Raw genomic sequence first — 72,089 nt, forward strand, 5'->3', positions numbered from 1 at the left:
GCAGCTGCCCCATCCGCATCACTTCATCTCTTAGATCTGTTCTTCGGTCAGCTGCTCCAAACTGAGAGCATGCTGACCACCATCTACTGTAATACACTGTAAGCCATGTCTCTGCTTCTTGCTAACCGACGAGTGGGCATTTACATTTGAAATACACGGAAAAGACGGCAGATGGAGTCGACCTTTAAATAGTGATGACATTTAGCACACAGTAGCCTGACAATGTGTAGCTCTTACATATAGAGCCATTTCTTAAGTGTTCAGTCCACAATGAAGGAAGAGGACAGATCTACTCCCCACAACCTGCCCTACTCAATTGTGCTTTGCTATCTGGTTGCATTAGTGCAAAGCTAAAGCCTGTCCTTACGACCGAAGTGAAGGGAGAAAAAATAAATTGAGGACTTAATTCTGTCCTTGAATGGAACCGGCAACGATTTGTTCTGCTTGATTCGCTCACTGAGATTTTGAATAAATAGTTTGTATCAAAAAGTTGCTTGTGGGGGTCTTAACTTAGAAAGATAATCAAACAATCTCAATGTGCTGCATGACCTTGTTGGAACGGTTAAATTCAAAAGATCGATTTAGCCGCTGGGCTCTAACTTGAAAAGCAGGCGTTTGCCTGACTGCGATGGGAGAACAGCACACTGAGCTCTTAATGCATTGAGACACAGATTGCCGGCATGTTGCTACCCTCTTTGTGAAATTGACTTTTAATTCATAATGAGCAATTGCATATTAAAGTACTAATACGCTCTAATGGAAGTACATTTTCTTTCACATTGGGACATGATGTTAAGCAATCATCAGATGTTTTGGTGGAACTGGATTAAAATGAGAATATCAGAGATTCTCGAAACAGTTTGATTCTGCCAACGTGGTTTATGTTGATGAGGATTATGTAGCGGTGACACTTTGAGACACCCACAGAGGACAGCACACAACAATTGGCTGCAGGATCTGTACGCGGTCAAATTTGGATCATTAGGTAAGAGCTAATTAAACACATTTGTATTACAATTGTGTAATTGCTCCATTAAAGGACTGTAGATCCTTTTAGCCAGAGGGAAGCAGAAGGGAATGCATCTGTGCTGAAGGAAGACGTTCTTCAGCAGTGTGTGCAGTGTATCACTCGGCCTGTACGCCACAACAAACACAGACAATGCTGGAGCTGGCACAGCAATAGCATTTCAGACGGATTTAACTTGCCATCGGCATCTCTCAGTGTCTTTCTCTCAATGAGCACAATAGCTGTGAAAGGCTCATTCACAGCATTTGATGCTTCATCGTTAATTGTCAAAAAACCATCATGCACTTCTGTTCATGAGGTGAAATACCTTTTATCAAATCAAATTTGAGTCGATGTAAAAGTTGAGGAAGAACAAACAACAAGGTCCTGAGTAACTCTGAAGAAGGCTTCTGGTGAGGTAGAAGGAGTTCTAATGTGAAGTATGAACACATTGAATTTCTGGTTTACTTGGACATTCCACTACATTCACAATAAACTGTGGAATATGTTATGTCTTAAAAACGCATCACTTGCGAAAAGGTTCCTCCAGAATGGGTCTCGGTCAGTGGAACGGGGCTCATGCACCAGCCATTAATTTGTAGGATGGACTCATCCTTCACGTTAAAGGTTCATATTATTTCTTGACTCGCTAATAAGTTTGCTTGACATTTATTTCATGCATTAATCACCTGCACTGGATGTTCCATTCAGTTTAACCTTGGCTGTGAGGAGAACAAAACTTGTGAGCAGTTCACTTAGAAAATGCAAGAACCTGCCATTTTGCTCTTCTTTCTTTGGATTCACAAAACTGAACATGATCTAAAATAGTTCAATTTCGATTATTTATTTTTCTTATTTTTGAAGGGAATTTCTGACAAAAACAATGTCCAATTGGAAAGCACAACATCCTGAACATTTGATGATCTTGACTTAGCCACAGAAACCTCAACGCTTATAAAATCTAATCAAAGTTCAGAAGAAGATATCTAAAGGAATATAAATCTGTATTATTCTGCCACGGTCTGACCATTGAAATTATTTTTATTTATTTATTTTCACCATCTTGCCCAAAAATCGGTCTTGGATATACTTCAGACTGATAAGCTCAAAGCACATTTCCAATCTGAATTGGCTCAGCAGACTTTCATTCTCATACATCTGCTGACTGGAGCTAAAGGGAATCCAAGATACCCGTCATCATTTAGCTTTTCACCTCCAGATTTGCTTGACTGGGTGCAAATGGTGTGAAACTAAACCTGAGTCTGCTTTGAATTCCCATGAAACCCAACCTTATTGTAGGCTCAGATTATTTAACTCATGGAATGATATACTGTCATCTTAATTACAATCTGTAAACTCAAAGAATGATGTAGTGACAAAACGCTACCACTGCTTTGGAAATTCAAACTTCATCTGGCAAGAATATTACAGTAAAGTGTATAAATATTGCTATTTTTTAATTGTAAAGCTTAAGACCGCTTCTTATGGAAACAGTTCAAACAAAAAATTCGAGCTTTCTCTATTAAATTTTAGAATTGCTGCAAAAGATCAGAAGCTAAACATTTAAATATGCTACAGAGAAGGGCTAAAAATAGCTCTCTACAAATATACGTTAGCTGCTTATATATACATTTTTTTGTGGCAAATCTTTGTAATAATTAGGAACCGTCAAACCAGTTTCCCTATCTGCACACACACACACACACACCAATTCAAAGTATTCCAGATAAAAGGAGCCTGTGCATTACACATACATAGTTGCTACTGACCTTTAACTGAGCAAATGTTCCTTCCCAATGTATTCATATATTAAAATGACCAAGTTTTTCCAATGCTCATCAGATGAGGGTCCCATTTGTGACCCACTTATCCTCCCCACTCCCTATAAGACACACTGATTACCCACACAGGAAGCCCCATGTCCCGGTATGACACATTACTGTTTAAAATAAGGCTCTCCAGGCTGAACCCAGCACTCAGGTAAACTGATGACGTGAAGTTGGTCTGGTGTTGATGATATCAGCCTGTAGGTGCATTCAAGTGCCAACACGTACTAGATCAGGCATAAAACATTGTAACAGGGGCCTGTGTAATAAAGCCAACACCCATCATAGTCACAATCTGTTATCTGCAGTGGGGATCTGTCACAGGATTTGTCTTTCAATCAGCAGGTGTTGTTATACATTCATTAGATTTTGACAGGAATTGGGAAGATTACCCATTTCAACAGAGCTTTTCAGTGGAAAACGCATTAATAATTGACTGATTATTTAGCATATAAAATGTCAAAACATAGCAAAACAAGTCCTACATGATTTTAACAAGTAATGGATTATTAGAATAGTTTGAGATTAATGCAGGAATGATTTGTAGCCATAGCAACATGACTCAAGGGATGCTGATGGCACCACTTTGATCTAGAATGAAATATCAATTGGGTTTCACTCCCAACCAGTGCAATCACTTTAATGATCCGCTGACTTTTCTTGTGTGGTTTTGAACAAAATGTCTCAAAAATGAATTAATATATTGTACATACAGTCATGGCCCCCTCAAGATGATTTGGAATAACCTTAACGTTTCCTCTAATAAGTATTTATCCAATACGTTGGTTTATGACCAAACGCTTGCAAAACTGATGATATATACCCATCAGCCTCATCAGTCCTAATTAGCAATGTTTAGCATGCTAATATGCTAACATAAGATGGTGATCACAGTCAACATGATACCTTTTTAGCTTCAGCCTGTTAGCATTGTTGTTGTGAGAAGTTAGCATTTAGTTCATAGCACAATTGTGCTAAAATAGGCTACATCCTCTGAGAGCATGGCTTTAGACTCTTTGTCTTGTTAGCTAATATTTTTTTTAATACTTTGTTTTTTAACCATCAATGTCTTTGTATCGAATACAACAGAATGTCTTTAGTGATGCAGAGCTGTCATTTTGTCATCATTTTCCCCCCCTCCAGCAATAATAAGGTGAGATTGTGTCAGGTTGTATTGTCGTCTCATCTTGATGAACAACACTGACACTGAGATGTTGTCACAGTTTTTCATTCTCTAACATCAATTTCATCTCATCAGAAAGGTTGATGCACATATATTGTGTCAACATAGATGTTGAAGAAATGAACCAGCGTTTGACGCCTAAAACAAGCTATTAGGTCAGTTACTAAAAGGGGGCTGCACCATTTGTGTGTGTCGGGGTGTGCGACTTGTTTGTCTATGATTAGAGCAATTTAATGGCGGACCGAGCTCAGGTCATTCGATCCCAACTAAACTGTGCAAAGCCATATTTTCATGCACTGGTTTTATTAGGGGTGAACATTTGGAACGGTAACATAGATGTCAGGCATTGATCAAATGATTGCCAGAGCTCTCAGTCGCTGTTATGACTCATCTCCTTCCCCTCTCCTCTGTTTATCTAGCCTCCCTCCTCCTCCCCTATCCCTCCATCAAAACTGTCTCTCCATCTACCTGCCTTCTCCATGTCTCAGAAAGAAGCCTCATATTTAACAGCTGTCACGGCTCATTTAGACGGAGCCTGAATAGCATATGCAATTAGCAGGCAAGTCCTTCTTGTACCTCACAGGGCTGCTTGGACTATCACAGCTATCAACAGCCCTCTTCAATTCAATATATATCCGTTCAAAACTGAATTTGAGCATGTTCTAGTCTTGAGTTAAGCAGCAGGGTGTCACCAATGGAGGGTCACTCTGACCTGGATTCAAACTAAGCCTGTAGTTTGCTTCGCGGTTCATTTATTTGTGACAGCACAGTAGGTTCTCTGAGGTGTCCATGATGTAAGAGCCATCATAGTGCAGGGTTCACCACAACCTTTCACAGTGGGTACCTCACATGGAATAAAGAGTGCATCTGCTAACATAAGAACAAATCAACCCAGTTTCCAGAATAGAATGTTGGCAATTTACGTTTCTGCACCAAGAATGTTTTTGGCTATGCCAGTTTTAGGGAAATGTCCATATGGTTACTGTCAAAATTCTGGGCTATGACACACCTAAGTCCTGTATGTTTCTCTACTTTGGTAATATGACAACAGAAACTGTGTAGGGGAAGACAGGTATCTGCTGAAAATTCTGCTAGCAGCTAAAAAGGCTATTACGAAGAGATGGCACACGATGAAACCACCATCACAAGATGGATGGTTGAAAATCGTGACTGATACATACATGATATGGAAGTATTAACTCACAGAATAAGAGCTCAAGAGGAGCAATGGCGTGAGAAGTTGGAGAGATGGACGATGTTTACGCGTCAACGATAACACGAGATAAGAACACCTGAATGTGTCTCAGGATTCATCATTTTCTTTCTTTTGCTGTTGTTATTTTTACTTGTTTTTCACTTCTGTATATATGTGTTCTATCTGTGGTGAAAAGACCCAAAAAAATAAATACAAATGTTTTCCATATCAACATTTCTAAATACATGTAAATAAACACTATATTGCTTTTGCAGTTTCAAAACTGCATTCTCAATTACATTTAAGTTAAGGCAACACACATACTTGATTAGGTTTAATACAGATCCTGTTTTTGGTTAAAGTAGGTAGCCCTTGTCAGTTCTATGCTAAGCTGCTGGTTACATACCAGGCTCTGACAACTCTATGCATGACCTGACAGTATGCATAGAGTTGAAGTTAGTTAGTGCCAGCACGCCTAAACCAGGACCTGAAATGGAGTCCAGCCATTATGATAAAATGACCACCATGTTGAAATCATGTGACCTTTAAGTGTCCAAACTCATCTTAGGTTATGAATCAAAATGTCTCTGACACAAAGTTTTGCCTTTGCTTCTCCATCGAGCTGTCAGCGTTACCATGAAGTCCACGCTGTCACTAACTGCACTCCCTGAATATATATGATCTAATATTTGTAAGGAAAAAAAGATTTAACAGAGAAGCAGAAAAGACAATATGTGTTTGAAGGATATATCCAGGATGTCAAACTGGTTCAGCAGGGAAACTAAGCTAAAGCTACAGATCACAGTTTTAAAGCGAACCACCACATCACCCTGGAGATCCAGACTGAACACAATGACATTAAGTAACAACACGGTTCCTCTAAAGCCGGGTTGGTCTATATTCACTGTTAAAAAGAAAAGCAGCATATGTTTACAATCATTATATCATAGCATATAAGTGCTGATGCAAGTTAATGATGTGCTAACGTACTCTGCTAATGTTAGCTCCGCAGGTTTCTATGTAGAAACGTCTATCTCCTTCCAACCTCTCCGGGTAACGAGAATCACTATCACACAATGTTTAACAATGGCGTGCTCCACATCCACTAAACCAACCTGAATAGAAGAACATATGACATATTTGATTTTCAATTAAATGTATGTTGTATAGCCCAAAATCACAAATTACAAATTTGCCTCAGAGGGCTTTAGAATCTGTACACATACGACTTCCCTGACCTTTGACCTCACATCGGATCAGGAAAAACTCCCAAAGAAAACCTTACACAGGGAGAAAAAGTGAAGAAACCTTCAGGAGAGCAACAGAGGAGGAGCCCTCTCCCCAGATGGACAGAAGCAATAGATGTCATGTGTACAGATGCAATACATGACAGACATTATTACCAAAAATAGCAGCAACAATTGCAAACATTTGCAATAGAGTCTATGGAGCACAGCTGAGTTGTAAGACCCTGGTCTAAGCTATGATGGCCGTCTGTGCTGTTCCAGGGTCAATTGGCTACTCTGTGATTCTCCGTGTCTTGAATTGTACAAATGTGGAACAAGACTGGTACCTCTGCTGCTGATGTGATCAGCTAAAAAAAATTTAGTGTCCAACAGAATGATGTGAACAACAGCACTGTTTGCTCAACAATCAGCTCTCTCAGCATCTATCTTTCCTCCATCTGAACTCCACAGTTCTGTCTTTACACCCTTATCTTACCTGTGCGCTGCAGAACATGGAGTGCAACGCACCTGCAGCATGCTGCAATGTGTAGTCATTGAAATGTCACCATGGTAACATCTTTACATCTTAATGTTTTTACGAGGAGAGTTATTAACGCCTGTTCATAATCAACAGTAGATTGTCTATGCAATTACTAAGCCCTCTGAGCCAAATTTGTAATTTGTGATTTGGGGCTATACAAAATATAATTAATTCAATTGAATTCAATTGAATTTATAGCTTTCTGCCTGTATGGAGACATATGGTCCGAATTAGTTACTGTCAACAAAGAACAGATGGAATCATTTAACATGCTAGTTCAATGAACATGACATAACATCCACTCATGGGCTACCGTAGGATGGGCGTGTGGGAATGTCAGACATCTCATGAAGCCCACATGTTTTCAATTGAACACCTCTTCAATTTGCATTTCTTCAAACTGCACCACCGTTGCAATTTTGATGTATTCAGGCAGTTAGATAATGTTGTTTGTTGTGTAATCTTCAATTGTGACATCAGTGACATGAACAGTGAACAATTCACTTAACCTGTTGATAACAATAGAATCAGTTATGGCACATTTGATTATACTTGATTCTTGTCTAATCACGCTGTAATCTAACAATTCTCAAGGACCCGGCCAACGCAGATTTTGACCTTTTGGCTCTCGTATCCGGGTGTTGACCAATTTTCATCAGTGGCAACAATGCAGGTGGACTCAGAGAGTCTGATTTAATCTCAAAGAGCAAAACAATTAACCAGGCTAAAAAGAACTCTAGAAATCAGTGGTGTTTCTTTCTTTCTTTTTTTTCTTTGGCACAAGCAAATCAATCCATCAATGATTGACTAAAGATGCGATGTGATAATTTATGCTTCAGTGCAGCTCAATCAAGAGCACTTCCTGTCATTATTTCCAAGCACACAGACAGTCATGTATTGTATTCATCAGGATTTTTCCACAGTCTTTTCTAGTATCATGGCTGCGTGACCACACACAGCTACAACACCATCATCACGTTAGCTGACAACGCTACTGCAGAGACCTGGCAACTTGATTCCAACAGCCTTCATCTAAATGCAGACCCAGCTTAATCCTGCAGACATGAGACTCTGGAGCTCCTGAGCTCTTCACTTAACACTGTCACTTTTCTTACGTACAAGTTTGGTTTGTTTGTTCACCACCGTTTAAACGTTTGGCATCGCCTGTTATTTTGGTGTTTTTCTTCTTTCCTTTTCTAATGACTATTTTAACAGAGGTAACAACAGTATAATTCAGACACCAAATATATACGTCACAAATGAATTAGTGTTGGCCAAAAAAGATACATCAATTGAAAGTTTTAAAATGTACATTAAGCCTACAACCTCATTGCGTTACATGCCAGGAGAGAATACCTTTCGGTTTTTAAATGGTTTTCTGATCCAGAAAAGCACAAGTGACCCATTGCTGAACCACAACTGTGCTTTCATTTAGGATCTTGATATCTTGGGAAGCCGTTGGGCCCCCTGCAGCTCCTCAGTGGTTGGAACAGGTTTAAACTGGTTTAAACTTCTTCTGTTCTTAATCCACTGTTACTCAGATGAGTCTCTGTCTCTTTCTGGGTTGTCTGGTCAGCATTGTACAGCATGTTGTCCTCCATGTATGAAACAAGCCTTCATGAGAAACAACATATACAGTATATTGAGTCAGATGTCCGAAAGGACTATTTTTTGAATAAAGTCCTCTTATAGAAGTAACATGCATACCGTTTTGCATTTGATAATGAGTAACCTAAAAAAAAGAAGAAGAAAGAAACGGAATTGGAACTGTAATTTTAGAGCCAAATATAATCGGTAACCAGTACAGTTCTAGCTAGTGTGTGTGTGTGTTTTTTTACCACAGACAATAAAACATACACCAATTTTTAATGATGTCGCAAATGCAAACAAAATAAATAAGCGTTCATGTTGAGGACAGATAAAGGCGGGAAGTTAATAACATTTAGAGTTATTGTGAAATTGTATTTGTTTTTGTGAAACTTTTGCTTCGCAAAGCTAAAAAGGATTTCACAAACTCAGTTAAGTTATGAAGGGATTCCTTGAAGCCCAACTATGTCCCAGACCAATCACTGGTGATGGGCGACTGTGGTTCAGTGGTGAACAGGGTCATCCATCAATCAGAGGATCGGCGGTTCGATCCCCGGCTCCGCTAATCCACGTCGATGTGTTCTTGGGCAAGACACTTAACCCCTAGCTGTAGCTGTTCTATGGTGTGTGAATGTTAGTTCGTCCTGATGTGCAGGTGGAACCTTAGCTCCAGTGTGTGAATGGGTGAATGATGTCAAGCCTTACCATAAATTATTTTCTTCTACTGAGTGAGTACTTACATTTGATTGTTTATATAATAAACACTCAACAAAGTCACGACTGTTTGCTGTGCTGGCTCCTCATTGGTGGAACGAGCTCCCCATTGACATCAGGACAGCAGAAAGTCTCTACATGTTCCGTCGCAAACTAAAAACACATCTTTTTCGATTATACCTTGAATAGGGAAGGTAGCACCGTAGTAGCACTTTAGTAACACTTAAATGGCTCTAACTGATAGCACTTTGTAGTTTAACACTTTAGTAGCACTTAAATGGCTCTTACTGATAGCACTTTGTATTTTAACTTTATTGAAGACATTTTTACTTGATTCTTGAGTCTGGACTCATGGTTTAATGCACTTATTGTAAGTCACTTTGGATAAAAGTGTCAGCTAAATGACATGTAAGGTAATAATAAAATGTTTTTTGGTGTAATCTGTTTCCTGTTTTATTTTGGAAGTTACTCTCCCTATTTGTCAGATGTGGTTTTACTTCCTGTTTTCGTGTGTTTTCCCCGACTGTTTTTGCCAAACCTGTATCCCATTAGTTGATTAGTCCCTTGTGTATTTAGTCTTGTCCTTCTGTCCAGTGTACAACTTTGGTCCTCATGTTTCCAGTGCTTCAGCGTTGTGTTTGGTTTGGATTTATTCCTGTTACCTCTCTGATTTGGGGGTCTGTTTTGTTAAAAAATGATTTACTCCAAACGTGCTTTCCTTACACGATGACGAAAGCATCTTTAAAGCAGCCTTTATGTTGAAGTAAAAAGAAGCAAACTATTGCGTTCTCTAATGTCCACACTGATAGAATGAGTACAATGTAATAGAACCGTTCCATAAAACAGACATGGACACGATTCACATGTCCAAAGATACACATTGCTCAACATGTCATAGTGCAAATCACTCAGTAGGACGATAGATGGAGCTCAGGGTCAAGGGTCAAATTACAGTGGGAAAAAATAGTTTTAAAACCGCTTGTCTTGCTGAGATTTGTTGTATAGTGCCTCCCAGAAGGTAATGACTAGAACAGGTGGGTGAAAGATACCATCTGAGGTCATTTCTGTTCTCTGGGAGAAGGATGTTATTGATGGCATGGGGAGGTCCTCAATGATTTTGGATCATTCTCAGAGAATTCATTAGCATCTTTTGTGGGTTTGACTATCTGAACTGTTGTACCATACGGAGAATGACGAGAAGATACTTAAGTGTTTTATTTCTAAGTTGGAACAAGAGCACTGTCAATCATCCATTGTACAGGTACAAATTAGTAAGTCTGAGGCTCATTTATAATCTTTGGTGAATAAAGACAGGATAATAAAATTGACAAACAGGAGACCTGCAGTCTGATGCCTGACACGCATACTTAATCCTGTATATTTACTATAATGCTATGAATGTGACAGTGATATTGATTCCAAATGCTTGAAATTGAATTATTAAGTGCACCGATGATATTATCACCAATAAATGAATTCATGACCTTGACTGAAGTGTTGGAGGACACTTGGGATATTGTAGCCCTCAGCTTGCTGCATTGCATATTAAGTAACTGGGCCACCACATACAGAAGATCAGGTTATTCAGGCTCAAATAGCTGCGCGTCACATGCTATCACATCCTGAATGATATTTCAATTCAATAAAATAGTGCGTCCCCTCTGGCCAGTCAGTGCTAAAGTAGAAGACAATGAACGAATGAATGAATACACGCCTTGTGCTAATGTAGCATATACACTCTGAATGCATGATGTAATTGGTTTTTTTCTTCTCTTTTCTCCCGCTCTCTCTAGGTAAGTGAAACAAGTTGCTCAGGCTGATTGAAAGTGGACCGCCTTGGGGTTTCACATTCAACAACACACGCAGCTCCGGTACAGTATCCGGTCCTCGATACGACAGATGCTTTGCTCCTCATGCACACTCGCTGAAAATCAAAATGGCTGAATGTTATGGACATTTTTTATTACATCTTGATTACAATAGTGGGGTGGTTTTGGGACTGCTCCAGTGGTTTTGATGGGTGCAATGAAGTGCTTTGTTTTGGTTCCGTTGTGGAGCTACTGAGGATGAAACCACATATGCAGTTTTTTTTGTAAATCTGGAACTGGAAGGAAATATGTAGTAGAACTCTGAACAACAAGCAGCTACACGGCAGTTAATGTTTATAGTATGTTGTCCTGGTAACACGGTTTTATTGTTAGATTCCATGTGACAAATAGTTCTTTATGATAATGTAAATCATGATGAGGTTATAACAAGAGTGTGAGAAATGACTTGTAAAATAACAATCACAGCTCATTTACTTCGCAGCTGGAACTTAAATGTGCAATGCATAAAAAAGATGTTATGTTGTTGCACACACATACTTTAGCAAATAAGCTTAAAATGACAAAAAACGGAAGTAATGTATCCGCCTAAAGCATAAGCACGGAGAGACTGCACAACTAAAGACGGTGGGACTTTGAATCAAGACTTCTTTCCAACTGATTGCATCTTAGATACAGTGCTGTGTGTGATCATGACCACTGATTATCACACATCTTTTACAGAAATATGGACCACGGGTAACTCTACCGCTCTATTGGTGCTGTTACACACTTGAAGGTAGTATGCAATCAAAGCTAGTGGTATTACCTTGTGTAAAAGTCTTGGTGCGAGAGAGGTAGAAATAACAATGAGTTACAGACTAACAATGTAATACAGATTTTTTGTTATGCCACTAAATCTTAATTAAACAGTGATTACACTATAATGTATAATGCAATCATTCATTTAGGAAACAACCTATTACCAAAACCACAACTTGAATGAGACATCTAAAACACAGAACATCACAGAGTGATTTCAATTCACAAATAATCAGGCACCAAATTCAATGTCATCACCGGTTCTACAAATATTCTGGTATGGACTGCATTCAGAGAGTGTGTTAATGTTGCCTCTCATTCATCCATTCATCCAATGATGGAAGCTGCTTCTACATGTACGGAGCAGTGGACAACACCCTACGGAGCATATTACATGTTAGAACCGGCAACAGTTTGAACTTCCATAGGAAAAGTTGCAGACAGTAATGTGAAGGCATTGTTTTATTTACAGCGTCATCTTTTTCCTCCATTTAAATGTCTCCAAAACAAAACATTTTTTCACTCAGCTTCAAATTAGCAATCGATACTTTAAGTCTTCAGGGGAAAGAAAGTTTAAACCTCTCATACAATGAGTTGTGGTTATAGTGTTTGTTTGTATAATATCTCAAGTCTTGACAGCCAAATAGGACTTTTATAAAGGCGAGTAGACTTGTGCCATTCTCTAATTGCTGAGATGCACTTAGCCGAGACATTTTACAACTCAAGTTATCTTAATTGTTTAAGAAAACATTTCCTGATGGACAAGTTATGACAATAACTTCCCGCAATAGTGCCGCAGCTCTTGTTTATGCACAGCCCCTCTCGTGTGTAGCCTTCTAACTTCTTTGCTTTAATTGGCAACCACTCATGGCTCGTGTTTTCCCCGCTTTGACACAGTCATCTCTTACTCAACGTCCACTGGCTCAGAGGTGAAGTCACTGCATTTGAGTTTGGCTCAGTCTGGCTGTGTGTCAGGCGCCATAATTGAGTTCAAATTGAATATGAGCTACCAATCAGTGCAATTAATGGAGGACTGGATAGTGTATTGTGAGGGCAGGAGGTGGACAAATCTCAGCAGTCCTCAGACATTAATACCTAAGCACCCATGCAGGCGCACAGTGACTCTCCTCAGGTTGGTCATGCTCACGGCTGACAGAGGAATGGCTCGCTCTTTGCTGGCTCATTATTTTCCAACAAACTGATTATAGCCAATGTGTGCACATTGTGCTTGTTTCTTTTATCTATTGTTTGTTTAAGAAGAAGAGGGATACGCCTTTCAAAGATTTGCAGATATAATGGAAGCAAATGTATGTACTTTGAAAAAAACAGTATGTAACATTTAGGGCGATTAATTGGCAGCAATGGAATATAATATTCTTAACTATGTTTTAATCAGTGTATAATCACCCGAAACCAAGAATCGTAGTAAATGGTAAATGGACCTGTACTTGTATATCACTTTTCTAGTCTTCCGACCACTGAAAGCGCTTTAACACTACATGACATCATTCACCCATTAATACCCATTCATACACTGATGATGGGAGGGGTTAAGGTTCCACCTGCACATCCGGACCTGGGATGTGGGCGGTTCGGATGATGAACTGATGCTGGGCTGAAACTAGGGTTATACATTATGCCTAGTGCATGAACTGCATTATGTCTAGGTAGGGCGACCGTCCTAGACATAGTTACTTTGTTGTCTGAGTAGAAGGCGATGGTCATTTTGGACCATTCATGCCCCCAAAGAATGTCTGCAATAACTATGGGGTACATCTCAGAGATCGCGGTGGAGGAAGTAAGGGATGCGAATTCTGCCGGCCATTTGGCTGAGAACCACTTGTAGCCTATTGAGGGCGCTGCATCTGTGAAGAGCTGGATGTCTTCCGGCTTGGTGATGTTGTCGTCATAGAAGAAGGAGATGCCGTTCCAAGTTGAGAGGAACTGGTGCCATAATTTGTGGTAAGCAACTCTCTGGGGTTATGGGGATTGCTTGCGGATGGGTGGATGAGTTGGGAGAGGTCGACGTAATTACCGGCGAGAATCTGCTGCCTGAGTGTGGTCGGGCTGGTGTGCTGGAGGTAACGCTGTGACTAGGGTGGAGCTGGTGGGTGGAGGTAAATAAAGCGGGAAGGAGCTGTGAATGATTGCTGGCTGACCTGTGGAAGAAAAGGTTGCATGCAAGTTAGGATGGTTAGTTACATTGGGGTTATGGGGGAAGGGGGGTGCGCTGGGAGTCCATCAGACGTTTGTAGAGTCTGGTTTTCCTGTCAGACTGGTTGAAAGGGATGTTGGCATACTGTCCACCCGGGGATGTGGGAAGTATGGCCCTCGTCGGAGCGTCGGCGTGGAGGAGATGGATTCGATTCCGATGATTTCAACACAATGGATTAGATTAGATTAGATTTTACTTTATTCCTCCCCAGGGGGAAACTTCTTGAAGCAGCAGCAAACATTTTTACAAATATACAATACAATAAAATTAAAATAAAATAGCAGGGCATATTACATTTAAGAATTTAAATAATAATGATAACATAAAAATCTAAATGTATACAATGTAACTAAAGTATAAAGTGACAGCGGAGCAAGGTTTATTGATGATCAATTTGAGGGGGATTTGGCCAGAGGTAATATTATTTATTAAGCCTAATAGCAGTGGGCAGGAATGTTCTCCGGTATCTGTCCTTGTGACAGCAGAGCTAAAGCAGTCTGTTGGATAATATATGTTAACATCACATTCTCCCTTATCACACTCAATTGTGATGGCATTACTTTCTGAATAAAACTAAGTTCTGTAAAACTCCATGTATTGTCAAAGCGCTTTGAGTACTCTGAAGACTAGAAAAAAGATATTAAATATTACCATTTATAGAGTTTGTATTATTTTTGGTGCTTTGAGCACCACAAGCCAACCGCCAATTCGTCCCATTGGAGACACAGATTTAATGTCGTTAGTAATTTGTCCTATGCTCTGCAACATATTCTTTTGTGACAAACGGTAATGTGACACACTGCCTCGTTTGTGATTTCCTCTCATTTTTGTTTTATAAAAGCTGGCTTTCATGTTTGTACAAATATGCCATGACATATTTTGAGGCTTTGTTCATAAATCACACAGAATATGGCACCAATACTGTAGATATGGATTTCATGCTAAACCCGTATAAACTTAGGGCACCGTAGGGCACTTTATGATTTCAATGGATTATAGCTCGAATGTTTTCGTCCCAGCATCTGTCTCCACTTGTTCCCAGACCAGATGTGTGAACACCTTCAAATACAGTACTGCAGACTAAAGAAAACCCTCAGAGATCAGAAAAGAAACTCATGTAGCTGGTTGTCATTAATGTGTTGAAATCGCATTCTCCCTTATCACACTCAATTGTGATGGCATTACTTTCTGAATAAAATCAGGTTTGAGGAGGATCTACTTACCATCATTTTAATATCCAGTTCACTTCTTGGTTCACTATTATGCTTTTAAGTCTAATTTCACTTTGACTTCTGCTGAACCACTCTTTGGAAATACCAAACAATTGTTACATTGGTACTTTAAATAAACTGCAATGCTTTATAGTGTGGATGAAAGACTTGCCAATGTGTTTTAGAAATGGTGATTTTCAGATGTCTACTTACCTGATCACATATGCAGCTGCAATTATTACAGCTTACAGTTTGACACACTTGACACGTAGCCCACCTCAGGCAGTGCTTAGTTTTAACATCTGGCTGATGAAAACAAATGGCATACAGTACGCTCCTGCACAGGACCAATGTAACTGTAACATCAAAATATATTGTTGTCAGGTGGAAATGGAAAATATATCTCACACAATATATCACATTAATGCAAACTATTGAACATTAATACATCGCAGCTAGGGGGATCAAGATATGTCTGCATGGGAGCCCATGTCATCATTCTACTCTACGCCTTCTGTCTTTTATCAGCTCCTGTTGTTTTTTTCTTTCTCTCAGGCATTATGACCTCCTCCGTCAAAGAGGCAATGTTGGCTCCACTTCTGGCTACATAATAAGGGCACTTTGTTTTGCTTTATATCAGCATCAGACTATGATTGACAATGAGTCAGACGCCTCTGCTGCACAGCTCAGAGGAAGCACTGTAACCCCTGCTCTATTGTTCTCACCACAGCGATAAATATTGTGTGTCCCGGAGTCTCTCACTGAAATCCTTACATGATGATTCAATGTGGATTAAAATGAGGAGAAATAAGAAACAACACTGAAAAAAATAAAAGGTATCCGAGTGCACAGAGACAATCTTTCTATTCTAATTCAGTATGCTCCATTGGCAACACCATTATGCTAATGCACAAGGCAATGCCGTTGAAGTGATTCGTTAGTGTAATGGGAGCAAGCTAATTGAGTGAAGTCTCGCCAAATTACCAGACGTGGTTGATTGTCCGCCATAAGCCTCAGTCAAATGTGAGCATACAAACGCTGAGTACAAATGTACTCACAAACTTACACACAGCCGCTGGCACAAATGCCTGCAAAGGTGTCTACAAGAAGGGTGACTGCACTTCACCTATGACAGGCACTCCATTTAGAGCGGCTACACAGGTGCTCACTGCTCTGAGACAGATAAGATCTTTGAGTGGAATTGACTGCGAGATGACAGAAAAAAAAGACATGAATACTGAGCAGCTCTCAGCGCAGCAGTCAAAACCTGATGTGTCTCCCAGTTGATTCACTCTCATGCAGACAAGTGGACCCTTAAAGGTGCTAAACGCCAAATCCAGAGCATATAGTCCGCCTCCTGGCGCCTCTCAACGTGGCAAGAGCTGAAACAAGGGATTTAGAGCATTGGGCCGTGGCTAACTACGCTAACAGCGCAAAGAAAGGCGACAGCTAACAATGTTCACGTAAAGGGGAACTGGAGGTTGGGTGCTACGCGGCTTAGCATGACACCATCGGTTTGGATGGCGTTATCAGCTCTCAACGCCATATGAGAGCTGTGCAGAGCGCCAACTAAATCACAGAGATGCTCTGATAACAACACACACAGAGGGAGAGACACTTCATTCCTCCTCTATATCTTTAAATAAAGGAGTAAATACTTTTTTTTGCAGCAATATTAATACTCTGGATGTCGATTAAAGAACCATCCTCAAGCAACGCTATCTAAGCTTGTGGCATTCATAAAGCTGGCTCGATGACAGATGATACAGATTATTTTAGCTTGGAGAGGCTTTGCAGCGTATCGAGCAAATGCCTCAGACTTTACAGACATAACGTGTTCATTTACACCAGAGTCTTAATGCCTGATGCAAAAGAGCAGCGTTGATTAACCAGTAACAGTTGCCTCCCTCCTCTCTAATCCGGATGTGCATGAGTGTGAGCCGGTGGGTGTGTTGAGAGAGCGTACAGCCTGGATAATGTTACATTAGCATACCTCTGTCACATACCTGTAGAGAGTCAGCTCTGTACTGACTCCACAAATACGTCTGTAATGTCATCAGGAGTCAGCCATGTGTTTCACCACAGCAGCTGACATATCAGCTCCATGTGACCCACGCCGAAGGAGCGGGTACATGAGCTTTAAAGGAAAATGGACTGTACTTGTTTAGAGCTTTTCTAGTCTTCAGACTACTCAAAGCTCATTATTTACCCATTCACAATTCAATTTTTCAATTCAGTTTATTTTGTATAGCCCAATATCACAAATTACAAATTTGCCTCAGAGGGCTTTACAATCTGTACACATACGACATCCCTGACCTTTGACCTCACATCGGATCAGGAAAAACTCCCCAAAAATAACCTTTCACAGGGAAAAAAGGGAAGAAACCTTCAGGAGAGCAACAGAGGAGGATCCCTCTCCCCGGATGGACAGAAGCAATAGATGTCATGTGTACAGAATGAACAGCGTTACAGAGTTACATAAACACATTACATAAATATGACAATGTATGAATGGAACTCCAATCCATGAAACAGAAGGAGGTAGAGAGGAGGGGGGGGGGCGGTTCACCAGCATCAGCCACCTCCAGGTCCAATGGACCCTATGAGATGTGAAGTCACAACGACTCCGGGGAGGAAGCAGAGTTAATAAGGTGCAATGGAGAGATGAAAATTCATCCATAAGGAGAGAGAGAAGATGAGATAGGTGCTCAGTGTATCCTAAAACATCCCCCAGCAGCCTATAAGCCTATAGCAGCATATCAAGGGGCTGGACCAGGACAAACCTGATTCAGCCCTAACTATAAGGACTATTAAAGAGGAAAGTCTTAAGTCTATTCTTGAATGAGGTGACTGTGTCTGCCTCCCGGACTGAAAGTGGAAGCTGGGCGCAACTCACTAAATACTACAAGCTCATTAAGATATGATGGTGCATCACCAATCAAGGCTTTGTAGGTGAGGAGAAGAATTTTAAATGTGATTCTTGATTTTACAGGGAGCCAGTGCAGAGCAGCTAATACAGGAGTCATGTGATCTTTTTTCTTAGTTTTTGTGAGTACACGAGCTGCAGCATTCTGGATTAACTGGAGGGATTTAAGAGACTTATTAGAGCAGCCTGATAATAAAGAGTTGCAGTAATCTAGTCTGGAAGTAACAAACGCGTGAACCAGCTTTTCTGCATCTTTTTGAGACAAGATGTGCCTGATTTTTTAAATGTTACGTAGATGAAAAAATGCAATCCTTGAGATTTGCTTAATGTGGGAGTTAAAGGACAAGTCTCGGTCAAAGATAACGCCTAGATTCTTTACAGTGGTGTTGGATGCCAGGGAAATGCCATCTACAGAAACCACATCACCAGATAATTGATCTCTAAGGTGTTCAGGGCCAGTAAAATAACTTCAGTTGTGTATGAGTTTAACATCAGGAAGTTGCAGGTCATCCATGTTTTTATGTCTTTAAGACATTCTTGAATTTTAGCAAGCTGGTTGGTCTCCTCTGGTTTGATCGATAGATATAATTGAGTATCGTCTGCATAGCAATGAAAGTTTATGGAATGTTTCCTGATAATGTTGCCCAAATGAAGCATATATAAGGTAAATAAAATTGGTCCAAGCACAGAACCTTGTGGAACTCCGTGATTAACGTTGGTGGTCATTGAGGCTTCATCGTTTACAAATACAAATTGAGCTCGATCTGATAAATAGGATTTAAGCCAGCTTAGTGCGGTACCTATAATGCCAATCGACTGATCCAGTCTCTGTAAACAACCATCCATACACTGATGGGCAGGTGGCACCATGCAAGGTGCCACCTGCCCATCAGGACTAACTAACATTCACACCCATCCTGCGGGTTAAGTGTCTTGCCGAATCGGTGGTTCGATCCCCGGCTCCACGAGTCCATGTCGACATCGACTCTATCACTGATCCACAGTCACCCATAATAATAACAGGTATGTTTCAGCCAATTTAATACACAATGCGGCGCAGGTTCACATTTTCCGCTGAAATCACACACAATGTTCGACAGGAGACGTGCGAAGGCAGCAATATCAAAGTGTGACAACTGGAGGAAACCAGCCAGTGAACACTGCTCTGAAGTAGTTTCACAGGTTGATGATACTTTAGTAACTGCTCAAGACTAAGATGAGCAGTTCAATTACATTCGGTAAATTACACAAGATAATACCTGCTATTAAACAACAATTCAATTAAGTTTATTTTGTATAGCCCAAAATCACAAATTACAAATTTGCCTCAGAGGGCTTTACAATCTGTACACATACGACATCCCTGACCTTTGACCTCACATCGGATCAGGAAAAACCCCAAAAAGAAACACGGAAAAAAGGAAAGACACCTTTAGGAGAGCAACACAAGACAAGGTCATGATGCAAGGTCATAAGTACATAGACTGCTTTCTGATGAAGGGTGGAGGTTGCCCCAAACCTGGGCTATTGTTCGGTGGTGTCATGTCTGGTACAAATGGTCATTGAAGGTGAGATGTTCTGTGCTGAGAGTCTTGAGGAGCTGGGGGCCATCTGCCTGTTGACAGGATGTGTTAACAGGAGAAGCCGTCCCACACCTTCTGCTCGCTTTGCAGCGTGTCATGGAGGAGCGGGTGGTTTCTGGCTGACCTGCTGCAGCTCAGCAGGTTTCTAATGTGACTTGTTGTCATGGCAAGAGGTGAAGTAGTGAATCGCTATTAGAGGACACAGATTGTCTAAATGGGTTGTGGCACTAGTTATATGATAGACATATACAGTAGATAGATGAATATATAGGATTATAAGAATATAAACTACAACTATAAGTGAAATGTGTAAAAATCACAAATTGTAAGGCATAAGGCTAATAGAGCTGGTAACTGTCAGACAGATCACAGGTCATCACAGGGAGGGGCAGCTAATTAATTTCATAGGATGTTTCAGTTTTATTGGGAACAAGCTGCTAAAGTTAAGTCTCATCCTCATTGCAGTATATTAAGAAACATTCCCAGTCCTGTCAGAAGGTTCTACACTGCAAGAAAACCAGGATTTGTGACAGTAAACGTAAATTACCCAATAAAAAGATGTATATATATATATATATATATAAAGGTAAAATTACCTGTGTAATTCAAATACATGATAATTACAAATGCATCATATAAATCGAAATTAAATCTTTTGACATAACAGAAATACACATGCCATACATGCTACTTTGAAATGTGCAAGGTTGCATAATTACAATAGATTAGAGGAGGCCCATGTCACAGCTTCTGGGTTTATTCAGTGTTCAGACAAAAGTCAATGATCTCAATAGATTTATTTCATTTTCCTTATCAAACCTAAATTACTTTTGCTATATTAATGCAGTCAAAGGTGTAATTAGGAAATGTTACATGAATTTAACCGGAGCATGCCAGCTTTGGTTGAATTCTATTTAAGCCAGCAAACATGTTCCTTTGTGTGAATAAATATATTCTTTATTACCATATTATAATGTATCCCTTTGTTAATCTATCATTCCCCTCTCCAACCCCTAGTAGCAGAGAGTGTAGGGGAAGAGGGTTTTTTAATTGAATATATTGATCCTTTATCTGACTGAAGGTACTTGTTTCCAGACTGTATTTATTGCTAAATCCATGGCGCTGTCCGTGGAGCTGAAGTAGATGGATTTGTAATATTTATAATATATATATATAGGCATCAGTATGGTGTTTGAAGCTATTTGTCATTTGCATTAGTATGATGCTTAAACGATTGTTTGCATGATATGGTATGGCATTGTTAGATGATTTATTGAGGCCTACGTTCAGTATTATCACGAATACATGTACATACAATAAATACTAAGACTTAATTTAAAGAATTCTTTCTTAGTTGTTTTCTTTAAACAATATCAACCGGACAAAGTCAAAATTATCAAACTGTTAAGTTTCTATGTTTCTTCTAGTTTCTGAGCAAAAAGGACTTCAGATAGTTATAATAATGTCTTAGTTTCTCAGTAAAAAGGACTTCAGATAGTTATAATAATGTCTTAGTTTCTCAGTAAAAAGGACTTCAGATAGTTATAATAATGTCTTAGTTTCTCAGTAAAAAGGACTTCAGATAGTTATAATAATGTCTTAGTTTCTCAGTAAAAAGGACTTCAGATAGTTATAATAATGTCTTAGTTTCTCAGTAAAAAGGACTTCAGATAGTTATAATAATGTCTTAGTTTCTCAGTAAAAAGGACTTCAGATAGTTATAATAATGTCTTAGTTTCTCAGTAAAAAGGACTTCAGATAGTTATAATAATGTCTTAGTTTCTTAGTAAAAAGAACTTCAGATAGTTATAATAATGTCTTAGTTTCTCAGTAAAAAGGACTTCAGATAGTTATAATAATGTCTTAGTTTCTCAGTAAAAAGGACTTCAGATAGTTATAATAATGTCTTAGTGTCTTAGTAAAAAGGACTTCAGATAGTTATAATAATGTCTTAGTTTCTTAGTAAAAAGGACTTCAGATAGTTGTAATAAGTGGACATACTGAATAGTTTAATTATTAACAATACATTAGTAATACTTTATTTGTACCTAAAGGCAGTGGTATTAAGTGTGAATATAACCTTGTACATGTTAAAAAAGGTTTCCGTGCCTCTACAAGGGTGTAGCTGAATGAACGTGTGTGCTAACTCCTGTTAGCCAACCTTGAAATGACACACATTTGGCCCGTCACGGAGTCCATTCACCTGTTAAAATGCTTCATAATCACAAGGAGGGCACTCAATTGTGCAAAACACTCATTTGGGGATTAAATGGTATCTGCGGGATAAAGGATGTGGAGACATTTTCCAGATACACTATTGAACAGCAGTGTGTGAGAGAGCTGCAGCCTGACATGAGAGTGTACACATCAGAGCTCAGCGCTTTCAGACTGCAGTGTTAAAGAGGCTGTATTTAAATCATCTTTTCATCTCTGTCTTTTCAAACGCTTATTACCCTTATTACAGTGAGCTGAGAGTGCAGGCTCACCTATTCAGAATGATTAGTTTGACGTGTGTGTATAAAGGATGTATGATGTATGATGGGATTTTAGATTCAGATTTCAGCATGTATTAATTAGAGTTGGTGTCAATAAGGAGAGGGACGGAGAAAATCACAAGATTAATATGTTTAATCAACATTTGACATTCTGCAACATTTTTGCAACAACATCACATGTTCTTATACAAAAACATAAATTGGGAACATTTCCCTTCATCAATAAAGCTGCAGGAATGATTCCTAGAACCCAGAAAAAAGAGAGCTTATAGACACACGAGGCTCCCTCGTCTCAAAGTCACTGGCTTTGTTGTTTTTGGTTTGATGATTGTGGTCAACAGAGACTTTAATGTTTTGTTCTACGAAATAATATGTCAAGCGTTTAGAAGATTGTACTTCTCTTAAAAAACAATCTAAACATCCTCACTAAAACACTCCTCCTCCTTTCAGGAGTGGTGGTGGTGACGGGAAGTCATGTGACCGTGGTGTAGTTCCTTTTTAGCCTCACAATTAAAACAATCCTAAAATTGTTTAATTTTGTGAAGATTATCTTGCGGAACACAACGTGTAGCTATCATAACCACGGTGATTATTTTCTGCAAGAATCCAAAATTCAATGGAAAAACCCCAGGGGCTTTTTGGGGAGGGAACCAGTTCAATGCAATGCAACCAGTTCAACTTCCTGTCGGTCTAGATAAATACATCTTCCCTTCAGCTCATTAAAATAAACACAGCCACCTGCTGACCTGTCTGTAAAACACCCAAGGAGGAAACTGTTCAAAGCAATATGCATGTTTCATCATATAATTACCTATTATAGGCAGTTCATTTGAAAAAAAACAACCTCTGGCTTGTTTGCTTTTTCTTTAAACCAATCACAATTGTGTTTGGGTTAGCACTAAGCTCAGGATGAATGGTGTTGGTGTGTGTTTCTGCTCGTGTCAGCAATCTTTACAACATTCTGAATATCTGCAGTCAATACAAGATTATTGGAGATATTGGGTTCAGGGGTCCTCCCAAAGACAATTAGAATTTGTTTGACTTATGAGTTAAACTATATCAACTATTCTATAATATATCAGTTTGGACTGTTAACAGATAACATCTTTAAAGCTAAAAGGCAACACTTATTATATTATTAACACATCTCACAGCCTTCATTTAAACATGTAATTATTTTGCAAATGTTTACAGCGAATAATTGACTTACCCAGAGAAATGGTCACAGTACGCCAAAGAGGTGCCAGTAAAATGTTCACCATGTGTTTATTGAAAATATATATCTCTCAAAATGTAATGGATAGTGCAGTTTGTATGTATGGCAACTGTAGGAGACAAGGTTGTGGAGGTATGAATATACAATTTGAGTTTTTTTACAGTTTGACTGAATTTGACTGAACAAAACTAGCATGATAAGTTCCTGGATTAATTGACCATTTATGTGATCCAGATGGCCTGCCGTTAAAACCGCCTCACTGTGTTCACGCTGCCAGACATTCAACAGATGGATTCTATTTACCAACACAACTGCACCACATATTTTGTCATTTTAATTCACAGCAACAACCTTTGTTACGGTTTTTGCAATTATGCTGAATGTATTACAAGCACAGTAGCTCAGATCATTATTCCACTTGACTGTAATATTCCTTGTGCCGTCCCAGAATGCATTAGATGGACGGTGATGTGCAAGAGGCAGCCAAGTTCAAGCTCTACAAATGCTTCTGATGTAACTTTTTAGAACATTTTTATTTAAGCTTATTTCCTTCAGAATTGCCGTTGGCTCATTACACAAACAGATTATCATTTCATCTCTCTCGGCATCATGCAGGTAGCAGATGTGCAGGCTCTTATTTCCACTCTGTATTTACACAGGATTTCATTGTTGTTGCCTTCACATCTGCTCAATGTCAGAATATTCACTAAAGCTGTCACATTCCACAGCTATTATCAAAGCGAGCACACAATCATATTTCCTTTCCTGTCTTTGTGTAAAGACAACCGACTCTGCTATGCAGGAACAGAACCTCCTCCAGCTCGGAATATTTGGAACATCATTTGAGCTTTTCTAGAAGTGGATGAAATGCAACAAATAAGTATAGACCTCATGCTCATTTGTATTTCTACTGCTTATATTCTTCATATCGTAGTTCTCATACCTCCATGTGTTCATTCTTTTGAACATATTGTTATTTCATGCCTTCATGAAATTACTTTCTTTGGGGAAGTTCTTCAATTTAATTACATTTAAATTCAATTCAATTAATTTTGTACAGCCCAAAATCACAAATCAGGGCTTTACAATATGCACACATATGACATATTCTGTCAAAAACCCTCCAACGGGCAGAAAAAGGGAGGAACTCTTCAGGAGAGCAACAGAGGAGGATCCCTCTGCCCGGATGGACAGAAGCAATAGATGAACAACATCGTTGAGCCTTAACCAAAAGATGCATCCTTCATGTTCTGCATTTAAGTCCCCCTGTCACATGCCGCTCTGAGTTCCCTCCCCAACTCCTCTCCTGTGATTTATTATGCTGGATATTAAACTAATATCATGCATCGCCAGAGAAAAGTGTTTTGTGGCTCACAGGACCCCATTCAAGGTAATGTGCCTTCAAATCTAACCAGACACACCCAACTGAATTTGGCACATAGCGGCCTCAATGTATATCTATGCAAGAGAAAATGCAAGATGCCAGAATAAGTTAGCACGGTCCTCAGAGTGTGGACCGATGTTTATTCCGTTGCCTTTTTCCACTCCACGAAACGGTAACTGAGGAATGAATGAGTGCACTCTCTGAACAATTGGTTACACTAATGGATCAATTTCGCTCGGAGGAGAAGTGAGAAGCGAGCCGCAGCTGATATAGGTTTATTGCAAAAGTGCTGACAATTTCTGAGGTGATCACAGCACAACAAGACTATGCTTCTCCGTCACTCCGGAGTGGCTTTTAATGACATGGGTTCAAGACACGTGTGCATCCACTCTGTATGCATCCCATCGTAGCTTTTATCCTGTTACTCCATAATGCTCTCTTTCTTTCATACTAAGATGTGTCTACTCCACTCTCTCTGTTTTTATTGAGGCTGAAATTACTTTCCCTGCATTCCTGTATTTACAGCAGATAAGATAATATAATATATAATAATAAGCCCCGTCTGCGCGTTTTAGTTCAAGGTGTGTTTTCGGTCGACTCCTTCTCCAGATAGGTCTCCATTCTGACCAGCTAGATTAGCCTTCAGTATCAAAACACAATCATTATTATCATTTTCACAGAATTATTATCAGTTGGCCCAATGTATTAAGACAAATATTTTGTTTATTTACAGGAATTATTAAGTTAGACCTGATAGATGTGCTTGGAATAACAACTTACAGAGGGACAACATACAGACAGGCCTTCGGTGTGACCTTTGTTTGGAAGTAAAAAAAACAACATGTTTGGCAGAATTATTTACGCAATAATATTGTCAATATACAGTATTGTCAATGTACACGTGTGTGATGTTAAGTCCTGTTACCATATGGAACATCACACACATTTAGGATGCATGTTTGTAACTGAGATGTTTAGGGTTTCATTCCCACCGAGGACCATGACAAACCACCTATCCAAACTACCACCGCTTAGGCTCCGCCTCTTGGCATCAGACATCAACGCACTCGGTTGACTAGTTTTCAACGCGTCACTGTGTGCTCGTTACATGCATAGTGTCCTTTCAACATCAACTTTAAAGCTTGTTCAGGTAATAAAGGCAACACAAGCACTTGGTTTTGTTCAGGAAAACAACATGGTGGGGCTCACTGAGCAGGGTCACCCCTCAATCAGAGGATCGGCAGTTCGATCCCCAGCTCCGCTATCCCATGTCGATGTGTCCTTGGGCAAGACACTTCAGTAGCTGTGCCTACGGTGTATGAATATGTGTATGAATGTTAGCAGGTGGAACCTTAGCCCCTCCCATCACTGTATGAATGGGTGAATGGGTGAATGATGTCATGTAGTGTTAAAGAGCTTTGAGTTGTCGGAAGACTAGAAAAGATCTATACAAGTACAGGTCCATTTACCAATATTATAACCATTTACCATGGTCGACATTAACTTGACTGACAACTCGGGTCACTAGAGACTGACAAACGAGTCACGTGGTTAACAACAAAATAGTCTGACAAAGATTTACCTTTAGCGCAGAACACAACTCTTTTGGGGGTTCCCATTGTCGTTAATAGGAAGCCTGGTGCGTTGCATTTGCTAAAGGGAGGCTGCATGCGTGGATGTCCGAGGCTGAGGGGCACTGACCAACTGACCAACTGTTTGTATTTGACGAGTTGGGAATGACAACAGGTTGAACAAGCTAGGTTGTAAACTTGTATACTGATGATAAACTGTTCTAACTAGCAGATGAGCCACCAGGTTGTGTTGTTCTATTGGATCAAGGGACTGTATACATCGTATCAGGGGAGAGGGAGAGTCAGAACAGGAGGGAAGGGTAGTCTGAGTTTTTAGGGAATGTCTTTTTATTTGTTCTCATCCCAGATTTATATCAGCTTCATTAGACCTCGTCTCAATCAAACAAGTTTAAGCAAAATGTCCATTTTGATCAGGGATTAGTGATAAAAGGCTCTACCTCTGCATCATATCTGCAGTAAAGTGAAATATTAACATGTCATATGCTTATTCTTAAAAAAGACGTGTTAACAATGTTGATGCCTGATTTTATCCAATTAGTGGATACAATTGTAAAGGCATAAAAAGGACTTCATCACAGCCAGGCTGAGCATGACAGAATGTCATGTTGACTCCTGGCCCATCATCATGCCAAGCTCTCAATAATCACATTGTCTCTGCAGACCTCATTCAGCCCCACCGACATGCTCGTATGCCATTCTTGTATTCCTGGTGTCGTGGGAGTGATGGCTGCAGAGCAACAAGCTTTTGGTTTGTTTGCCTTGGGTCCACGTGAGGCTCTAACTGAGCGCTTTGTGCTGAAACAACAGAGCACAGTACTGTGCTGAAGAAATGTCAGTGATTTATGAAGCACACAAATATAACGGAAGTCATCCAAAGGTTCACGTACGCCTCCGCGCTCATTTGTCTGCGTTTGTGAGCAACCTCTAAACTCTCGGTGAATAGATTTAGTAGACTTAATAGAAACAAAGTCGGCTACACAAGAAATATATAAGGAAAGGAAAACGGAAGACAAAAGCTGCCAGGTTCCATTTTCTATCTGAAGGTATTGAAGTATGGTTTTCTGCTTATTCCAACGTTGTCTTATCTTTGGATGCCTCCACTGTCGGGTCTTGTGAAGGTGACTAAGTGAGCACAAGTGACCATGTCTGACATACGTTAGGAAGAGCTCTCGCAGACCTGAACACAGACAAGTATTTATGCAGTTGTTGAAATATAAGTAAAGGCAAAGCTTTGTCTTAGTAACTAAATCTGTGTACCTGTTTCAGTATATTCGTGACCTCGCATATAACGTATCCCTTCGAGGAGATTAAAAAAAAGGAGAGGAACTACTGCTCACACGTGGTTAGTCAGATGTATGCTATTTTTATGAACATTTCCAACTATTATATTAAATAAGTCATTTCACTAAATTCAGATGTGGTCCTATGACAGATTTAAGACATGATTGGACTCATGAGAATAGTACCTGATTGCATGGGATGCCATTAAACATAAAGAGAAGTCTCTACAGTGTCCATATTTAATAAATGTATATATATATAAATATTCTGTAGATTTAGCCGAAAGGTTACAGAAACCTGCTAATGACCCACGACAACACAAGCACTGTACAAGTAGATGTTTAACAGCGGCTGCCATTGGGTCCTTGAGCAAAGCATCAGAATACCAACAGATGAATACAGACTGTAGAGGACAGCGGCTCTATCCCACTAAATTAATATACTCATATATTTAGACATTTATGTTCCTGGTTGAGATTCTGGATTGTGACCGACTCTAAACAGGTGGTATTACCAATATTTCACTATTTTTTTTCCGACAATGTAATTCATTATTGCAAAAGAGGTGTTGGAGAACCAGAAGGGCCTAAGTTTGACCCTCTTTGTGGCCTTTAGAGTCGTGCATTGCGGTCTCACGCTGATAATGGTTTTCCTTACAAATAGCACATTTATCAAAACATCCTAACAAACATTGAGATTACTCTTTTGTTTCTATGTAATAATCTCGGTAGTGGAAGGCATTGATAAATCCTAAGCGATCCATAATAATTTTGATCAATTATCCAATAAACTGGACATAAGGGCATGCCCATCAGCCAGACTGTTGCTGTTCCAAGTGTAGTTTGCATTGGCCCGGCCTGAGCCTGCTGGAAAACAAAACAAATCTCAGCAATTGCATTCTTCTGGGGAGGCATTGATTGGCTCTTAAATGCAAGATTAATTTGGGTGTTCATCTTCGCAGTACTGATCACTCAGCGTGGAAACGGGGTGAAATTACAATAAGAGAAAAGGTACATAAACCGCAGCTCGTCAGCACAAATCAATGACAGTTAATTAAATGTGGAGATGGGGTAAACAGCATAGGGAAACACCTTTAATGGCAGCCCGCACAGATTTGGCCATCCGGGCTGATAGTTGTAAATAAAGAATCCAAAGTACCACAGCGAAGCCTCGCCTCCAAGCATTGTGTGTTTTATTGTTTTCCATGATTTATAATTCTTATCTTGAGCCACGAGTCCAGGGTGTTGTGGCATAAGGCAATAAAGTCAATAGGCTTATAAATTGAACTGCATTCTGAGTTTGCTCAGCATGGAGAACAAACACTGCTTTCAGTTGCTTATCTGTGGGGTTTGACGGCATCGCGGTCGTTTTTTAAAGGCAGAACAGTGGCAGCTGCTCTGCTGTTGGGTTCACATGACCAATGTTGCAAGAGGGATTCATAAATACTATTACTAAATACAATACTAAAGGATGGACGCTTTTCTAACAGCAGCACATGGCTGCTAATGGGTCACTGCATACATAAATGAGCTGAGTGTGAAGGAGATAGCATCTAATTACCCTGAAACAAGTAAACTGACTGCCACTGTCAACAGCTTGTTAGCAATTTCCAAATGAATGAACTTGGAGAAGAGGAACAGGTAGAGCCACAGTGCTGTAGGACCGACGGGAGCAGAATATGAATTTACATCAGAGTTGGAATCTTTTACCCTGCAGCTCATGGAATTATGTCAACATCGGATGTTTCCACTCATATTTCAGTGTCAAAGCGTGTGCCAATATGCAGCAAGGTGGGGAGTGAGGGTGTGAATGTTAATTATTGTTGTCCTTTTTATCCATTTATTTAACATTGAACATGCTGTAGTTTCCATGAGGAGGTAGAGTAGAGAAACAATTTGAGTATCATCCGCCTGTTTGCTGCAACATCTTTCAATAATCACATTTCTGTTCTAAATCAGCTGCGATCAGAAGCTTTACTTTTGAAAGTCAAACAATCTTAATGGTTCAGATATTGGTATTCACGTAGAGCCAAATCACCCCTGTAGATATACTGCAGTCATTTATTTTATTACTTTATGGCACTGCAAATCTTCGTTATTTCCCGTCTAAATGATTTGTCATAATAATTACCAGCTGATGATGATAATGTTGATGGTCATATTTTGCGAGATGCCTCATTTTACACTGAATAAGCTGACGCTCTGCAACAGTTCCACATTAGCGTTTCTCAATGGCTCCCTTCTCTAGGCCTGCTCTTATCCGGGTGGGGGCCCGGAGTGGTCCCCGTGTGGGGGCCCGGACTGGTCCCTGTGTGGGGCCCTGGAGTGGTTCCCGTGTGGGGTGGGGCCCGGACTGGTCCCTGTTTGGGGGCCTGGAGTGGTTCCCGTGTGGGGGCCTGGAGTGGTCCCGTGTGGGGGCCTGGAGTGGTTCCCGTGTGGGGTGGGGCCCTGGAGTGGTTCCCGTGTGGGGGCCTGGAGTGGTCCCCGTGTGGGGGCCTGGAGTGGTCCCCGTGTGGGGTGGGGCCCGGAGTGGTCCCTGTGTGGGGGCCTGGAGTGGTTCCCGTGTGGGGTGGGGCCCGGACTGGTCCCTGTTTGGGGGCCTGGAGTGGTTCCCGTGTGGGACCCGGACTGGTCCCTGTGTGGGGCCCTGGAGTGGTTCCCGTGTGGGGTGGGGCCCGGACTGGTCCCTGTGTGGGGCCCTGGAGTGGTTCCCGTGTGGGGCCTGGAGTGGTCCCTGTGTGGGGTGAGGCCTGGAGTGGTTCCCGTGTGGGGCTTGGAGTGGTGTGGGGTCCAGGGTGGTCCCCGTGTGGGGCCTGGAGTGGTCCTCGTGTGGGGCCCGGGGTGGTCCCCATGTGGGGCTTGGAGTGGTGTGGGGTCCGGGGTGGTCCCCGTGTGGGGCTTGGAGTGGTGTGGTGCCTGGAGTGGTTCCTGTATGGGGTCCGGGGTGGTCCCCGTGTGGGGCCTGGAGTGGTCCTCGTGTGGGGCCCGGGGTGGTCCCCATGTGGGGCTTGGAGTGGTGTGGGGTCCGGGGTGGTCCCCGTGTGGGGCTTGGAGTGGTGTGGTGCCTGGAGTGGTTCCTGTATGGGGTCCGGGGTGGTCCCCGTGTGGGGCCTGGAGTGGTCCTCGTGTGGGGCCCGGGGTGGTCCCCATGTGGGGCTTGGAGTGGTTTGGGGCCCGGAGTGGTCCCCGTGTGGGGCCCTGGAACCCTGAAAGAGACGGCTTGCTCCAGTTGATGATACAATCACACCAAGCCCCTCAGGAAGCTGCCCTGATGAAGCTCTGGCATAACTTCGTTTTATAATGAAGTCCGGGAATACACAATTAACATATGGCATTTGATGATATGATATTGTTTCATCAGCTGCTGCCTAATTAATATTTTCTAATGATCAGCGTACACTTCATACTTGGTATCATATCACAGGGGAGAGGAAGACAACACATTAGCCCTTTTTCCCCGTATACTTTAGGCTCTAAAGAAAAGAGTGAAAGAAAACATGATCTTGAGCCATTTTACCCTCTCTGAGGATGAATAATAAAGACAGTGGTCCCACTCAGATTCATGAATTTCACCTTTTGGAATCTCGTTAGTCAGACCAACCACAGCAGCGTGTGATTAATTACCGTCTTCTAATTAGACTTGCAGTGTTGGACAGCTTTAGATGATTTAATCTCAAGGAATATTTATCACATTTTCAATACTGGTGTTCAGATAATTCCCTCTCTCCATCTGCTTGCAGCCGGCACACACACACACACAACACACGCACACACACGCACACACACACACACACACACACAAACACACGCACACAAAACGTGTATATACACACACACACACACACACACAAAACGTGTATATATACACACACACACACACGCACACAAAACGTGTACACACACACACACCTACACACACACACCACCAGCCAGAGGAAAATGGTTTTGCCTTTTTTGGACTCGCTCCTAGCTGAAGAGGGACATCAGAGTTTATGAGACATCTTCACATAATAAGTCAATAACCTTACGGAAGCTGTGGAGCTGATGGTTAGGATCATAAATGTACATATGTACCATAGAAATGAGGTGACCCCCTTCAGGGCTCCTAAACGTGCCATTTCAAAGTGAAACACAGTGGAGCAGCTACCTCTGTGTTGACATCGCTGCTGTATTGGAGGAGACGCAGTGATTGCAGAGTGGAGCACGCTGCCATTTTATGATCTCACTTATTTTGATACTGTCTTCAAGGCCTTTAGCGTTCTGTGGGCACCTGGGTCCATATCTGCACACATTTCGACTGCAAGCAACGATATTACAAACACTCTCTCAGATGAGAGCAATCTGATTTGTCTTTCTTTCAAACGTCACAGACAACCACAGTGGCTATCTCTGGGCTATCACGCTGAAATGTATTCAACCCTAAAAAAAAGATCACAAGGAGAGCTAAAGGTGGGCCATGAACACAGATTAAAATGAAATAAAAAATAAATAGTTTTAAATTGTGTCTGTGACATCAACAATGACAGCAACAAATAATATCAGGAACACACAGATGATAACTGGTGATGTATTAAAGGTTACCACCTTAGCTAAGAGTCCCACACCGCCTCAGATCATTACCTTAATCCAGCACATCACAAACCTGAAGTGACCCGTCGCAGTTTTCCAACTCAGTGATCTCCTGCATATTATAACTTGTTGCTGCAATACGCTGCCATTAAAGACTGCACACAGACAGCTATTAATTAAAGATGCTGAAGTCGGTTCAGACAGAATTCCATCGATACGTGTAAGCTATAATTTGTCCCCGTCTGAATGACTCTCAGCTCTGAGGTGTCGTATGACAGGTAGTCTTTTGGAAGTGAAAACAAGTGTCAGTGTAAATCCTGCTCTACTTGATTAAAGATTAAAATGGTGTGAAACGTGCCACAATGCAGTGGGAGTACTGTAAATGCAGTCTTCTTAAAATATGTAAGAGTTCCTATTTCCTCAGGTCTTTATTTGAACATTCTTTAAGATGTCGTCTTAGCCGGTGGCTCAACTTTACGGCTTTACGGCTGCCAAACTTTTGTTTTTTTTCTAACATGGGTATTTTCAAAGTTCTTTATTCATTTAGTTGTGTTTACCTTGTCTCAGATATGATGTTCTATAGCTCAAATCACTTAGATTATTAGCAGTTTGATTGCCTCTCAACATAAACGAGCTGGCAGCTCACAGCTGATGGTGCTAACCCTCCAAGCAGAGCTACCAGTGTTTACCTGAGGGGGGCGCTGACGTCCAGGATGGCGTTATCAACTGTGACCGCCGTCTGGCGGCGGTGGGCTGACCAGTGGGGCACGCTCACGTGCACCAACACTATGCGTCAGAAGCGAAGGTGAAAGCGATAACATCATCATTCTATGTTCTATAGCTTCATATTGCTGCCATGTCCAGGATAATACATTCTCTATCTGTATTGACAGCTGTAGATAAATCAACACTTCCTGTGTAATCTGGGCATTTGTTTCATGTGGTCTTGTTTTAACAAAGATCCAAAAGCAAAGTGAGCAGCAGAAGTTATGATCGCTGTGTTTTCTGTGAGTGGGTGTCCTGTGAGCCGTGTGCCAGCTTCATTTATTCATAACCAGTAACATATATATACTGATATTTAGACATCTGAACAAATATTACAAGTGTTCCCTTTATTATAACAACAACAAATAGGCGAAGGCCTAAAATGTAGGTCAGAAATGTCTATTTATTACTTATTCTTTTAGATTTGAGGTTGTTTTAGAGATTCTTCATCTATCATAATAAAAACTCAAATCCCTGTACAACCACAGTATAACAGCCTCTGCCTGTATTTCCCTTCTTCATTCATGACAAATGCAGGGATGAATAAAATAATATTTAGAAAAATGCTGTGATATTATCTTGAACAAAGTTAAATTATGTTATTGAACCAAATGGATTATGGCAAGCCCTTTACACATTTAATAAGTAGCAGTAATAGCAATTGCTTTAGGACTGGTTTAGAATTCCAAGGCAACATTTCCAAATTGATTTTCGAGATCGCAATTAAGATATACACAGTTCATTTCTCACTGGTTGAAATGTTTATTGTTATTTGATTACAACTAGTCAACTGTCACTGTTGACTTTGATTCAAATTCAGGTAAAGATGTACGTACATATCCAAAATGATTGTGATGGGGGATATATCCCAAACTAATATAGAAATTTGGTCAGTAATTCTCGCTACGTGTATTCTGACTGCATTCAACTTCTTCCACTCTGAAACAAATTTGGCCAACAGAAAATAGTGTTGAGTTTTCATAGAGCATCAGTATATGTTGAGTATTCATGAGGTAGCCATAGACTATTTAAAACAGGAATCAAATGTTTTACATATCTTTAAACGTTATTCTTACAAGTGAAAAGGGTACACGTGATATATTTTATAAAATTCAAGATATCTGTAAATCAAGTTTTGCTTGGCAAAATGTGATTTTTACATGTTGCCAATGTGGTGTGTGTCAATATTTTGAGGTTTCAATAGCAAACTATGTTTTACCATCACTGATGAAAACCAAGAGCAGTGCTCCTACTGTCCATCAGAACATGTATAATTCACCAGGTGCCATGTCCCCCACCCCCCCCCCCCCCCACCCACCCACCCACCCACACACACACACACACACACACACACACACACACACACACACACACTGTGTCTCTTCCCGTAAATGTGCTGTCGTGTCTGAATGAAGCTGTGAGGAACAATAAAAGACACTTTGTCTGAAGGACAAAGAGCATCTCTTTAACAGCAAGGCAATGTATCCTCTTCATGCTCCTTCTACACATGTCCAGCAACACACACACACACACACATGTGAAGTGCTGCAGAGTGCTAATGAAATGCACAGCACAAGCCGGGCTGCTCAGCTCAAGGCCCTGCTCGCTGGCTGGCTGGGAGCGAGGGGGGGGGGAGTCTTACATCCTGACACAATAATTCATTCCCGTTTACCACGGGAGTGAGGAGCCCCGGCACTGAGAGAGGCATATATCCTGGCTGAAATCTCTCCGATTGCATCCGAATGGCCCTTTAAACAACCTGCACGGCTGTCACTGTGACCCCATCGGAGCGATCTATCGTCTAACGGGTGGCACGTGAGCCTCCTTTGCAATCAAAGATAACAACGACGACGGGTAAATTGACTGCATTTATATAGCGCTCTTTTTCTAGTCTTAGCAGCCCCTCAAAGAGCTTTACAACATAAGCCAGCCATCACCCATTCACCCATTCATACTCTGGTTGGAGAGGCTATCATACAAGATGCCACCAGCTCATCCATCAGTAATACACATTCACAGGCACACTCACGATTTGGGGTTCAGTATCTTGCCAAAGAACGAACACTTGGACAGCAGGGGCCGGGGATCGAACCACCGACCTTTCTGACTTTACCTCCTGAGCCGCAGCCACGCCTCCTGGCAAATGATTTGAGGGGCTCTTTTCCTCCTTTGCTTTAGCAACTGTCGGCGTCGTATAGGAGGAAATAAATTGTTCCACACACACGCACACACACACACACACACACACACACACACACACACACACACACACACACACACACACACACACACACACACACACACACACACACACACACACACACACACACACACACACACACACACACACACTCTGGCTCATTTGCTTGTCATCTCTCAATGAAAGATGTGTCAAGGTCACAACTAAGGAGAAAGTGAGTGGGCGTTTCTCAAGGAGGCCACAGTGAAGCAGAGCAGATGACAAAGTGTGTTAACGTTCTGCACGTCGTCATCTTGAAACGCCTCCCGGCTCCCGACTCTCACCCCTCAGTGTCTATTTATGCGCTGCACACTGGAGTGTTTGAGGTGTTGGTTCACAGTGTTTTCTTGTTTTCATGTGAGAACATAACACTTTATTTATTATGTGAATTAACAACAAATGGCATGAAAGTGCACTGTTTGAGAATATCTTGTATTGCAGTATAGGAGGTACTAATTGAAATTTGGAAGCTGGCAATAAACTGAATTGAATATCTCATAACCTATTAAAGGAAGGTAAATTGCATGCAGGCATTTCTCCTTGAAAGAACTCCACACATCCCAATCATATTTATTTCAGTATACACTGAAGGCACTAGTGTTTTGTGATTATGCCCACATATTTCAGCTGCTCAAATATGTCCACATAAAGTACAGAGCCAATAAGAACTTTGTTGTTTGCATTACAAATGCGGTTGTGATCTTTCTGAACCAGAGCCAGAAAATAGCTCCATCCCTGTAAATAAGAGAGGAATGGCAATAAGCGTGGATGGGAAATAATAACTTGTAAATTGGCATATTTCTTGTGTAGATTGTGTGTGAGTGTGTACAATGTTGATTACTCTAACCGCACAATCAGTGGGACCATTCCATCACTCGTTCTGCTTGGCTCAGTTTGAAAGAAACTTCACCAATATTATTAATAATGTATCAAATCAAACAGCTTAGTGAAGGATGGGGTATTCATTTTGTAGACTTCTCAAGGGAAGCATAACAAAAAAGTTTAAAGCCCCCTGGCAATCTGTAGTTTTTGATTTAGAGTAACTACAGTCTATTAGTGTTTCCATATTCATATGAAACATAATAAAATTATAATTGAGGATTTAACTGTCATCTACTGTATTTTGCAGTATTTCTTTCTTCCAAAAATGAACCTCCCATTAAACTAAATTGCAGTCACAGTCCAAAACTCTTGAGGATTACAACACAACAATACAAAAACACAACAATACTACTTGTTTAGGTTCAGTAAAAGATCATGCTTTCGGCTAAAATAAGTATGTCTCTTATGTAACTGTAGTTATGTATGAAACATTTCACATTTAATGTTAAAATAAAAGTCAACATTGATTCTTGCTTTTACTTCCTGGGTGACAGTCCTGTGTTTGTTTGACCCGCACATCCAACCCAACAGACCAGGACGGTATTAGAAATAATGTAACATACAATGTTACTTAATATTTATAGTAACCCAAAACAAAGTATTGTGCATATTGAAAGTAGACGGACTCAAACATCAGTGCACCCAAACATGTGAAAAAGCCAAACATCCAAGCACACCCACATACAGTCTCTGTGACACACACTAGCCTTTTAAAGCAAATGGAGCACATCCATGTAGCCATTATGCCCGGTATGCTTCTGCCTTCTTACAGTACTTGAACAGCTGTGTGTCTACTGTGTGCTTCATGTCACACCACACCCAAGTACCATAAGGCAAAGACCCCCCACCCCCATCATAGTGCCCATTTCAAAGGAATAAATTGGACTCATTTATTTGTCTATATATATATATATATATATATATATATATATATATATATATATATATATATATACATTCTTGAAAAGAAATTAATGAAGGGGAAACTCGGGGCTCATCTTTCCCGTTCAGTGGTGAATCTTTGCTGCTGTAGTTGTTGTTCATGGATGAGGAAACACTTTCTAAGGGGACGACCTTCGCATTCTTGCAGGTTGCATTGGTCTTGTAAAGATTGTCGGTAATTGTTAAGCATGCATAAGTTGTAGGTGTGATTTGTATCTGCATAAAGTGTGTGAAATGATAAGTGGGGAACATGATGGCTTGTATTTAGCTAATCTTTGTGAAACAGATTGGTTGTCACCTGCTCCACTTGATCAGCGACTATTATGAGAGTTTTTTATAATCACTGCATTCCAGCAATCAGTGGATTGCACACATAACTGACCACACAGAGATTTTTATCTTGAAAGGCTAATATCAGTGTCACCGCATCATGTGGCACTCTACTCTTTCACCAAGAAGGCTATTCTTTTTTCATCTCATTATCCGTTATCTGAGTACTCAAAGAAAGTCAATATATAAGTGCATTGCAATACATAGTCTAAAAAAAAGAAGCAAGGGATTTGGAAAGAGCAACGGTTGCCCACAAGGACAATGTGGATTGTTGACGATCAATGTGAGAAAAAAAAAAAAAGTCTCGGCCAGAAATCAAAATTGTTGCCAATGCTGTTGGCTCCAGCATGCTCCATTATGCAGAGAAAGCTTCTGATGGGGGAGCAGAGTGCTATTGTAGGTTGCACCGGGATATTATGTTCCATTAGTTCCTTTGTTTTATCTAGATGGCCTCCACACATATCAAAGTAGCTTTATTCCAGCACGATACACGTCAACCTGAAAAAAACATGAATCTCAATTTAAGATTTTGTTTTCGATGTTTTATACACAAAATACGCCCGCTGATGACGTTGGGCGTGCTGGTTATTTCTTTCTCTCTCTCTCTCTCCCTCACCTTGGGTGGATTTTAACTTTCACGTAGAAAATAGGATCTCTCCTCACACTCAATTATCTGGCAGACGAGGACATATTGATCGATGTTTGCTTCTAAATCTAAGTCGCACACAGTATTACAGTCGAATTCATTCAGCTGCCACACGGTGCACAGTTGGTAGCCTCAAAAGCACGGCTTTGGTTATTTCGGGTGAACTGTTTGCCATTGTTGGGAGACGAGGTCACTGTCACTCCTCCGTCACGTTGACATTTCGGTGTGACAACTACAATAAAAAAGTGAAACTGTCTTAAAGGCAATTTGAAAAAAAAAGCCTGCCCATTTCCTTCTGCTGCTCACACAGCAGATACATTACCTTTAAGGTATAGTGGTTAGAGCTGTGCTCATGACAGCTTGTGGATGAAGCAGCTCTGGGTGTCTTTATTGCTGCGCTCCCTGTTTGTGTGTTACTTAGCAGCAGCTGGCCTGTTGGTCCTCTCAAGAGCCCCTCCCTCTAGAGCGCCCCTCCCTCTAAAGAGCGCCTCCCTCTAGAGCCCCTCCCTCTAGAGCGCCTCCCTCTAAAGAGTCCCTCCCTCTAAAGAGCGCCTCCTTCTAGAGCGCCTCACTCTAAAGAGCCCCTGCCTCTAAAGAGCCCCTCCCTCTAGAGCGCCCCTCCCTCTAAAGAGCACCTCCCTCTAGAGCGCCTCCCTCTAAAGAGCACCTCCCTCTAAAGAGCGCCTCCTTCTAGAGCGCCTCACTCTAAACAGCACCTCCCTCTAGAGCCCCTCCCTCTAGAGCACCTCCCTCTAAAGAGCACCTCCCTCTAGAGCGCTTCCACCTAGAGCGCCTCCCTCTGCTGCATTCAGGTTCAGTAGAGCCGTCAGCCTCCCAAGGTCAGAGGGCCCTCAGACACTCAGCATGTGATCAGGCAGAATATCACACATCCTGTTATCTCGAGCAGACAGAAGGACCTGCTGTGTGACCAGTCTGGATGGCGTCCCTTTAAGCCTGTGTTCCTTGGTCTGGATGGCGTCCCTTTAAGCCTGTGTTCCTTGGTCTGGATGGCGTCCCTTTAAGCCTGTGTTCAACATGTCAGGATGGCGTCCCTTTAAGCCTGTGTTCCTTGAAGTCCGGATCGAAGGACTCAGCGTTTCCCCAGGGTGAAAAATAAAAAAGACTAATCCATCACAGTGAACATCATTTCTCATTAATTTTTAGAAGATTGAGTTAAAAAGTCTGCATGGCATTACCTCATGATAATGTACCTTTGACAAAATAGATTGATGTTCATTGTGATGGATTACACAACTCAAGAGGGATAATTGAGTTTTTATATCCACATTTCTAAAATTTTTTACATTTGCATTTTTATTTGTTCTTTCTAAAAAGGTGATTAGTTGAATTGGGCTGTTTTGCAATTGATGTTAAATATGAACATATTGTATTTCGCAAATACTCCTGGATTCAATATAAAATGCACATCTAAATATTGATAAAACATAATCAGTGAAAGTAAATTAGTTGTACATGAATGCCATTTAGGGAATAATTGGTACTAAATGTGATTTTATTCCAATTACAATGGATCAGAAAGAGAATGAGGATGGAGCTCTGTAAATTTAGTTCAGGAATAAAGTAGAAAACCATTAAAAGTGCTGTCATCATTTCTGCTCTACTTACTTCTTATTTTAGCACACTTTGGTGCCATGCGTTCCTTGTTGTGTTGATACCACGTGGCCTCTCCCAGGGATCATTTGTCTTCTTACATTTTCTATTGTTAAAATATGTCACGGCAGCCATCACTGCTCATTACAGGGAAACATTTGAGTGGATTTTTGTATCCATTTGCCCAGTTCAGATCAGTCTTTCCATGCAATCTGGTTCCCAAGGATGTACTGGGACTCAAATGGGCTCTGAACTATTGACCAGCCCACCCAAACGCACCTGGAGCAACACCAGGGACCAGATAATAGAATCTTGTCCCTGTTCATTGTTAAATAAGTGATTCATTATGTTATAAATGCTATGGACTCAATATTTTAAACATTTAAAACAGTCCAATGCAATCATAACTGATTGAACTCATAAACAGCGTACTAAAATCAACTAAAGCATTAAGTATAAAGGTGTCCTGAGCAGAGTGCACTGCTGTCATGTGACTGAATGAACCCTCCATCTAGACCACAAGTGTATCAGACGTGTTTTTCACAAAGCTCTCATTTTAATATATGCAGACGTCTGCCCCGGCTCTTTGCAGGTGCACGTCTCAGCTCCGTCTCAACCTTTATTCAGGCTTCATAAATGTGAGCTTGATGCCCAATAAAAAGGATATTTCTTGCGGCAGAATAGCTGCTGAGCAGTGGCTGTATATTAAAACTGTGTGAAGTTCAGATAACTGTTATGCAACAAACTCACTCATGCACACATGGGAGCCATCTCATTATTTTCCGGCAGGAAGACATTGACATGTTTTATATTATAATAATATCATATGATATATAATATTCCACTACATTGTAAAAGTACAGCAACTGTATTTTAGTTGTTTGCTTCTTCTGACGACAGTTATCAGTATAGTTAGTCAGTATTTTAATATCATCTTATTATATCATAATAGCATTCCTTGACGGAATATTTGTTTTGCAAAAAAAAATTTCTGCACTTAATAACACAAAAACAAGTTTGTTAACAGAATAGAAAATCTCCTGAAACCAGATCAAAAAGCTGAACTAATTGCATGGGCCCACTATGTGTAGCAGCCCACCAGGAAGCCCCCTCAGTACTCCACATAGCCAGCCTGTGTGTAACAATGTTACTTCCTGTATTGGAGCTGCAACCCGATCAACCTGTGGAGCTCCACTGGAGGTCTTCACAATGCTGCGGGCTCCTCTGTCGGGCCTCCAGGACCATCACTGAGGTGTGTGGACCTCCACTGGAGGTCTTCACAATGCTGCGGGCTCCTCTGTCGGGCCTCCAGGACCATCACTGAGGTGTGTGGACCTCCACTGGAGGTCTTCACATTGCTGCGGGCTCCTCTGTCGGGCCTCCAGGACCATCACTGAGGTGTGTGGACCTCCACTGGAGGTCTTCACAATGCTGCGGGCTCCTCTGTCGGGCCTCCAGGACCATCACTGAGGTATCCAGATATCCTGACTGACGGCTGCCACGTAAACAAAACAGGACAAGGACCCATGATATCCAGCCTTGGGGATGGATCCAGGCTTGCAGGAATCACACAAGGCGGTGTATGCAATATACTTTGCTTTGGAATTGCTTGTTTATGATTGGATGACAAACTCAGGTCAACGGTTTAAGCATCGCCCTCATTATGCTCGGTATATTAAACGCTGAGACGTCCTGATACATGGAAATTAGGTGCTCATCATATTTTACTGCTAATGTCTCACAAATCCAATGTCAGCCTCTTGACCTGTTTGGTCTTTTTACTTCCAGTCGCTACCCCCGGCTGGAGTAAAGTGAAAAGTCTTTGGTCTCCAAAGCTGGAAACACACATCCACATTCATGAGGGAGGTCACATGACCTGGCTCCAGCCCAAACAGCAGATTAAATGACAATCTGTACCGTTAAATGACCCGAGACGTGAACTAACTCACATTACTTTCTTAAAATACATTAAGAGCCCTGCTACATAACTCATAAATCTGTTTGAGGATAAGGGTTATTCAATTATTAACATATTTACATTCTTCGCAAACAAACAAAACCAGCGAAAACAGCTGGAGGATGATTCTTTAACATGGATTAGACAATAACTTTGTCCCGATATGTATACATATTTTATTAAAGTTGTTATGATGTAATCATGAGCACAAGCCATATACATATATTTATTCATACAGTATTGTGCAACTTGTCAAATATTTGGTGCAAGATGATCACAAGCAAAACATTGCAACATAAGAAAACATAAGAAAAGACCAAATAATGGAGTCAAAGTCCTGACAAGCATAAGGTCAAGAGTGCTCTAATGTTTATTCCAAGCCAATCACTGCATCACCTCTGGTCCTGCACCTTCACCCACAGCTGTGTGTACATTCATCACACAATATAAGAGCAGAAGGACCATAACAGAGTGTGTGCAGCTTAGTAATCGCACAGTGTTTGACACCGTTTCCACCAAAAGGTCTCCGGCTGTTGCAGATAGTCAAATGGGGGGGGGGGGTAATATGATTTGCTCCCTGGGGCCTTGAATCTCTGCGTGATGGGCGAGAAAAGAAGGCCTGCCACATAACTCAATGTTCCTTACTTATCAAAGGAGTTCATTTAACTTATCTGTTTGACTGCGAACGCCTTAAGACTTCAGATAGGAGAGAATGTAACGCATACCTGAAATGTTTCCTGACTACCTCCACCACCTGCACACCATCTGGATGGAAAAGGGTAGAAGAGAAAATCTCAAAGCTCAAATAAATGGATGTTTTAAGCCACGGTGGTTCAGATTGATCTAGCAGGTGATGACCACAGCGACGCCTCTGTTGGAGGCGATTGTCCATCCCTAAGGGAAGCACACAAATAAATAGATTTATCCCTCTGGCTCTCACGTCGGGTTCCCAGGGCTCTCACGGTCAGGGCTGAGGTTTACCCTGTCGCGCTCTGACAGATCTCCACCGCTGACACCGACAATCTGTCCTCCCCCGCATCCGGATTGATGTAATGATCCCACTCTGTCTCGTTGGAGGAGGATGCCGCACGTCTTGAGTTATTTCATTTGCCATGCACTGAGTGGGTGTGACACAACTCTTACCGTAACGTGACAAGCCATATTGTTGCAGAGGAGTCTGGCAAATTAGCAACATTTAAACCAGGTTTATTCCACTGGCAGCTATGGAAGGCTTTACAATCTGTACACATACGACATCCCTGACCTTTGACCTCACATCGGATCAGGAAAAACTCCCCCAAAACAGCTTCTTCAGAGGCCAACTTTCTCGCTGTTTGAATTAAAAAGAAAAAGACCATGTGCCAGCATTGCAGTGTAACTAGTGACAATACAGAATGCAGTTTAATGGTTTGGTGGGAAAAGGAAAAGGAAGAAACCCTCTGCTTCCTGCACTTATTTCCACTACATGCTCATCTTATGAAGCAGAGCTCACTGTGGCAACATTTGTATGTGATTGCTAAACATTTCTTTATATGTAAAGCCCTATCGATATTCATATGAGACATACGTTTCATTTCAGTCAGCTGATATTTGCCGCCTGGCTCCCTCTGGGATCTATAACGTGCTTTGCAGCCAACTGTCTCCATTGTGCTTGAATTCCAATAAGCGTTCACACCAGGCTCTCCATTTCAACCGCGCAGTGCTTATAATATAAGTGCATAACACACTAATTAAACTCATTCATGGTGATAACATTTGTGGATTAAGGTACAATAAAATGCATTGTAGTCAATCTTCTTTATGGAATATCATAATATTTATAACTTGCATGTTGCTTACATGAACTGTAATTCCTTTTGGTTCCATTATATTAATAAGGCTGCGGTACAGTAAGCCAGTACTGGACTGCTTTGTCTCCTCCATCTCCATCCTGATACACAAAGCAGCCACAATAGGATTCATTCATCAAGGTCCACAGACACTGTTAAAGAAAACTCTGCCTGCATTTAAACACACGTTACATTATTATGTCCCTTTGGCTGTCTTTATATACGATAAGAAGATCTAAGGCCTGCTATTGAAACCACCTGTCACCTTATGCAATATCTGATGACAGTTTTGACATCTGCGTTTATTAAGATGCAAACACTGGAGTCATTCCAGGATGAAGCTGTCTTTGTTCTGTACTTTTCTTGTTGTCAACAAGTCTCATGAAAGCTCTGAGGCCAATATCAACCCTCACTGCATCTCCATTGGTTCAAAAGGAATACTTAAAAATGACTCAAAATGAAAGTTTCATTCAAGCCAATGTTCCTCCAAAAATATGCAATTCTTGAGTTGTTGAATCCACATTGGGTGCTCCAGTAAGTATTTGTGGCAGCAGGACGGGGTGTGTGTGTGTGCTCATGGTGATGAAGGAACCTCACTGTACTGAAGATACACACACAGTAGGATTTATTCATGGTTTGTGTTGTTCTTTTCAAGGGATTAGATGACAAATATAAGACAAATATAGAATGTCACCACACTGATCCTTTACGGAATTCAAGAACTTTCTTTTCTACTATGTATATATGGATGAGCAATTTTTTTTAAACAACTAGACAACATTGTTTGAAAGATGATAAAACAATCAGTCTGTGTATTCTTCTAACTGCTTACAAGCACGCCTGTTCTCCTGTTGTGTGGCTCTCTGCTTAATTTACTCCCATACTTATAAATCACAGGGTGCTGGAGTGTGCAGGAGGAGCTAATCCACCGGGACAGGGAGCAGAGTGCAGGTCTCAGAGCACTTGTGAGATCGCTGTTCAACACAAAGGATAATCTCCATGCTGATGTGCCGTATCAAAGACTAGAGCCGCGGAGCTTCGTGCCAATGCACATACAGGACAGTGTTGTGTTTTGGGAAAACAGGAGTCAGCCTACATTAGTGCATCTCAAGTATTACTTTGGACTAATTATTACTTTGCGTGGCAGTTGCCATAGGTAGTACATGTACATGCAATTTCTTTCTTTTTTTAATTGAATTGAATAAATCTGCTTTTTTTATATACTAAATGGGCTGCTCATTGATGATTGATTGAACAAATACCAATGTTGGTGTTGATGTTGGTTAAGCACAAGGCGTAGCATAGTGGTCTTTGAGACACTCAGGTTATAAATGATAACCTGTTTATTTTATTGTTTGGTGCAAACCACCGTTTATAAAGTTTAAAAAAAAACGCAGTTGTAGTTCCATAGCGCTGTCCATTCAAAGGCTGTCTGAATGGTTTGCTGGGTTCAACACAACTCTTAGCTATGAGCACAGCGCAAAGAGGAAGTCTGTCGGCCAGGCGAGCAAAGGGATGCTACTGCAGGTTAGGCAGATTTTTATGAATGGGATTATTAAATGTGAGGGACCTTTTGGTGCCTGAAAAGAGCTGAATGATGTGTGATTCTCCCTCTGGCTGCATCCAGCACAAATTAAGCCGTGCTTATGTCATCTACTCCTCTGCTTTCCAGGCAGATACCCATACATAAGCTGCAAAGGCCCCTTCCATCTAAACCCTTTTTCAGATGGTGAAATGCAGCCATCCCGCCCTTCCACTCTAACAATCTCTCTGCGTTTAGCTGGGGACATCACACAAGCCCTTAGGGCAGACAATTGGTCCCCTTGCTTGTAGTCTCAACTGTCACTGAACAAATGCATCCTTTGAGCTTTCCCATTTCCTTGTCTTTAAAAGAAGAAGAAAAACTGACTGGCAGGCTGCTTTGTTTTCTTTTCTTCTTTGTCCTTCTTCTTCTCTGGCTCGGAGTCAGATGAACCTTCGACGAGCTCACTGCAACCACTGCATTGATCCTCTCAGTTTGAAGGCAGCGCAGAGCCACAGAATCAGGGAGAATTAAGACTGGCGCCCCGTCCCCCTATTGTGAAGTGGATTAATAGAAAACTCGTAGCGCAACATTAGCAATCGGGCTAACGCTGCAGAGTGAGTTGCTGTGAGAAAGAAAACACAGACTCTCAGGAGCTTGTTGTGAAAAATGAGTCACTCTCCATGTTCCTCCTCTTCTTTTAATCTCCTCGCACATTCTCTAGACTTGGGGTTTATGAAATGTGCTGCTTCGGGGGAGGGCTGAGTTCTCGTGCACCGTCGATATCATTGAAGAACAAGCTCAATCTTCCTCATGGTCAATTTATGAAGTTAATTATAATAGGGCTAAATGTACCATCTGGGAAGGTGAAAAGGAAAGAGACAAAGCGACTTGAAATAATTATTTGCAGCTCTACTGTCCTCTAGAGGACAATGGAGCACATCGCAACGTACCTCCCCCGCAGTGTCTGCAATAGCAAAACCCCATGACAGCCCAAGGACGTTTGAAGAAGAGCTGGAGGGGTGGGGGGGCTGCACACTCAAAAACGACTCCTTCACATTGCTTTATTTCAATGTGTTCACTCCACCTCTCTTCCATCTGCTTTATTCACTTTTTTAAGGTATTTCAGAGTCTTTCAGATCTGGCAATGCCATCAAATAGAATAGACAACATGCAGGGTGAGATGTGTTGACACACTTGTTACAAGATTTGTGAGCATGACTTGTTGATTCAGACTCTGATTTGCTGTTGTCTTTGGATTTATCTACCCGATCCATCTGTATTTTGGTTTCCTTCCCATCAACCTTGTTGGAGCGAATGAAGCATGGTTTCTATCCAACGTTGGCATTAAAGGCTTCGCTTTACGCATGGCTGTAATAACCTCATAACAGAGTATGAATTACAGGTTTTCCAACCAGGAACTAAACAAGTGAGCTTCACCATTTAACCATCTACGAGAGAAAAATGGAGCAAAGTCTTTAATGATTTGTTTAGGTTTTAATTGTTCTAGTATTGGCCATGTTTCATGCGGTCTGGAGACCGAGGTAATATAAATATATATCCAAAAGACAGCATATAACAGAATGAGTCACGCTATGTAAATGTTCGCCATGTCAGAATGTATTCAAAGGCGTTCTTCAAGATCCGTTTAGCGCATCAACTCTTTTTCAGAAAAGGCAAGAAAACACCTTCAACTTATTTTTCTACTTATTTGTGTCCATTGTCATTTCCTTCCAGCTTGTCTCATGTCATACTTCCAATTGTGCATACAATAAGTGAATGGAAACCATTTCTTTCAAATAACTTTATACTAATTGATATTAAGCGTACTTCTACTATGTACATTGTAACACTATTGGGGTCTGGTTGGTTTTAGCACGTATTATTGTGTATTATGCTACATAATCTAATTAAAAGCTGTCTGGGTATTCCTTGCCTGCAGTATTGATGTGCTCAATCACTGGAAATAGAACATGTTTTCTATAAGACACCTCATCTCATTTTGATGCCCCAAGCCTTAAATATTATCTGTTTTCTCCTCATGGATTTGATGAAAAGATTGTTTCTTTCCATCAGTTCAGACTTAATAGATACCTATTTCATTCACAATGGCGACAGTCATATCTGTGATTGCTGCCCCGGAACCCCCACTAGTCCTAAATGTCCTCTTTGAGAATGGTCATACAGAAAAGTGGCTTTTTTTTCACTGCCTTGGAGATGCTCAACGTTACAGTGGAGATGGGAAATCTTAGCCTGTGGTTTTTCCATTTGGAGCACACCTGCTGATATGGACAAGCCAATGCTGCTTTCAATGGAATGTATTGGGAGTTGCAATGTCCATTCATCTGCCTATGAAAACATATGACATGGACTCAGTTTGGATAATGGCTGTAGACAGTTTAGAAAATGAAAATGAAATTAATAAGTTGAGTCATTTCTCTAGAAATATGATGCTATACAATGGCTGTCAAAATGTGTTATATATGGAGCAGTCGTCCAACATCTAAGATGACAAAGTTACACTCTAATTTGATCCTCACAGGTCATTGCAAAGACAGTGTGTGATGGATGCAGCAGAAGATGTCTGCAGCTGATAGATGGAGCAGTAAAAAAGACATGATCATAACCTTATTGTGAATGACAATACTACTACCGTCATTTAACATTTTCAACATGTACAATGACCACTTTAAAGTGACGCGCCATTCGGCGTCCATGACCGACAAGCGCAGATCATGTAAATAAGGTGTTTCATAAACTATTGTCTGCATATTCTCATGATCAGATTATAATCTGCATATGAACATAACAACAAAGAGTGATACGAGACATTGTTAGTGAGAGATCGTATTTAATTCAGCATGTTTGAAACTGAACAATGAGACAGTTTAGTAGCTTTGTACTTGATTTCACTTTTATATTCTCCTTTCATTTATATTCCAACCTCGTTAATAAAGTAGTTGAACCAGGTTGTTTATGTTGTTAATAAAGTAATACTTTGAACCCGATTGTTTATATTTATATTCCAACCTCGTTAATAAAGTAGTTGAACCAGGTTGTTTATGTTGTTAATAAAGTAATACTTTGAACCCGATTGTTTATGTCGTCTGCATGAGGCTGGCTCACCAGGCATCAGACACCTCCAGGTCCAATGGACCCTATGAGAAGTGAAGTCACAAAGACTCCGGGGAGGAAGCAGAGTTAATAAGGTGCAATGGAGAGATGTAAATTCATCCATAAGGAGAGAGAGAAGAGGAGAGAGGTGCTCAGTGTATCCTAAAACATCCCCCAGCAGCCTATAAGCCTATAGCAGCATATCTAGGGGCTGGACCAGGGCAAACCTGATTCAGCCCTAACTATAAGCACTATCAAACAGGAAAGTCTTAAGTCTACTCTTAAATGAGGTGACTGTGTCTGCCTCCTGGACTGAAAGTGGAAGCTGGTTCCATAAAAGAGGAGCTTGATAACTGAAGGCTCTGGCTCCCATCCTACTTTTTAGGACTCTAGGAACCACAAGTAGCCCCGCATTTAGTGAGCGCAGCTCTCTAGTGGGGCAATATGGTACTACAAGCTCCTTAAGATATGATGGTGCATCACCAATCAAGGCTTTGTAGGTGAGGAGAAGAATTTTTAAATGTGATTCTTGATTTTACAGGGAGCCAGTGCAGAGCAGGATCTAAGAGGATATTTTTTGTAGTCCATCTCCTGAAAATTGTAGTTTCAGACTGACGTCACTAACATCCGCCTGCTGTCGCCTCATAACTACGTAGTTTAGTGAAAGTGGAGTCGGATCCTCTAAACACTGCGTGGTCTTTCCCTAATTCTCCTTTCCATTTTCCTTGACCCAGTGACGTTTTCTAGAGGTTTAGGATAAGTGGTTAGAAATAGATGTTAGGAGGTCATTTTTTGACTATTCGACCGCAGCCCAGGACTTGCACCCAGGAGACTCCTGTCTGTGTCCCGTGCAAAATGAAAAATAGTCAGGTGACTTGTTAGTCAGTCAAACTAACAACCATGCTCTTTTAGCTTGCACCTACAGCTCATCATCATAGGGCAAGCTGTAACTAAGCTGTGTTCGATTTTGTGCATTAGTGTGAGGATGTGTTGGCGTGAGCGGTGACATCACTGCTGTGCTGCAGAAGCCGTGGTGGCGAAGGGCCAAGCTAAACTATCATTTCTGAAATGCTTCTCTGATATTGTAGCTCTAGAGCCTTGAATCACCCAACGAAACAGCGAGATGACATTTTGGATGAGTCTTTCCTTTGTTTTGCCTCGAGCTCACACCATGACGTGACCGCGACGTCTGCATGAAAGGGCTCCAGAGCCAGCACGTGCTCAGTATTCTGCGGTAGCTTGGTGAAAATATCACTATAATTATCCCTCACAGGTCTCGTTCTTTTTACATTTCTGCATACGTTTGGTTCAGCTTTACATTGATCTTTTCTTATCTTTGCATTAAGACACTTTACATTGCTCCCTACTGCCTCTGCCACCCCTGCTTTCATAGCTTTTGTAGCTTAGCAACAGCTTAGGTAAGTGGCTCTGAGCTGGAGCATGGATGAGGGAGGGGTAATGGACCAGCATGTAGAGTGTTTTGCTCCCACGCGCCTCCCATTGTTATTGTCTGTCTAATTTGACACTGTTTAATTGCGTAGTTGTGTCCTAATGACACATACATCATCCTGTCAGCGAGCAAAAATAAATAGGAGCGTGGCATTTAGTGCCAGACTGTCGAGATTGGGAGCGAAAAAGTTGACAGAAGAACCTTATGGGACGGTAAGACATATTTCAGGTATGAGCACATCTTCAGGGTTACCATGGAAACGGAATGAATGGATTGGAAACTATTTTTTACTTTGGAATGCAAAATGCATGATAATAGAAAATAACTGACTTCTTTTTTGTTGTTCTTTGAGAAGTGACCATGTGGGATCATGCCCTACGAGTGGTCTGTTATCAGGAATGAATGGACTACGTAGTGGCCAGAACCGTCATCTTTACATCATAGTCCGTTCTGAGAAGAGTACACCGAGCTATCATGTTACAGCGTATTTATCACCGCAGCCTCTGTGAAATCTACATGTGGTAATTTACTGCATGAGGAGGGAAGAGATTTCCTCTGACAAAATGATGGGGTGTGCAGAAGGAAGAACCATCACCTCCCACAACAGAGACCCAGATCCAGCTCTCGGCAGTGGGACATGCAGGTGAGGAGCCAGGAAGGACTTTGTTCTCAATGCGGCAGCAGAGGAACTGTTACCATCTGATCAGGGTTCCTGCTCAGTGGGGATATTTCTGTGTGCTGCACACTTTACAAAGGAGTGGCTCCGAATGAACCAGGGCAACGAAGCAGGGCTCCACAATAAGAAGTGGCCACTTGGCCGGGGCAAGTAGAATACCACTTCTGACTACAAAATCAAGCTACTCACTTGTCCGAGCTGGTTTGAACCACAGTAGTGTTTTTGTTATTATTATATACCTTTTTAAAGATTGTGTTTGAACATTTGTATCATGAATATAATGCAATAATTATTTAAGTTTACTAATAGTTACTGTGTAAGAATACATTCAAAACTCCTGGTTTATTATTGTCCTCCTCAACTATAATTAGTGTGTGTAGCATGAGTGTTTTCATGGATTTATGTTTAAACATTAACTGTCAAATTTAATGACCTGCAAACTAGACCATGTTCAAGATGGTCCTCTAGTTTCTGTGTCTAGTTCCATAGATATCCTTCAGTCTGGGTCTCTATGTCTTAGTCTGTTCCAAAGAGGATGTTTGAGCGTGTGTCCCCTCCCCCCTTCTGTTTATGTCCATCCCCCATAACTCGACTGAGAAAGAGAAACGTGTTCAAACTGTTTGAACTGGTTTCTACACTGGCCTTTCAATCTTTTCCACTGTAGCTCTGGTTGCACTGGGAGAAGGATGTCCACTTCCGGTTTTGTTGACTGTAAGAATATTTGTTTGGGTTTTACTCATGCTGAAATATTTTATTTTTATTTGTTATGTCGTATGTCTGAAACTTTGTTTAATGTGCTACTGCTGTCTTGGCCAGGACACTTGTACATTTTTTATCTCAATGAGGCTTTTCCTGGTTAAATAAATAAAAATGAAAAATAAAAATAAATAATTCAAACAGTTAGTTGAAACAAGGGGGAGGAAGGCCGTTTTTCTGTACCGAAATTATAACAAAAATGAAACTTGATTTAATAAAGTGTAACTGCACTGGTTTTATTTAAGATATGCACACTGCACTGGCAGACATGCTCACCTTTTAAAGAAAATAAGGACTAAATTACAGACTGAAATAACTTCTTATTTCTTTTTCACAGAACGTTATTGCATCATAAATGCACCAATAGTAAAAAGTCATATTTATCCCTGGCATGAAGAGTAAAGAAGGAACACTTCAATTTAGCTCAGAAATCTGTAGCCTACTTAGTGTAAGTACAGTACTTGAGTTACGTTTCTCCACATATCTCTTGATTTGCACTTGTCTAATATAACAATACTCATTTTAAAGTGCAGTCTTTGTCCCTCAGGATAGAGTGTGTCTCTGGAGAAAAAAAGAAGAAGCATAGCTGCAAACATCAAATATGTCAGAAATATGAAATGATTTTCGCCGTGCAAGATCCAGAGCAAAACTTTGTCTTTGCATCATCACACTGTCACTTCTCTCGCAGTGTGTGATTCCATTTATAAAACATGTCGATAATGTGTCTCTTCCATCGGCTCCACAAAGCACAAACCTGGTCACTGGGCCAGAGCGCAGCCTTTCGATCCTGCTCGCTCGAGTCTGTGGAAGGCAACAATGTGCCTCTTGAAATTATGCAGCAAATATTGAGCATGTTGATAAGCTGCGGAAATCAGCAGGAGATGAAGCGAAGGCAGCAGCCTGCCTCGTTGCTGTGTGTGAATGCAGCTGAGTGGGAGAGGCGTTCACGAGCAACGCGACACTGACCGCAAACACATGAATCAATTTCAGTGTTCTCGGCTTTTTGTGCAAAAAGAAAGATTTGTTGTGTTTTTGGTGAAGATTTTTCACAAGAGCGTTTTTTAATGTGACTTCAGAAGAGCCAACGTTGTGAAGTGAATCCACTTCTTTATACCTCTGGCAGCAAACCTTCGATAAGACTGGAACATCATCTTTTTGCTGAGCCGTGCATGCACAGCACACGATTCATATACATTTATTTGTATCAGGTCCAGCGGGTAGTCTAGACTGTCGTTTGCCAAATTCTCTGTTTTTAACTTTTTAATTCTCAATTAGGACGACAGTTGCAGTTTAAGAGATGCAATACAACGCTTCAGTTGGGCTTCATGGAAAACATAAATAATAAAAGCATTAAAACACATTAATGTTGGCAAGTCTGCATACTTCAGAGTCTTAACTCAACAACAAACAATCCATGGTGACAATATTTGAGTGCTGTCGGAGAGAGGACATGGACCATTTGAGGCCGGCCTGCGGGAGCTGAGAACAATCTGTTTGACTTGTGAACTAAAGTGCCTTAATCTCCCTGCTTTGTGCTGTATTGTTTAAGTTATGTATTGTTTAAGTATGAATAAGCACAGTCCTGGATTGAGTGGTGATATTTGCCATGTCGATTTCTACTTCCCACAATGCAACATTCCCCCGGTCCCAGAGGCTTTATTCAGTGGCAGGTGAAAAAAAAGGGCACAAGCAAACTTATGATACTAATGTAACAGAAGCCATTTCCACCTCTCAGCAGAGCTATCACGGGCCATATTTGTAGAACTGGTAACGAGGTCAGCCCCACAATGCACTGCAAGGTGCAGAAGGTGCTCTTTGGTACAGCCCTGTGTATAAAGATGTACGTGACCTCCAATGGCTGTTCTGACTGACCGGCATGCAGCTGATGAAAGATAGTCGAGAGCACAGCGAGTTTCACCAGAGGCAGCAAGAGGAACGTCTCTTTTGAAAACCATTTCCATCAGCGCTTTCCACCATGCTCAACGGTGCGGAAAAAACATTTATATCCATTCGAATAACTCGGAACCATTAAAGGAAGAATAGAGAGGTTTGGGTTGCTGCCTTGTGGCTGGGCAAAAGGGATGAAGTTGGATTGGAGGTGAAATGCGGTGAAGGCCTGGATTACATTCAGCAGACGTCATGTGGAGTTAGAGTTCACGTCAATAAACAGATAGGCTGAAGGATGAACTATAGTTCATAAATAGTGTTTAGCGACATTTATAATTGAAAAATAAATATATATTGTGATTAAAAATACAATAATGGAGTAGATGTAATACAAAGGTTTCATAGAGGTATGGACAACATCTCTACAGTGATGAGGACTATCATTCTAGAGGAAGTCAGACTTAAGTCACAAAATGAGATCCAGAGAAACCCCAAATCATGTTTATGTAACAATGTAGCTTAACTACGAAGCAACATATAGGACAATGAATGCCCAATAATTCATACATATCCCATTAAATCAATTAATATCGAATCCATGTAATTATGAACCAGGAAGAATCTCGGCTTTTTGCAACCAGTGAACGCATTTGGACTGAGGAGTGATCTGTCAATCACAGTAAGCCCTCTAAATGGTGTTGAACTCTAAATGACCATTATTTACTAAATGAAAATTGAAAAATGTTTTGAAGAAGATTTGAAACTAGAGATTGAGACCATAAACATACAATCAGACTTCTTTTAGCAACCGGAGGAACTGTCAGTGATTGACACAGGTGTTTATAATACACCGTATATTTTCAGAAAATGACTATTTAATTTTTCTCACAGTTACATGAACACTCGTGCAGGACCAACTGTTTGAAAATACACAAGTATTTACAATTCCACCCACAGCCTGCACCCGCTCTCTCCTCTCTCCTCTGCTGCTCATCTCCACATATTCAAAACTTGAAAGTTTCTCTTTATTGGGAGATTTCCTCAGCACTACCTCCAGGGAACCGTTTTATAAGCTGGCTTTTATGTTGATAAATAATGTTTGTCTTCCCTCGCCTAGCAAAAAGATGTTGGGAGTGAGAGCACAAGACTCACCCATTCTTTTATTCATAATGCACATACAGGAAGGAGGCCTGCCGCTGGAGGCAGCAGTCTATGGCCTCCTGCAGCTATCTCACACGGACGAAAAAAGGCTGTTTTTCTTTGTCTCGTCAAGCATACGATAGAGAGAGAGAGAGAGAGAGAGAGACAAGCATACCTTCTCTCCAAAAGCGAGCCTGCATTTGACCATTGGTTATAGTCTGTAGACTGTTATTGCCTGTCAGAGACTCTGATAGGATTTGATTGAATGCTCGAGCCAAAAAACACAATTACACACTATTGCAAACTCTGCAGGAAAGCAGAAACTGGCCTGACGAACCTGGGGGTATTTCTTGTAGAGCACCAGCCCCATCTTCTGTCTCTGCCACGCAAAGGCAATGCTATTTATCTTCATCACCTGAGCACAAACACAACCGTCTGGGCACCAAGCAGGAAAAATGAGTGTTACTTTGCTGTCAGCATTGTTTGCATAATCCCTTCATCATTGCCGATCAATACCGTATCATTTCATTTCACTCTGACGGAATTGTGAATGATATGTTTTCAGGCGTTTGTGTGGATACAGAACCATCCGCCGAATATGAGCTCTGTCTGTCTCAAATGTAATGCGAACATGCTGAGGCATTATTCATTGTCTGTGAGGATTTTGTTAATATCATGATTTGCAGTTCCAGTGTCCCCAGCAGTTTTAACTATTACTGAACAGGTAAAGCTTTGGGGAGGCAGTATGTTTATGGCATCATTAGGCAAAAATTCCATAATGACCTTTCAGCATATTGCAATTTAATTGGTACCTCAGGGTACGCAGGTATCTGAAAAAGAATATCTGTAAAAGTCTTTGTGAAGTAGTTGTTAAAGATACAATTATAATATAATATAATACTTACAGCTGATTGTGTAATTCGAAATCTAATAGAGCCACTTATTAGATGAATGTCGGTAAACAGTAAAACTATCTGCTCCTAATAGACATAAGAAATACAAATCATGGTGAAATAGTATGATGTTACTATTTATTCATGTGTTTTTTATGTCAATTATTTGGAATTAAGTGGTTATTTTTGGGTGCCTAACCCGAATTGAGTTGTCTGAAGTGAAAGACAGAATGAAAGATGTTTGCTGCAGTGTGAGTGTGATAAGCTGAATACAAGATGTACTCACATTGATCTCGGCTCGCTAAATGAACCGCTTGTTCATGTGAGCAGCCAGTGCTTGAACGAGCAGCGTTGGGTTATGGAGATGGATGTTGGTTTGACATTGGAGCAGGCATTAGAAAGTGTGTAGCACTTAAGACTGCCATCACGGTGGTGAATAGATGCCGAACTCTTAAGTTCTCTCAAACCTCCAGTTACTTTTTCAACTGAAAGAAGCACGCCCAGTTGGAGAAGTTCAATGACGTAAACTAGAGACTGTTAGCATCCATCAGGCCTGGGATCAGCTAATGCATCATCAAAGACTTCTGTCTTTCTGTGTTTCATATTTAATGATAGCAGACAGAGTAACACAAATATGCCAGTTTCTCTTTGTCTCATTGTCAGTGTTGTGGCATTTCAATAGTGATACAGTCATTATGAATTCCAACAACATGTGAATTAGCTACACCACCCCAAATATAACAAACAAACAAAAACATCCTGTTTATTGTGCTTTTTTCTTTAAATGTGGAGAGGACACATCACATCCACATTAATTGAGTATCCATCCTCTCCCAGCATAGCACTTAGTCCCCCTTTCTGCATCAGCTAATCGGACCCTGAGGAACCATCTTCAGCTTCATCCAGTAGCCCGTTAGCTCATACTGTTTACTGTTTACTGTGCCGACTGCTCCTCTTACTTACTGTTTTTATAACGAGCTTCTGCAGCCAGTTCAGACAGAGTTCAGTACCGACTGGGTGGCGAGAGACCCTGTATAGTCATTAGCATGCCCAAATGCGTAATATGTCTAACTGACAATTAAAGCAAAGCCGGCTAGGCTAGAAATACTCGGAATGTTTGTCACCCGATTGCTCCAGATAATATTCATAATGACTGTATTTGTATGGTACTCAGGGCATTATTATGAAGCACTTTGTCACTGTTAAAGTTTACGTACCACTACATGAATACATATTAGAGTCGTTGGTAGGAACCCATGGTCTTTGGGTGAAAGGTCACAGAGAGTAGGAAAGGCTTAGGAAATGGACTAATATATTGTTGGCTTAGGTTTTGTGCCAGTATTTGTTGACAGTAACAACTTATCATCCTTTAACAACAGAGTACAAATGCATTGTATCCTCACACAGCTACGATACAGACTGAAACTTGATGAGCAATATCGTCTATCCAGGAAGCACATGCAGGCATCATGCAGGCGCCAGGCGCTGAGCTTTGCCAGTGTCGTAACATCATCATCAAAAATGGATTGGCAGGATTTGTGGACAGTAAAGAAGCCAGATGATGTGTTTTCTGTCAATTTGAAGGAGTAATATGCCCTGTTCAGTAAACCATATTATACTCTAAATGCTGCACAAACTGTTTCACCTCAACAAGGAGAACATGCTGGAGAAAATCTGTACTTTCTGTCATGAAAATGCACTTAAAGATGGTTAACATTGGCACAAAAGAGGAGCTGCTTGAGATGTACGGGTTAGTGTCCACGGCTTACTAAACATCAATGGCATTCCTGGAAAGGCTGCAGTCACCCACTGGATTGTGGACTATGGTTTTGAAGCCTCGGGTTTGTCATTGTGGCCGTCGCCATTTAGTTTTTTTGCAGTCGCTATCTTGGTGTTTTGTGACACAAGTGGGGTGGAGCCACAAGAACGGTTTTCCAGCTGCAGTCGGTTCATCAACAAAGCTCGGGACTCCCACTGACTGACTGATGTGAGTCTCACATCGCCAGGACAACACCATAGCACATCTTTTCTTTTATTATTTAAATACACTTTAATTTTAAAATATATACTTGTTTTAAAGTACTGTTGTTATCTGTTTGTCATTTACCATATTTAAATGACAAACAGATTATGCCACTATGTTTATTGTTTCCATTATATTTTGATAGTTTTATTCTAAGTCTATGTTTATTGTTATGCACTTTTCAATGAGTGACGTTCAACGTACTTTCAAATAAACAAATCTGATTCTGATTCTGATTCTGACAGACACTTTGTTTCAGTGTAGTTTCACACATGTTCTAAATTAAACATAACAGAAATGGTAAAGAATGATTTATTAGACCCAACTACTAAAACCCCATAATCATAATTGTGTTACTTTTTAAATCACTGGCTCATTGATTTGATGGACTGCACCTGAAGTGGGTGTGAACGCTGTAGTGTGTTAGCTTCCTGCTCAGTGTTGTTCCTCCAAAGATCCATGCATGCTTTAAAATAATAGGGAGCTCCTGTTTTTTTAATATTTTGTCCATATTTTGTCATGTAGTGTTAAAGAGCTTTGAGTGGTCGGAAGACTAGAAAAGATCTATACAAGTACAGTTCATTTACCTATTTACTCTTAAAACATTTGATCAGAAAAGCATAAAATGATTTTATTAATTATTATCTGCAAGAGATACCCTCACACTCTATGGTACAGTTGAACTGGTATTCTCTGATGAAGGTCTGCTGCGGATGTCTCTTTTATCAGTTTGGACTTTTTGATTCAAAGGTTTGCTTTGGAAACAGTACTCACAGCATCTGAAAATCAATGGGATACTTGAAAGACAGCTCCAACTGTGGAGGCAAACCTGCGTAGCTAAAGGTAGACAAGGCTGACAGTCACTTCATTACATCCCACACATGTGGTACATACTGGGCATATAGTCTATCCTTTATAGGGTAAATATATGGATGAGGCACAGAGATCCACTCTCTGGGTCTCAAACTCTAAGCATGACCCACAGGCACCGCATAACCTCGCCACCACGTCGGCCCTGAGGTCGAACCCTCTTAATCTAGATTGCCTCTCCGCTGTCCTGAAAGCATCCATTCACTTCAAATCCCTTTCATTAGAGCAGATCATACCACCCAAGAGCCAGCCCGCCAGGTCAAGTGAGCCATCCTGAGCATCCCCTCCTCCAGTCATTAGAAGAAGACGCCGCTCTGAAAAGGGGCTGTGCAATGCTCCTCACCCAATCTTCATCAGGCTTTCCCCCCCACGCCCCCCCTAGTCTTCTGAGAGCATGACTTTCTGCGCATGGTGTTCGGCTGTGGGATTAAAAACCTCTGAGTGCACCTTCAGGTGGGAAAGGGAATTGGAATGAACTGAGCTTCAGTATTATCACCCTCCATGCCATAGGTGGCTACGAGTCTATCAACCCGGAGGAAAACGACTTAATAACAGCCTCATTAAGAGCAGAGTCCATTACTGATAAGGGTCCCCCTGAGACGGGCTAATTAAAAGCAAAGGGGGGTGTCAGAGTTGGCAAATTGGACACACACAGTCAGTGAAACTTTAAGTTTTCATTGCGAAACAAAAGCCTGGCTAATCTGGCTGCCTCTTTGTAAGGCTTTGTGTGTGCCCTGATGCACCTTACCAGGGTGCTTCAGGTATTTCTTGCCACATTAAGACCTGAAAAGGGCGACTTTGCACAATGGTTCTGACAAATTAGAATTGTCTCTGTGTGTGTGTGTGTATATGACAGGCTTTTTTGTGTGCAAAGTAATATTTTTAAAGATGAGCCTGAATGTCGTCGCCCACTTGGTGGCAGAAGAGCTCTACTGTATTGCACCAACCTCTCTTTGTCGCTCTCTCTCCCTGATCAAGAAAAACCAAACACGTCTTCTGCCTCGGTGAAGCAGGAAGACACAGAAAATCAGCTGTGGATGTCATGAGTATCACACTGGTTCTGCACAGATTGACATACCCACTCTTTTGTTTTCAGTGTTTCGAATACGTTTATTGCAGAGGAAGAATCCTATTCCATGGAAAGATTTTAGAAGAAAAAGATAGAGCCAATGTTGCAGGTGCACCTTGAATGTCATCTTCAGAGGTATGCTGTCTAATGTGGGTGCCGGTGTCTGGATCTAAGAATATTTGTTCTTGAATTAATCCAGAAGGTACTTGAAGTGGAAAAGTAATGGCAGGGATGTTGTCTTCGAAATGGGTTTAATAGCAAATACATTTAGGACATTTAGACCATAATACTGCAGCTATAGCATCGCTGCACATACAGTGCTTAGCACAATCAAAAGTATTCCTCCATTACCGGAAGCCATGAGTAATCAAAAGTACTCCAACGTTATACGTTAAAAGCACTTTTGATCATAGAGCAGGGACCGTTTGGGCCAAAGTGGAAAGGCAGGAGGAAATTATTGGCTTTTTAGAAACCGTGTCGTCAATCAAAACCCCACATCTCCTCGTGGTGTAATATGGTGCTGAGGCACTTTAGTTATTCTTTGTTGTTTTACTAACAAAAAAGCCTCACCTCAGTGGCTTTTCTGTTGGGAGATTCAATGTTTCTTAAATTACTTTCATCCTTGAAAAGGGGAAGAATAAGTGACTGTCAGATAATATTGTGCTTGGCAGTCCACGTGCATGTGACATGCGCTCCTCTTTGGAAACAAACATACGTGCCTTATTGAAAAGCTTGAGCAAGCAGCAAATACATTTCCTGGTTTCATCCTTATCCTAGCGCCGTCATTGATAGCAAGTGCAAGGACTGTTCATACACAAACCATTTCTCCTCTGGGAAGAATTGATTTAATGACAACATCCAGTATCCACAATCGATGGCACAGAGGGAAAGGTACATTATGAGGAAAAGAAGACAGATAATGGAGGATCACAGAGCTATTTCCATCATTCTAACTAGCATCCTTGAACACTCCTCCCCTCTTTTATCCAAAAGTACCCAGTGGAACAGGCCAGCGTCTGAACACGTTTAATTTCATCCCCACAGTATCTCATCACCACAGCTCCTGACCTCTGACCCACCTGCCCCTTGACCCTCAGCAGAGTCACATCCGGGATCACAGTAACATGTCTGACTGTAGGAGGATAATTTCAGTTTACAACCCCCACTGTGTTATGCCATGTGGCTACTCAGCTAACCGCTGTCACTGTGGCTGTCGGTGGAGATGCTTTTACTTTAGCCTGGGCTCCGTTTTTTAATCAAGCACACACACGACTCTGTTTAAGATCCAGCTGCTTGTTTAAAGTCCTAGTAAGTAAGCGGTCTCTCTGTTGTAGATGCATTAAAGGATCACATCCACACTAAGGCTGCATTCACAGCAAATCAGGCCTTTTGGCGGAACCGCCCGTCCTCCCATTCATTCCGATGTGTGTAGTGTGTTTAACTTGCGGCGGTGGGAACAGCAAGAACCGCGGCCTTTGGCGAAAACAGTATTTTTGTCAAGTTAGTTCCTTTAAGCATGTGCAGTTTCCCTACTGGATAAGGATTGATTCGCCTACCCAAAGATTTTTAACTACATTCCACTCAATACTTTTTTTTATTTTTCCTCCTTTTATTTTGTTCAGCTGATTATGCCATTTTAGCTATTCAAGCCATTTCAGTCACTTTAGCCATTTAAACCGTTTAAGCTAAACAACCTTTACATAGAAAAAACAGAGAAATAAACTCAAATATATTCAATATACAAATTAATGCAAAAAGCAAAGCACTCATGACAGTTTGAGTGATGAAGCACCAGTGCCATTCTCTCTAATCTAAACATGTACTATACAAATCACATACAGCTAAATACCACTGCTGCCATAGCCACCAACTTAACATCAGGCAATCTATGTATTATTATTATTATTATTATTATTAATATCTATTCACACTTGATTTTAGCATAATTAGTGACCAAAGACCAGGATGTGCTTACATCAACAAACAAGCAGACTTCTTTTGCTGTCACCATTTACTATGCTTCCACCAACATGTGATTAGCAAACACAGAAACCATAACCGGACAATCAACCATAAACAAACAACGATATTTGTACAACAAAGAGTTAACTATTGCCAGATGTAAATGGGACTCAAGGCTAATGCTCACGCTAAGCAAACTGGTGGCAGCAGTGATCTTTAACACAAAAGTCTCTCAGTTGTTAGAAGGTTCACCGCTCTGACCGGCTGCCTCTTTGGATGCGTTAGTTCTGCACAGTCTTGATCCAATGCTCACGATCTGTGTCCGTCCCATTCCGGACCTTATCTAACGTCTGTCACTGCGTTTCTGCCTGTTTTTCTGAATACTCAGATTGTCAGGCTATACTTTACTAATTAATAATCTAGAAATTATTCTATTAGTTATTTTAGGGATCTCACAAGCCAACACTTTTTGCCACCTATGAACAATTCACTTGAAATTTGGCACACATGTCCGCTTGGGTCTGCTTTTACAAAATAGTCAATCATGGCATTAAAATGCGCCTAATTATATTTACCGCTATTTTGAATTTTGTGAAAAACACTTTATTGCCAACTCCTTCTAAACGCTGGGTTTGATTCTCACAAAACTTTCTGTGGATCATTAATGGTTCAATGTTATAAAAACTTGTTGATATCTTATTGTGTTCAGAAGAAGAGGACCAATGAACTTCTAAGGGGAAAATCAACAACATTCGACAAAGCAGCCCTCGCTGTATGTTTGACATACACCATTTGTATGTTTCTATCTATTTCTAGGCACTATACGTTAACGGACTCCACATCAAATGTATTATGTTGATGCATGTTGTTTCGCGCCACACAATGGATACAGGAAGTGGTGGACTGTTTGCAAAAGCATCATTACCAGCATCACTCCATGCAGGAAATAAACGTTTACTCGCGGATGCTTTATCCGATAGTGGCAGACATTTTTGGCCATATGAGCCGGCGTCTAGCCATGGTACCCCGACTGGTGCAAAGGTGCGAGGGCCTGTACATCGCTGCTTGCAAGTTTAATCACTGCTAGCAGCTTTAATTGTTATCTCTTGATCTCTTCTAGTCCTTTTATTTCTTCTCCATAAAAGAAAAAATCATGTTTGACTTGACAATTGTAGCAAAGTCCCTTTGTGTTAAAATGCCAATAAGTGACACTGCCTCACTTGCTTAATTCTTCTCATAATGGAAAAGTGCCTTTTGTGTCCCACACCCTGACCCACCATGACATTGTTTACAATACAATACAAGGAAAGCATCACTGGTTGTTATGATAATCAATGTCAATCTGCAGAGTATAGATTGCTTTTTTCACATGTCGCAAATGGTATGTCTATTTTTGTATCCATTACAATGATACAAACTTTGTTTTCACTTCTGTATCCTCAGCTCACTCATGGGGAAAATATACTGCTTCTACTGTGCAGTTTGATGGAAGACTAGAGTAAATGACAAGCTGGGAATGATTTGAAGGATCAAATAATATCCTTAATATTACTGTCAGGCCATCACAAAATAGATGCATGTGGAAAAAATATGTTCTATGCTCAAGTCAAAGTCTGACAAGGCCGGTCTGTTCACATGAAGTGGAGAACTTATTTAACCGATGATATAAGTCTTGGAGTTCTCACCTCAGACAGGTGGTTCAGAAGCCTTGCGGCCCTCACAGCTGAGGCCAGATCCCCTTTTGTCTTTACTTATGAACAGCCAACAGAGCACTGCCCGAGGACCCGAGGCTGCCATGTATCCCATGATGGGTTAACAGGTCTGAGATATAGATCGGAGCGAGGCCTGGATGACTTGTCAGAGCAATCAGTATAATCTTGGTATCAACTGGCAGACGTCCCATGCCAGGATAACAGTGAAGTGCTTCCTGGTGTTAAAGTAATAATCCTTTTCCTATCAAACCCTTTTTTTGATAATATCTCCTGATTGGAATTTCTTTAAGCAGCTGCCTTTTATTGTAGGTGCGTTCCCCAACTGCCTCTGTGTATAGTATTAGTTTTTCACCATTTGGGACTCAAATCGCGAAGACAGAAGCCGGTGCATGCGTTCGGAATTTCTTGTAATGCGGAAGACAACATTCCATCTTTGTAAGACAGCACAGGATTTGTTCAGGTGCGATATTTGCAACAGTATAACCTCATCGATACCCGAGCTGCCATGTACCGATTTTGTAGAAAGTGAGCATTTTAAGCGTGGCCACTGGATGTTATTCGGGGTTTGCAGAAATGTCCAATATTGGCATTCTTGAATGGTGACAGGCTAGATATAAACAGATACACTTTGCACACAGAATTAGCTGCACAAGGTGTGTTTGCTGCCCCAGGTGGTCCATACTAATATCATTTTAACTTTAATCTGAGACCACTGCTGTCATGGCAACCACAGGTGTTACCAAATCAATCCAGACTAAAATCTCGAGGAATATATCACTGCCTGTTGCCATGTTCTTTTATTTACACACACTAATATGTTTCCATGTGTGGAAAGTATACATTTGCAATGGCAGAATGTTGTTCCTTTGTTGACCAATCCTTGACAATACTGACAATAAACTACACTTAATAATCAAAAGAACCTGAAGAAAATCCTGTCTATTGTCAAGTAGAATAGCAGTTCAATAAAATATCCTTTTAACATTGTTTAGTTCATCAAACCACTTACCTTGCTATGCAAATGCCCTGCCGTAATTGTATGTTCCAGTCAGAGCTGTCATTTTGTTTTTGATAATAACTCCACAGAGTGATTCTCTGTTTGATGGGTTAACCCAGACTGCTACCAGACTGCCTGCAGCTCTTTCCCTGCATGTTCATTTCTTGTTGAAAAGGAATGGTGGCAATCACTTACTGCATGTAGTTGGCCCTAAGGTGAGCCATCAAGCACACTCTCAGTGAGGACAGGATGTATGGAGAGTTGATAAGCGCAGTGGAGGTTTTTTTTTGCATCTTTTGATTTAGACATTTTTAGTTTTGTATTTTTCTTCAAAACACACATTGAATTGCACTATTTTCCATTTAGAAAGTGGTAATTGGAAAGCTGTAGCAGTCTTTCTAATATGTAATTATATTTGAGTGCCTGTCAGAATGCACACAATCCATCATCTTCCTGTGTTTTCAGCCTTAATAACCACTGACAACGGCCCACATCGTCATTCTCTGTCACATAACACCTGCACCTTATTTGTGATGTCAGACATTGCAGAGCAATATTCCAAACTTTTCTCAAGTCCACTTGGCTGGTTAAAAGCTGCCATTGGCTGGTGCGGTTGTGTTTCTCCCCTGATTCCCTGAGCACTGAGGAGCCCAGGTGTTGGCAGTGAACAGCTTGCGTGGCAGCAAAGTGATATTTTGATGAGATGACAGTCAGCTCGCTTTGCAATTCTGCTGTGCGGCGCAGCATTGTGGCCCTGCGCCCCAGCGGGACAGGCAGATCCATGGGTCTACACAGCTGGCATCGGCTCCTGCCAACTGCGGCAGCTCCCCATCACAGATGTTCATGCAACCAACACATTGGCAGCATCGAGCCCTTTGTGTTGACCTCATTCATGAGCACTGCTACCCACAGATGAAAAGTGGAATGTTGCAGCCGTCAGTGAACCTGGTTAAGGAGTTTACTGAGTTCATGAGAGATTAGCTTTTTGGGGTTAAGCCTAAATATAGAGAACACAGACAACAACATGATCTATGCAGCCACCACAACCATCAAGCCTGAGCCAGTGGGCAACCTGTTCTCACTAACAACTTGGTCTGTGACCCTGGACATATGAAAGGATATACAAGGCACCCTTTAGTGCCCGTATGAGACACATTGGGCTTTCACCTAGCTCCAATGTGAACCCATCTTTGTCATTATAAGAAGCACAAATCCACCGATGTAATTAATGAACAAAATGGCTGCTTTGGCCAGGTGGAAGGGGAGGTTGGATGAGTCAAACAAACACAGGGATTTCACTTGTGAGACCACTGCTCACCAGTCCTATCCAGGGTCAATCTTTTCAAAAGGATTCATTCACGCTATCAGCACCTGGACCTGATGGTATCCATGGCCATTTTCTGGCAGATGTTTTCACAGACATGTTCAACCTCTCACTGCTCCAGACTGTAATCCCAACATGTTACAAAATATCTTTCCTTGTCCTAAAAAAGACAAAAACTTCTGCCTGAACAACTATCGCTCAGTAGCAATTGGCACCACCATCATGAAGTGCTTCAAGCTGTTCGTCAAAACCTTCAACACGTCCTCTCTCCCTGCCAAATAGATCTACGGATGACACCATCACCCTACCTCTCCACATTGCCTTCCCCCATCAGGACCACAGGAACACGTAGAATACTGTTCATAGACACGTGTGATCAAGCTCAGAGACCTGACATCTTGGTGCTAAGTAAGCTGTTAATGACAATGCCAGTATCGGTATGAGTGCCCTCATTTAATACCTATCACGTGAATGAAAGCAATGTGCTAGCAGACAGCTCATACTTCTACCAATATCTATATATATTATCTGTATAGATATTTCAATACTACGTGGTACTGGGTTATTCTTTCGATACATTAAGGGTAAGAAACCGAGGAACGGCTTGTGGACTACAGGAATTGACAGCGAGCAGGACTACGGTGGACAGAGTCAGTAGCTTCAGGTTACTCGGGCTCCACATCGGTGAGGAACTGACCTGGACTCACCACACAGACTTCATCACCATGAATGCAAGACAGCAGCTCTTCTCCCTCTACAGGCTGAGGAGGTTCAACATGGATATTAATAACGGCAGAGCACATCACCAGAATGGAGCCGCTATCCATGGAGGACTTCTCCACCCGGTGGTGAATGAAGGAAGCCAGATTTACATCTTGATGTTAGCTTAAGATACTTTCTGGTTACTTCAGGAGATCTTAGGTGATACACAAACACCATCACTATCCCTATAGTAGAATAGGATCCCACACCAATAGCCCCCCCCCCCCTCCCGCTACCCACCACACCTCCAATCTCATATGCACAGAGGCAGACGTAATTATTTTTACAGAGATAGAGGGAAATGTCATCAGGATTCTCCAAAAGCCTCAGCATTCTGTCACCTTCTCTTCTTCTTTTTTTCATTTCCATGATTCGCTTTATCAATTAAGTCTGCTCTCAAGATTGTCTCCTGCAATTTCATTACAGTCAATTAGCCTGGATAGAGAGAGAGAGAGAGAGAGAGAGAGAGAGAGAGAGAGAGAGAGAGAGAGAGAGAGAGAGAGAGAGCTTTTCAGTCAGTGAGGGAGCTGCAGAGGAACAACATGCATCTCAGCTCCTGCATACCAAACAGTGACAGCAGGATGCTGCTAGCCAAAAAGCCCTTAGACTGGCTGAGGACATTCACCTCACTAAAGTCTAATAATGTTTCTGAGACGCTCAGAGGAGACTGCACACACACTGCTGGGGCTTTGTGCATGCATATTTATCTAGAAAAGCTTGTGATGGACACGTTGCTGTCCACATATGTAGGAACTATAACATGTTATCCTGTTGGATGGTGTAACACAAGCCTAAGTTCACATTCAGACGTGTGCAACACAACTCAAGGGAGAATATTCATTAAACTATTTTTCATGGAGACAAGTGATCCGTCAGCGAGTAGTGAGTTTGGCGATGGTTTTTTTCACCCATTAATTTGAATGGTGAGATCAAAAAGCCATTAATAACTCATTTATAAACAAAGTAGGACATTCTGCAGAGGAGGTATGCTGTAAATGCTGACGACAATATGCTCCTGTACATATTTGAGAATTAAAAGGGCTAACTTCTGAAGTGACTTTGAACTCACAACTTCCAGATCCTTTTCTTGTTTTCCTGCAGCTACCTTTACTTCTCGCATAGATTTACAATAATAGGTAGTTTTTTGGTCAACATTTTCAAGCACAGATTTCTCCTCAACATAAATTCTGTGCCGCACAGAAAGAATCAGAAAAACACTTAATTTCAACTCTTCGTTTTAGCATTTCCATGTTTTCACACCTTGAAACCTGTCTCTAAAGGATTTCTACAAGTACAAACAGTTCATACATTAGAACATAAGATGTGTTCTTGCGTGGACCAGTTACATTATACAATGTTATTAAGCATTGATTTATTGTTGTGGTTGCTAGAGAAAAAAATGCATATATCACTTATTAATGTTAATGTGTGGGTTAAAATAGAATTGATACAGAATATTAGCATTTCTTCATGCCCGCTTGCATCTTTCAACCGACTATGTGCAATCGCTCCAGCTCTAAAATCAATTCTGCATTTAGTTTGAACAGGTTTCGAACAGGTAACTGCAATATTCACCCAGCATATTCTTCGTATTAATGTTGGACTGAAGTGATTGTGCTGGTGTGTACGGCCTCTGTGTGGTACATCAGGTTTAACCAGGACTTTTCCTTTAATAACATCTAAACATATGACTAAGCCGCTGGCTGACTCTCCTGCAGCAGATCAGCCTGCCAGAACTCCTGGCAATCATCATGGGTTTTTGGGGAATAGCCAACATATGCCTGAAGATGCAGTTTGTTGCAACATTACCTGTTATTATGTTATTATTCTGTTTTTTGTATCACGTTGCCCAGACAGTGGTTAGACATGCTGCTGCTGTTGCTGCACTATACCATTCACCAGCTGGTCTTATATTCCTGATTTCAGGGGCTGGTTTTAGAAGTCAGCAGTAACTGGTCACCAGGGCAGCGTTAAGATGAAAAGGTCTCATCATGGCAGTACTTGTCAAGGGGGGGGGGGATTTGTTTTGGTGTTTTGTTTAGAATCGCTGACTCCACCTTTAAAAGTCAAATTGAAAGAAGCGAGGCGGAAAAGTAGGCGGCATAGATTTCTTTCTGCAATCGACTGATTTTTAGTTTGGGTTTTTATGACAACCAATTTGGCTTCTCCTGTTGTAGTTCATTTTTAAACACATATCAATTGCTAATCAAATCACTTTAAGATGATTTTATTGCACTTTGTCAACACTTCTAACTCACACAGCAGAAACAGTTGTAACATATGGCCCTATTGAGAAGGTACATTATAAATACTCATTTTTGTGACCATGAAGTGTCTTTTAATTTCATAATGTCAACATGCTACACAGAGTTCACTGAACTTTGTTTTTGCACAAACAAAAGAAAAAGAGATATCATGCTTACAATGCGGATTCCAACTACATCATAGATCTGATTAGATTTCAAAGCACCTTGCTGCATTAGCTTGCATATTTTTAAGAACGACTGTCTTTCTGTCCTTACTGCTATTAATAATTTTCTATTAGTGGTTCTCAACTGGTCGGGCTGCGGGACCCACCATCACCCCTGAATGACAAGCCAACCCAAAAATCGAGGAAAATGTTAAACTTCCTTAAATTCAATTAATGAAGTGTAGTAGTGAGGTCATAGTAGTGTAGGAGTGAGTAGTGAGGTCATAGTGAGTAGTGAGGTCATAGTAGTGTAGTAGTGAGTAGTGAGGTCATAGTAGTGTAGGAGTGAGTAGTGAGGTCATAGTAGTATAGGAGTGAGTAGTGAGGTCATAGTGAGTAGTGAGGTCATAGTAGTGTAGGAGTGAGTAGTAAGGTCATAGTAGTGTAGTAGTGAGTAGTGAGGTCATAGTGAGTAGTGAGGTCATAGTAGTGTAGTAGTGAGTAGTAAGGTCATAGTAGTGTAGGAGTGAGTAGTGAGGTCATAGTGAGTAGTGAGGTCATAGTAGTGTAGGAGTGAGTAGTGAGGTCATAGTAATGTAGGAGTGAGTAGTGAGGTCATATTAGTGTAGTAGTGAGTAGTGAGGTCATAGTAGTGTAGGAGTGAGTAGTGAGGTCATAGTGAGTAGTGAGGTCATAGTAGTGTAGTAGTGAGTAGTAAGGTCATAGTAGTGTAGGAGTGAGTAGTGAGGTCATAGTGAGTAGTGAGGTCATAGTAGTGTAGTAGTGAGTAGTGAGGTCATAGTAGTATAGGAGTGAGTAGTGAGGTCATATTAGTGTAGTAGTGAGTAGTGAGGTCATAGTAGTATAGGAGTGAGTAGTGAGGTCATATTAGTGTAGTAGTGAGTAGTGAGGTCATATTAGTGTAGGAGTGAGTAGTGAGGTCATAGTAGTGTAGGAGTGAGTAGTGAGGTCATAGTAGTGTAGTAGTGAGTAGTGAGGTCATAGTGAATAGTGAGGTCATATTAGTGTAGTAGTGAGTAGTGAGGTCATATTAGTGTAGGAGTGAGTAGTGAGGTCATAGTAGTGTAGTAGTGAGTAGTGAGGTCATATTAGTGTAGGAGTGAGTAGTGAGGTCATAGTAGTGTAGTAGTGAGTAGTGAGGTCATAGTGAGTAGTGAGGTCATAGTAGTGTAGTAGTGAGTAGTAAGGTCATAGTAGTGTAGGAGTGAGTAGTGAGGTCATAGTGAGTAGTGAGGTCATAGTAGTGTAGTAGTGAGTAGTGAGGTCATGCTCGGTGTCTAGTCTGTTCTGGTGTTTAGTCTTTAGCTGAACCAGAGCTTAGAAGCCACTCTAACAGAGACAGGTAGTGGTGAAATTAATCTTTCGTGCGAGATACAAAGTCAGAAATATTTGTCTAGCCACTCCTCCTCCCCGGCATGTTTTTTCAAAGTTGAAAAAACATGCACATACCAGTAGACTTTCAGTTACACTGTGACCAGACTGGTCAGCTGTTAGTCCAACAACAGTGGTCGGCTAACTAAGTCAGTGGGTAGTCCCATTGTTACCAAGTTTCTAAAAGCAAATATTAAGCAAGATGCATTTTGCTGCACCACTTCCTGGTGTGACCAGGGCTAACCTTTTTTGTTGTTTGTTTTAGTTTGATTAAAAAAATGTTTTCATCATTGTGAAGCTGACAAGCTGACCATCATTTCATGGTAAAGTTCAGTGTGCCACTGGTTTGGAGCACCATCTGCATCTCAAAACGATTACTGATCCATCAGATTAGGGGCTTGACTGTAGCACAGCCTCTCTGCCACAATCTTTTGTCCACGTTGGGCCCACTCTCGGCAGATATGGATTTATGAAATAAGTCACACCTCTGCATTGTGTTCGAGTTTGCCAGAGGCAAATTTGTCTTGAAAGGGCCTGCAAACAAACACCTGCAGCATCTTCAAACAGTGTTCAAGGTGTGCTATTTTGTTTGGATTTCCACTCACTTATCTAACTAAGTGTGAAATCACAGAAGCTACTCATGCGATGCTTCCTCCACTGCTATTGAGGGTGGATAGCCATTTCTGACATAAGTAATGCAGAACTAAGTGAATCCCTCAGAGCCTCCGATTTGACGGCAGCAGCTGCTTAAGAAGATTGCCAAACGTTTTTATAGACTGAGACAATCCAGGGAGCCAAGCGGATTTAAGGTATTTCAACGGGTCAACATATAGAGTGCAACTCAAGTGAAAATTTCTATGGAAATTGAAAAGGCGGGGTATCAATTCTTACAATACGTTAGCTGGAAAACGATTGTGTCACAATCAAGTGTGGAGCTTTCCTATTTAAGACATTTGCGCAGATGGAATGAGACCCAATGTAGGAACTGTGGCACTGTGTTTACATCAATCAGCAGTGTTGTTGGGTGCGCCTTTGACCCCTCTTAGAATTTCTGCAGAGGTGACAATTTGCAGGGTCTCAGTAACAGGCAAAAGAGACGAGACGAGCCTTCCTCACCCCCTACCGCCCACCACCATCACCGCTACCCACTTGAGTTCTCTTCATGAATTTCCAGTGTTCTCTGTTTCTGAGACAAATTATGCATCAAGTTTTAATTGATCCCTCTGGGTGGGATGCTCACAGTTGGGGAGACTAAGGTACACAATGATATGAACCTTGATCCTGTGATTTCTAAGCAAACACAATGTTTTGAATGCCTCTCTCCAGGCAACATTAATTGGTTTTGCATATAAAGGCTGGTACTTCAGTGGAATATGAGATGTGCAGTTATTTGAACAGTGTGAGCACAGGAGATGGGAGTAGGACAGTTATTGTGTTCAAGATGTATACTGGTAGGTTGAAGTTTTTGGAGTATCCCTGTTGGTGTTTGGATGGTGAACAAATAAGAATACATTATTCAGCTCCACACAGATACTGAGCCCTGAACAGATAGGCATCCAGTAACTCAGTCTTTTTCTTCCACTAACAGTGGCACAGCGATTGGCATAATATACCTTAAATGTCAAACAACTTGTTCACAGAGTAATTAGTCTAATCTAAACACTCAGACATCATACACACACCAATACATCCAGGGGAAGCCGCTCTTCGTAGTGGTGCCAGGCATCAATCACCAGCATTACTTTGATTGTGAACTAAACATCTGTCCATAGATATGTTTAGTTCACAATCAAAGTAATGCTGGTGATTGATGCCTGGGCAGTGTGAACAGGGACTGTTCAACCTACCAAGGTAGATTCACCTTTCATCTGTTTTTAGCCTCTCTCATCATAGGATGTTATTTTGTAATTTAAATTAAATCAAAAAATCAAAAACATGTTTTAATACTGATTCAGATACAGGTGTTAGCATCATGTCCCTGTTTCAGAAAGCTGTGTTTGAAATTCCATTCTGACGTACCTCACACATACTCAATACTTCAGACTCAATGGGTATGTACTTCACACGGACTGCTCCATAAATGAAGTATACTTATACCAGCAGACTGTTGACACTGTGAGATCAAGTCGGGCGTGTCTGAGGTCTGATCCAGCAGATACGTCACATATCTGAAATGGTTACTTTCTCAGATGAAAACATTTTAAAACAACATTTTTTTTTTTACCCAACTCAATATCTCACAACACTGACAAGACGGAATGCATTGTGGGGAAGTTGAGTGTGTACGGTAGGCTCATGTCTCATTTTCACAAGTTCTGATTAATGTAGTAAACATCAAGGTATTTCTCGCGTACATTCTGAATTTTACATCATACTTGGTATGAAAAACATGTTAGTTTGCAATTTACAACACTCTGGCATGTCAACATCTTATCCAGTTTCATGCGTGTATAGATGTGTCCTCATTCTGAGTTACATAGCAGAAATTAATTATTAAAAAAACATGATATTAAACAATCACAAGAATAACAGTTGAAGTGGTCATTTTCA

The 72,089-nt window shown here is 41.1% G+C and overlaps 1 protein-coding gene across 1 annotated transcript; it reads right to left on the reverse strand.

Annotated features, from left to right (window-relative positions):
- Positions 1-30,066: 30,066 nt before the first annotated feature.
- On the reverse strand, positions 30,067-30,960 carry LOC117742912 (proline-rich protein HaeIII subfamily 1-like). The gene has a single exon (XM_034550567.1). The coding sequence runs from the start codon at positions 30,958-30,960 to the stop codon at positions 30,067-30,069; it is 894 nt and encodes a 297-aa protein (XP_034406458.1).
- Between the last annotated feature and the right edge of the window lie 41,129 nt (positions 30,961-72,089).

This window comes from Cyclopterus lumpus, chromosome 14, assembly GCF_009769545.1.
Source record: "Cyclopterus lumpus isolate fCycLum1 chromosome 14, fCycLum1.pri, whole genome shotgun sequence".
NCBI classification, from domain to species: Eukaryota; Metazoa; Chordata; class Actinopteri; order Perciformes; family Cyclopteridae; genus Cyclopterus; species Cyclopterus lumpus.

What these genes read in the sequence shown, in the direction of transcription:
- LOC117742912 (XM_034550567.1), bottom strand. Translation starts at nt 30,960, where the DNA reads ATGGGGACCACCCCGGGCCCCACACGAGGACCACTCCAGGCCCCACAC.